At 41.6% G+C, this 72,089-nt stretch overlaps 1 long non-coding RNA gene across 1 annotated transcript; it reads right to left on the reverse strand.

Moving 5' to 3' along the window:
* Window positions 1-11,215: 11,215 nt before the first annotated feature.
* Window positions 11,216-30,560, reverse strand: LOC123724600 (uncharacterized). Its single transcript, XR_006757136.1, has 3 exons — window positions 30,475-30,560; window positions 28,754-28,864; window positions 11,216-13,427 (listed from the first exon to the last, which is right to left on the reverse strand). It is a non-coding gene; the product is annotated as an uncharacterized lncRNA (long non-coding RNA).
* Between the last annotated feature and the right edge of the window lie 41,529 nt (window positions 30,561-72,089).

The raw sequence follows: 72,089 nt of genomic DNA on the forward strand, positions 1-72,089 counted from the left end.
AAATAACTCAGTGTTTTCCCATTTTGCTCCTATCTATATTCCCTATATGGTACACTACTTTTGACCAGGACACATAGGGCTCTAGTCAAAAGAAGTGCACTATATTGTCAATAGGGTGCTATTTAACCATACTTTGTGAATTCCACTCAAAAGGTGTAACTTTTTTCATCCCCCCTCAACAAAATGGATTAGCTGATAAGCAGATATCACCAATAAAATGACTGAAAGGGTAATGTATGGACCGTTGTTATGACTGGGCCATTTGCAGACAGCCGTAACTGCAAAATACGTCCCTCACCATTACGCTCCTGACCTCATTGTGACTGAGAGACAACTTTAGTCATATGAGAGAGCAAGAGGGGGCCTGTGGAGTGGGGTAGAGAGAGAGAGGGAGGGAGGGAGACAGAGGGAATAGGGTTCTGTTGAATAATCATTAATAGCCCTGACTTCATACATTACTTTTAAAGAGAGAATGGGGGAGAAGGAGAAGGGAGAGAACCATTTCCCTCAAAAAAAGGACCAGCCCATGTGCTATTTGTAAGTCCCTCTCTCCCTCCTCCACAGCTTGGGGTAATTTAAGAGTGTCCTGGCCCAGACACTGTACTGAGGGAGAGACATTTATCAAGCCAGAGAAGACACTGGTGTTCACAACGAGAGATGGATGATGTACCCGGGAGGGAGAGAAGGAAAATACATAGTGGACAGCAGGACTCTGCTTGCCTGTCTGTGGATGTGAAGAGCGTGTGTGTGTACGTGTGTTTGTGTGAGTAGTGTGAATATTTGTGTGTGTGTACGTGTGTGGTTTCGAGTGTGTGTGTCTGGCATGATATGTGCGATCTGTGGTCCAGCCGCCTTGCACGAGAGGGTGAAACCACATTCCCAGCCCCTGAAACCACATCATTAAGCCCCTTTGCCAGATCAGAACAGACAGACAGTCAGTCAGTGATCCAGGGAAGCTGCCTTCTATTCACACTCACCCTAGAGTAAATTCCTATCACCTTCTGCCTTAACTTGTTATGGATAGGGGGCAGTATTTTCACGGCCGGAAAAAAAACGTACCAGATTTAATCTGGTTATTACTCCTGTTATTACTCCAGAAACTAGAATATGCATGTAATTAGTAGCTTTGGATAGAAAACACTCCAAAGTTTCTAAAACTGTTTGAATGGTGTCTGTGAGTATAACAGAACTCAAATGGCAGGCCAAAACCTGAGAAGATTCTGTACAGGATGTACCCTGTCTGACCATTTCTTGGCCTTCTTTGTCATCTCTATCCAAAACAAAGGATCTCTGCTGTAACATGACACTTTCTCAGGCTCCCATAGGCTCTCAGAAGGCGCAAGAATGTTGAATGATGACTTTGCAGCCCATGGCTGAAAAACAGTAGCGCATTTGGTAAGTGGTTGATCTGAGAACAATGAGACGGGTGCGCGCCTGCACATGAAGAGTCCACTTTAGATTTTGAGTCTTTGAACGGAAAGGACGTCTCCCGGTCGGAATATTATCGCTTTTTTACGAGAAAAATCGCATAAAAATTGATTTTAAACAGCGTTTGACATGCTTCGAAGTACGGTAATGGAATATTTTGACATTTTTTGTCACGATACGCGTCCGCGCGTCACCCTTCGTTACCCTTCGGATAGTGTCTTGAACGCACGAACAAAACGCCGCTATTTGGATATAACTATGGATTATTTGGAACCAAACCAAAGGTAATCCAATTTTTCTTATAGTAAATCTGAGTTTGGTGAGTACCAAACTTGGTGGGTGTCAAAATAGCTAGCCTTTGATGGCGAGCTATCTATTCAGAATATTGCAAAATGTGCTTTCACCGAAAAGCTATTTTAAAATCGGACACCGTGATTGCATAAAGGAATTCTGTATCTATAATTCTTAAAATAATTGTTATGTTTTTTGTGAACGTTTATCGTGAGTAATTTAGTAAATTCACCGGAAGTGTTCGGTGGGAATGCTAGTTCTGAACGTCACATGCTAATGTAAAAAGCTGGTTTTTGATATAAATATGAACTTGATTGAACAAAACATGCATGTATTGTATAACATAATGTCCTAGGAGTGTCATCTGATGAAGATCATTAAAGGTTAGTGCTGCATTTAGCTGTGGTTTTGGTTTTTGTGATATTATATGCTAGCTTGAAAAATGGGTGTCTGATTATTTCTGGCTGGGTACTCTCCTGACATAATCTAATATTTTTCTTTCGTTGTAAAGCCTTTTTGAAATCGGGCAGTGTGGTTAGATAAAGGAGAGTCTTGTCTTTAAAATGCTGTAAAATAGTCATATGTTTGAAAAATTGAAGTTTTCGGATTTTCGAGGAGTTTGTATTTCACGCCACGCCTTATCATTGGATATTGGAGCGGTGTTCCGCTAGCGGAACGTCTAGATGTAAGAGGTTTTAAGAGGCTACACCACACATGCTGTGACCATGTGAAAACTATTCCTTCCTCGATAAGTCCCTTTGGACACACACACACACGCACACACAAAGCTAAATCTTTCCTATACTTCTGTGGACTTTTTGGGGACCAACAATTCATTCCCATTCAAAATCCTTTTTTCCCTAACCCCTTACCCTAACCTTAACCCCAATTATAACCCTAACTCTATGCCTAACTCTATACTCTACCTAACCCTTAAGTCTTATATGGCCTCTTTAATGGCAAAATGTCCTCGCTTCTCTGAATTTTAGTTGGTGTACTATTCTTGTGTGAACTTCTGGAACCCACAAGTATAGTAAAATGTGTACACTACAGACACACACACACACACTTAAGTCAACTCAGTTCGCTATTGTTTCAGATGTGATAGATTGGATGTGTCATAAACCACATGAGAATTAACACAGGTCAGACTATGAAGCACACAGATACACACACCCCATACACTCTTCCAGTGATTTGCTGGGAAAAGTGAAAAGTGAGGTATATTATATATATGTGAAACATCTTTGCTGTGGCCTGTACTGTACCCTTCTGCATTACAATGTACCATAAACTCATCTGTGTATGTGTATGTGTATGTGTGTGTGTGTGTGTGTGTGTGTGTGTGTGTGTGTGTGTGTGTGTGTGTGTGTGTGTGTGTGTGTGTGTGTGTGTGTGTGTGTGTGTGTGTGTGTGTGTGTGTGTGTGTGTGTGTGTATGTGTGAAAAACAGTTATCCAAAGAGATGGACGAAAAAAAGAGTGTGAGAGAGAGTTAAAGGTGGCCCCTGTTGTGCCTGATTTCCTGCCCCTCTCTCCCCCTTCAATTAGTGGCCGGGTCTTGGCCTGCCTAACTGGCAGCGCAGTGTTAACTTAATGCAGCGTGAAAAAGTCATAATGCCGGCTACAGATGGGGCCAGTCATGCAGAGGGACCCCAATGCTCCCTCAGAAAGGGACTTTTTAACCAGAAACCCTAATAAACTGAGCCTCACCGGGTGTGTTGCTGACAGGAAAGTCCTGTTAGTTAGGCCGCACCAGCAAAGGCAAGGAGGAAAGGAGGGATGGAAGGGAAGTGATGAGCAAAATAAGATGGAGGGAAAGAGAAAGAAAGTGAGATGCAGGAAAAGGGAACAAGGAACATATGGATGGAGAGAGTAGCCAGTGTGGAGGAGAGAGAGTAAAGAATGAGAATAATGGAGGGAAAACAGCAACAGAGTGAGTCAAACAAAAGAAGTAAGAAAAGACCTGGGGAAGAAAGGAAAAGACAAGACATTGAGACAGATACAAGCTCATAGTCTACCAGAAAAAGTATAGAAAAAGCTATGGGGAGGGAGGAAGTTCACAATCACAAGGGGAAACAGAGAAATGGTCATTTGACATGAAAAACACTGTCCATAAAATAAATGTAAAAAGGAGTGGAACACTGTCCATGTAAAAAGGAGTGGAAAATATAGCAGTGTAGCTCAAGGGGAAAAAGGAGAGCATTTTTGGAGAAGAGAGTGAAAGAATTTTGGGTGACGCTAGCTGTTAACTTGTCCAGTGATTTTTTTGTTGACATTTAGAAAGTTTGCATTAAAAAAAAGATATGACAATTGCCTGCTACGGTGCAATTCCATTGAACTGTATGTCTTGTGACGATAAAAACAGCTGGACATAACTTAAAAAAGCACGTTTAGCAAAAACCTAGTGTTTAATAAAAATTAAGTGGTTGAACTGTTTTTAGGCAAACTGCGTATTAATAAGTTGGCGACAGCCTGTATGCCCTCTCACCTATCAGTTTCATGTCTCAGGTAGCCAGCAAAAGCCAGCATGGATAGAATGCAAGAATTGACTAACATTTGCCATATTCAAATAATTATCATGTGCCAACGTATCGCCACGGACCGTGCCATGGTGAAAGTTGCACTCCTGTAGATCTGAAATAATTGGATGGTGAAACTTGCATCCAGCCAACCGGAAAAGCAAGTCGAAGCAATTCAGGAATTCTTGAAAGTCAGGACAATCCTTGTCCTGCAAAGAAACATTTTTCTTATAGTTGCATTTTTGTGTTGATTTTTTTTGTTTGATCAATAGGTAATTAGAATTAAAACGTGGAGTGAAGCTTTATAGTTACGTAATGACATCGCTTGCAGCATGTAGACCTACCTTCAAAATTATTCGGCAATCATAATTTGTCGCAAAAAAGAAAAATCCACCCTGCCGAACAGATACAAATGTTTTCAATTTTTATAATATCTCAGAGCTACCATTATTTTACCCCCTTTTTCGATCTTGTCTCATCAATGCAACTCCCTAATGGGCTCGGGAGGCGAAGGTCGAGTCATGCGTCCTCCAAATCATGACCCGCCAAACCACACTTCTTGCTTCCACCCGCTTAATCTGGAAGCCAGCCGCACCAATGTGTTGGAGGAAACACCGTTCAACTGACAACCGAGGTCAGCCTACAGGCACCCGTCCTGCCACAAGGAGTCGCTAGAGCCAGCTAGAGCTGGAGACATTGGCTTGAGGGGGCTAGACACCCTTTTCTCATCTGGACTGACCACCGGAACCTGGAGTATATCCGGGCAGCCCGGAGACTGAATCCGCGTCAGGCAAGGTGGGCCATGTTTTTCACCCGATTTCAGTTCAGGATGTCATATAGACCAGGCTCTATGAACACTAAGGCTGACGCGCTGTCCCGCCTCTATGACACTGAGGATAGGCCCATTGATCCTACTCCCATCCTTCCAGCCTCTAAGCTGGTAGCACCAGTACTATGGGAGGTGGAAGCAAACATTGAGCGGGTTTTGCAAATGGAGCCTGCGCCTTCAAATTGTCCTACTGTTCGTAAATACGTTCCGCTTGGTGTTCGTGATCGATTGATTCGATGGGCTCATACGCTACCTTCGTCGGGTCATCCTGGGGTGGCGAGGACAGTGCAAGGCCTTAGGGGGAAGTACTGGTGGCCCACTTTGGCTAAGGACGTGAGGTTTTATGTCTCTTCCAATTCGGTATGCGCCCAGAACAAGGCTCCTAGGCACCTTCCTAGAGGGAAGTTATAACCCCTCCCCGTTCCACAACTGCCGTGGTCTCACCTGTCGGTGGACTTTCTTACCGATCTTCCCCCGTCTCCGGGGAATACCACGGTTCTGGTAGTTGTGGATCGGTTTTCTAAGTCCTGCCATCTCCTCCCGTTGCCCTGTCTCCCTACAACCCTACAGACTGCGGAGGCTCTATTCACCCATGTCTTCCGGCATTACGGGGTGCCGGAGGACATCGTCTCTGATCGGGGTCCCCAGTTCACGTCCAATGTATGGAGGGTGTTTATGGAGCGTCTGGGGGTCTCAGTTAGCTTGACCTCCGGTTATTACCCCGAGAGCAATGGACAGGTGGAGAGAGTGAACCAGGAGGTGGGTAGGTTTCTGCGGTCGTACTGCCAGGACTGGCCAGGTGAGTGGTCGAGGTATTTACCCTGGGCTGAGGTGGCGCAAAATTCACTCCGACACTCATCCACTAACATGTCGCCTTTCCAGTGTGTGTTAGGCTACCAGCCGGTCCTGGCACCATGGCATCAGAATCAGACCGAGGCTCCTGCGGTAAAGGATTGGGTACAGCGCTCCAAGGACACCTGGAGAGCTGTGGAGGAATCCCTTAACATCTCTAGGGTAGGGGGCAGTATTTGCACGGCTGGATAAAAAACGTACCCGATTTAATCTGGTTATTACTACTGCCCAGAAACTAGAATATGCATATAATTGTTTGATTTGGGTAGAAAACACCCTAAAGTTTCTAAAACTGTGTGAATGGTGTCTGTGAGTATAACAGAACTCATATGGCAGGCAAAAACCTGAGAAGATTCTGAACAGGAAGTGCCCTCTCTGACCATTTCTTGGCCATCTACACTCTCTTTATTGAAAACTGAGGATCTCTGCTGTAACGTGACACTTCCTACGGCTCCCATAGGCTCTCAGAGGGCGCCAGAACGTTGAATGATGACTTTGCAGGCCATGGCTGAAAAACAGTAGCACATTTGGTAAGTGGTCGATCAGAGAACAATGACACTGGCGCGCGAGTGCACGAGAAGAGTCCATTTAAGATTTTTAGTCTTTGAACGAAAACAGGGTTTCCCGGTCAGAATATTATCGCTTTTTTACGAGAAAAATCACATAAAAATTGATTTTAAACAGCGGTCGAACTACGGTAATGGAATATTTAGAATTTTTTTGTCACGATAAGCGCCGGGCGCGTCAACCTTCGTTACCCTTCGGATAGTGTCTTGAACGCACGAACAAAACAGAGGATATTTGAACATAACTATGGATTATTTTGAACCAAACCAACATTTGTTATTGAAGTAGAAGTCCTGGGAGTGCATTCTGACGAAGAACAGCAAAGGTAATCCAATTTTTCTCATAGTAAATCTGAGTTTGGTGAGTGCCAAACTTGCTGGGTGTGAAAATAGCTAGCCCGTGATGGCTGGGCTATCTACTCAGAATATTGCAAAATGTGCTTTTACCGAAAAGCTATTTTAAAATCGGACATAGCGATTGCATAAAGGAGTTCTGTATCTATAATTCTTAAAATAATTGTTATGTTTTTTGTGAACGTTTATCGTGAGTAATTTAGTAAATTCACCGGATGTTTGCGGGGGGTATGCTAGTTCTGAACGTCACATGCTAATGTAAAAAGCTGTTTTTTGATATAAATATGAACTTGATTGAACAAAACATGCATGTATTGTATAACATAATGTCCTAGGGTTGTCATCTGATGAAGATCATCAAAGGTTAGTGCTGCATTTAGCTGTGGTTTTGTTTTTAGTGACATTATATGCTAGCTTGAAAAATGGGTGTCTGATTATTTCTGGCTGGGTACTCTGCTGACATAATCTAATGTTTTGCTTTCACTGTAAAGCCTTTTTGAAATCGGACAGTGTGGTTAGATAAAGGAGAGTCTTGTCTTTAAAATGCTGTGAAATAGTCTTATTTTTGAGGAATTTGTAATTCGCGCCACGTCTATCATTGGATATTGGAGCAGGTGTTCCGCTAGCGGAACGTCTAGATGTAAGAGGTTAAATTACATATTGTAGCAAACATTTTCCTGCTTCCTGCGCCTGACTCCACACCCACGAAGCCCAAAGTGTTACAGCAAATAAACTTTGAAACTTTACGGTCGCCTAGGAGAGGGGGCGGTCCAGCGATTTTTGAAAAAAATCCGTGCCCATTTTAAACGGCCTCCTACTCAAACTCAGAAGCTAGGATATGCATATAATTAATACTTGTGGATAGAAAACACCCTAAAGTTTCTAAAACTGTTTGAATGGTGTCTGTGTATAACAGAACTCATATGGCAGTCAAAACCCCGAGACCGATCGTAACAGGATGTGGAATTCTGAATTGCGGACTCAACTTCACCACTTTGCCTGTAAATCACACCGTGAGCAATGGTTCATTGAGCACTTCCTATTGCTTCCACTAGATGTCCCCAGTCTTTACAAAGTGATTTGAGTCTCCTACTGTGAAAACTGAATGAATGAGACGCTGTTGAAATTGGTCACATGAGGAGGGCCATCACCATTATGACGCCGGTGCCCCTGGCTACCCTCCCCTTTCGAAACGTTTTGAAAGACAATGCAATCATCCCCCTTGAATCTTATTGGAGCTCTGGTTGAAAAAGGCCCTAAAGATTTATGTTATACAACGTTTGACATGTTTGAAAGAACCTAAATGAAAAAAAAATGATTTTTTTCGAAAGAGCTGTCCCGCGCACGATGGAAGTTTTGGAGCAGCCTTCAGACGCGCTAACAAGAACAAGCTATTGGAACATAAAGGAGTAATTTTTTCGAACGAAAATACATTTGTTGTGGACCTGGGATTCCTGGAAGTGCTTTCTGATGAAGACAACCAAAGGTAAGGGATTATTGACAATAGTATACAAGACTAGATTTGATATGCGATTGTTCCAAGATGGCGCTGACCTGTATTACTAGCCTATTTTCTGAGTATCGCATCCCCTTTTATCGCAAAGTGTGATTACCCAGTAAAGTTATTTTTAAATCTGGCATTACAGGTGCTTTCAAGAGATATTCATCTATAAATCTTAGAATGACAATATTACATTTTAAAAATGTTTTCGAATAGTAATTTAGTAAATTGTAGCACTGTTTCACCGGATGCATTTGAGGGAAAATAGTTAGTCAACGTTACGCGCCCGATGTAAAATGCTGTTTTTATATATAAATATGAACTTTATCGAACAAAAGAATGCATGTATTGTGTAACATGATGTCCTAGGAGTGTCATCTGATGAAGTTTGTAAAAGGTTAGTGCTGCATTTAGCTGTTTTTTGGTTATTTGTGATGCATGTGGTTGGTCGGAAAATGGCTATGTGGCTACTTTTACGATATACTCCTCTAACATAATCTAATGTTTTGCTTTTGCTGTAAAGCCTTTTTGAAATCGGACAACGTGGTTCGATTCAGGAGAGGTGTATCTATAAAACGATATAACATAGTCCTATATTTGAAAAAAAATATATATTAAATTTCGTTATGCTAATGGCGATAGGATTTTTTCGCTGGATGCCTGTCCCGCATACGGGACGAGCCCGTCAAGAGGTTTTAACCTTTTTTTTACCCTGAGTTAACCAAAGATCAAACTTGACTTCAAAATCATATCAGACTTGAGCTTATGACTTGGCCTTTCTTTACAGGTAGATATAAAGAAAACTGATACCAAGATGAATACATGTTAATCAAATCAAATCAAATTTATTTTTATATAGCCCTTCGTACATCAGCTGATATTCTCAAAGTGCTGTACAGAAACCCAGCCTAAAACCCCAAACAGCAAGCAAAGCATGTGAAAGAAGCACGGTGGCTAGGAAAAACTCCCTAGGAAAAACTCCCTAGAAAGGCCAAAAACCTAGGAAGAAACCTAGAGAGGAACCAGGCTATGAGGGGTGGCCAGTCCTCTTCTGGCTGTGCAGGGTGGATATTATAACAGAACATGGTCAAGATGTTAAAATGTTAAAATGTTCATAAATGACCAGCATGGTCAAATAATAATAATCATAGTAGTTGTCGAGGGTGCAACAAGCACGTCCGGTGAACAGGTCAGGGTTCCATAGCCGCAGGCAGAACAGTTGAAACTGGAGCAGCAACACGGCCAGGTGGACTGGGGACAGCAAGGAGTCATCATACCAGGTAGTCCTGAGGCATGGTCCTAGGGCTCAGGTCCTCCGAGAGAAAGACAGAAAGAGAGAAAGAGAGAATTAGAGAGAGCATATTTAAATACACACAGGACACCGGATAAGACAAGAGAAATACTCCAGATGTAACAGACTGACCCTAGCCCCCCGACACATACACTACTGCAGCATAAATACTGGAGGCTGAGACAGGAGGGATCAGAAGACACTGTGGCCCCATCCGATGATACCCCCGGACAGGGCCAAACAGGAAGGATATAACCCCACCCACTTTGCCAAAGCACAGCCCCCACACCACTAGAGGGATGTCTCCAACCACCAACTTACCGTCCTAAGACAAGGCCGAGTATAGCCCACAACGATCTCCGCCATGGCACAACCCAAGGGGGGGGCGCCAACCCAGACAGGAAGGCCACGTCAGTGACTCAACCCACTCAAGTGACGCACCCCTCCCATGGACGGCATGGAAGAACACCAGTAGGCCAGTGACTCAGCCGCCAGAAAAGGGTTAGAGGCAGAGAATCCCAGTGGATAGAGGGGAACCGGCAAGGCAGAGACAGCAAGGGCGGTTCGTTGCTCCAGCCTTTCCGTTCACCTTCACACTCCTGGGCCAGACTATACTTAATCATAGGACCTACTGAAGAGATAAGTCTTCAGTAAAGACTTAAAGGTTGAGACTGAGTCTGCGTCTCTCACATTGGTAGGCAGACCATTCCATAAAAATGGAGCTCTATAGGAGAAAGCCCTACCTCCAGCCGTTTGCTTAGAAATTCTAGGGACAATTAGGAGGCCTGCGTCTTGTGACCGTAGCGTACGTGTAGGTATGTACGGCAGGACCAAATCGGAAAGATGGGTAGGAGCAAGCCCATGTAATGCTTTGTAGGTTAGCAGTAAAACCTTGAAATCAGCCCTTGCCTTAACAGGAAGCCAGTGTAGGGAGGCTAGCACTGGAGTAATATGATCAAATTTTTTGGTTCTAGTCAGGATTCTAGCAGCCGTATTTAGCACTAACTGAAGTTTATTTTGTGCTTTATCCGGGTAGCCGGAAAGTACAGCATTGCAGTAGTCCAGCCTAGAAGTAACAAAAGCATGGATTAATTTTTCTGCGTCATTTTTGGACAGAAAATTTCAGATTTTTGCAATGTTACGTAGATGGAAAAAAGCTGTCCTTGAAACAGTCTTGATATGTTCTTCAAAAGAGAGATCAGGGTCCAGAGTAACGCCGAGGTCCTTCACAGTTTTATTTGAGACGACTGTACAACCATCCAGATTAATTATGTTCGAAAGAGCTGTCCCGCCCAATTATGCTGAACATATGTAATGTTGTCACTTTTTTTGTAAGACTCTCAAGGATATTTCAGAAGATGTTGAGTAACTAAGACAAATAGTGTTGTATGTTGAAACCATTCAATTCATAATAGTGTATTCTTAGAGCACCTGATCTGTTTTGTTGTAACCTTGCATTTAATGACTTTATAATCGCAGCGAGCTCAGAGCTCAAGATCATGGGTTTTTACCACAAGGTCACCCTGATTAGAAACCTATTGACCCTTAGAGCATATTTTTTATTCAAAGCACCACCAGGAGTACCCCTAACCCTGTGTCTGGGAGATCAGCAACCTCAGCTCACAGAAGTACACCTTCTGATCCACTCTAAATGTTATTACTTGGCTCGGCTTTGGGGAAAAATAAATCAGACAGTGAAATTCTAATAAATCAAAAGTGCTTGGGTTTTATGAACTGAAAAACTCCCTTTGAAGGCAGTTACAGATGGTCTCTCATTGATAACCTTTTCACTTCTGCACCCTTGGGGTCCGAACATGCTGAACATATGTAAATTGTTTTACAGCTGCATAAAACTTTGGCGAGGTCACTGCTAGCATTTCTCCTTTGCTTCCCTTCTGATTTTATTGGGTGGGGAGAGAGCCATGTCCCACTGTGGGCTCTTAAATGGAGAGGTCATAAACGCATGTAACTAAGTTCATGAGGATGACAGCGGAGTTAGGGGGTGGGTCAGGGAGTAATGGACTCACTGCAGTATCAAGTTTAGACCTCACCTGACCTTCTGGACAATGGTATCTCTCATTATGGAAAAGGGAGGTCATGGGTAACAGCAAGACATTTTGGCATGTCCAAGAGGATCTGTATGAGTCACACTTGGAATGAGTATTTGTGGTTAACCAAAACCTGGTCCAACAGGACATTATGTAATCACTGTCTGATGGTATTGTATTTGAGTGGTCAGTAAGTGTCAATAAACCAGTCCTTAGTGATTGCTCTTTCCCTGGATACCTATTACATTAGAAAATATCTCACACGTGTCCCGAATGGCACCATATTCCCTATATAGTGCACTCCTTTTGACCAGAGCCTGTGGCCAAAGTAGTGCACTATATAAGAAATAGGGTGCTATTTAGGGTGCAAACATTGTAAGCGGTACATTAAAGTAGTAGCTGGTACCTAGGATACTGCCTTATTTATTGTCTGTTTGTTTCCACTAGAGTTAGGTTACCTCACTTTTACTGGTAGTTGCAAGGGACTCTGCCTCATAACTCTCCATGGGTCGACAGTATAGTAATGGGAGAAAGGCTATTCAATTTAACCATTCAATAGGGAGTATGTGACTTGACGTACTGTACGTTTGTGTAAGTTAGAATGTCTTGTTGGGTAAGTGAGTACAGCAACATTTCTGTCTTTGCTGGATATGTAAAATATATTATGTAGAAGTTGAGGTCAATGAGTAGGCATACCTGTTACAGCACACACCAGGGGTGTCATATCCATTTTAACACTGGAATTATGGAAGGTATTGTTTATTCAAAGATATCAAAGTTGGCCATCAGTGTCCTCTCAAAACAATTAGCTGCATGCATGACGCCTCAGGTAAGTACCGCAACGATTATAATGAAATGAAAAACATTAGCAATGATATTGTAGACTAAACCACCATGGAGAAGAACATTTTTCAGAGCTCCAAACAATTAACCGACATATCACGCTCATGAGCACAAACTCATATAAACATACAAGGAATGTGTCGTAGCCACATGCTTCGAAATGCAATCTCTCGATAGTTCAATTTGCAGATACTTAGAGGTAGCGCGAGTCAAACTCACCTAAAATCTCTCAGAGTACTTAATATAGATTTGGAAAAAAACTCAAAAGTAATTGGCGGCAATGAAAGAGTATATAACATTCTTCTCTATACACAATTACGTGGAGACCTTTTAGATATATGGAGATGGAGGTTTCCTAGACTTAGTATTCCCTGTAGACTGAATGGAATTGAGTAAATACTGTCGAGGCAAGGCCCAATTAACTCTCTGCTTTACATTTCCATGTCAAACTTCCTAATTTCTGTCAACCGTATTATGAGTATGGAAAATGAGCTAACACAGAGAACCAATTGAAAATAAACCATAATACACAATGTTTTGATGATTTCTCACACTGATGCAGCAGTACATTTCTAAGTTCTATTAATTCAGATTTGCCCACCATCAGTTTTAATTTATTTTTGCAAGAGCAAACAGCAACGTCAGCTGTACTGTTTTTTGCATGAGTAACGAGTACGGTCAGCATCACACTTCTTGGCGTGAATAAAACAAAACAGAAATTGAACATGTAAGAAGGGTGAACTATGCAGATACCCTGGCCCCGTTGTTCGCCTCTCTCCAATTCTGTCAGAACTGATCCATCATCGACTCACCCACATTTACATCCTCCACCTGAGCCTCCACTCCTCCTCTCTTTCTCCACTCCTCCTCTCTTTCTCATTGTTTATTTATCTTCCCTCTGCTCCTGTGGTAAATGGATAGAAACACGGAGGATGAATTAAATATGCTGTTAGCACGTGGATAATGATGAAGCACTAAAACGTTATTGATGACTCAATCAAGGGCGCCCAACCTCAAGCCCAACTCCATGTTCTGTAATAAGTTTATCGCTTGTGTAAAATTGAATTTTAATCTGTGCCAAATCCGTCCAGCCAGTGACAGGTGATTAGTAAAATCTGGCTTTTATTTATTTGTGAAGTGGTCACTTTATTCCGATGATGCATACAGACTGGATTGTAATTCTGGTGGGGCCGGTTCTTGCTTGGCTGTTCAATAAGATGCTTTTTTAGAAAACCGGCCCAAAATTAGATTTTTCTTTCTACATTTTTTTGGTTCTTGCTATTTTGTAATTTCCTTTCATATAACTCAGGGTAGCGGGCCAGGGGAACAGGTGGTGAGCTGGCACCGAATCACACGAACACTGAGCTGTAAATGCTTTCGCGTCAACTCCTAGAGTTGAGTAAAAAACCTAGATGTGTGCCCTTGGGATTAAAAAGCCATTGAAAGCCATACTGTAAACAGGAAAGAATGTAGTACAGGGCATAAGCAGACTGATTGTTCCAGCATGTCATGCCCATGGTTTATGGAGACTACAAGAAAATATAAATTAAATGTTAAAAACATTCTTAAAGACGATATGTCGCTGCCTCAAATTTCTAAACGACAAAGTAGAACCACAGTGCCTTGAGAAAGTATTCACAACCTTTGACTTTTTCCACATTTTGTTATGTTAGAGCCTGAAATTAAAATGAATAACATTTTGATTTTGTTGTCACTGGCTTGCATACAATACCCCATCATGTCAATGTGGAAATACGTTTGCCATTTTTACAAACTGAAATGTCTTGCGTCAGTAAGTGTTCAACCCCTTTGTTTTGGTAAGCCTAAATATGTTCAGGAGGAAAAATGTGTTTAACAAGTGACATAAGATGCATGGACTCACTCTGTGTGGAATAATAGTGTTTAACATGATTTTTTAATGTCTACCTCATCTCTGTACCTACCCCACACATAAAATTATATGTAAGGTCCCTCAGTCGAGCAGTGAATTTCAAACACAGATTCACCCACAAAGACCAGGGAGCTTTTCCAATGCCTCACAAACAAGTAGATGGGTGAAAAAAAGCTGACTTTGAATATCCCTGAGCATGGATTACACTTTGGCAGTTTTGGAAAAAGTACCCAATTGTCAAACTTTATTAAAAGTAAAGATACCTTAATAGAAAATGACTCAGGTAAAAGTGAAAGTCACCCAGTAAAATCCTACTTGAGTAAAACAGTCTAAAAGTATTTGATTTTAAATATACACTACCGTTCAAAAGTTTAGGGTCACTTAGAAATGTCCTTGTTCTTGAAAAAATAAAAAAACATTTTGTCCATTCAAATTACAGTGTAGACATTGTTAATGTTGTACATTTATATTGTAGGTGGAAACAGCAGATTTTTTATGGAATATCTACATAGGCGTACAGAGGCCCATTATCAGCAACCATCACTCCTGTGTTCCAATGGCACATTGTGTTAGCTAATCCAAGTTTATCTTTTTAAAAAGGCTAATTGATCAGTAGAAAAACCCTTTTGCAATGATGTTAGAACAACTGAAAACTGTTGTCCTAATTAAATAAGCAATACAACTGGCCACCTTTAGAATAGTTGAGTATCTGGAGCATAAGCGTTTGTGGGTTCGATTACAGGTCAAAATGGCCAGAAACAAAGGACTTTCTTCTGAACCTCATCAGTCTATTCTTGTTCTGAGAAATGAAGGATATTCCATGTGAGAAATTGTCAAGAAACTGTTCACAGAACAGTGCAAACTGGCTCTAACCAGAATAGAAAGAGGAGTGGGAGTCCCCGGTGCACAACTGAGCAGGAGGACAAGTACATTAGTGTCTAGTTTGAGAAACAGACGCACAAGTCACAAGTCCTCAACTGGCAGCTTCATTAAATAGTACCCGCAAAACACCAGTCTCAACGTCAACAGTGAAGAGGCGACTGCGGGATGCTGGCCTTCTAGGCAGAGTTGCAAAGAAAAAGCCTGGCCAAACTGAGCAATCGGGGAGAAGGACCTTGGTCAGGGAAGTAACCAAGAACCCAATGGTCACTCTGACAGAGCTCTAGAGTTCCTTTGTGGAGATTGAAGAACCTTCTAGAAGGACAACCATCTCTGTAGCACTCCACCAATGGGCCTTTATCGTAGAGTGGGAAGACAGAAGCCACTTCACAGTAAAAGGCACATGACAGTCCGCTTGGAGTTTGCAAAAGGCACCTGAAGGACTCTCAGACCATGAGAAACAAGATTCTCTGGTCTGATGAAACCAAGATTTTACTATTTGGCCTGAATGCCAAGCGTCACGTCCTGGAGGAAACCTGGCACCATCCCTTTACTGTGAAGCATCCAACCTGACAAAGCTTGAGAGGATCTGCAGAGAAAAATGTGAGAAACTCCCCAAATACAGATGTGCCAAGCTTGTATCGTCAAACCCAAGAAGAATATGTGCTGTAATCGCTGCCAAAGGTTCTTCAACAAAGTACAGAGTAAAGGGACTGAATACTTATGTAAATGTGATATTTCCATTTTTTTATACATTTGCAAAAATGTCTAAAAAACAGTTTTTGCTTTGTCATTATGGGTTATTGTGTGTAGATTGATAATGGGGGAAAACAATTTAATACATTTCCTGTAACATAACAAAATGTGAAAAAAGTCAAGGAGTCTGAATACTTTCTGAAGTCACTAAGTATCGAAAGTAAATATCATTTCTAAAATATCCTTAAGTATCAAAAGTAAAAGTAAAAGTAAAAGGATAAATCATTTCAAATTCCTTATGTTAACCTGTTGGGGATAGGGGGCAGTATTTGCACGGCCGGATAAAAAACGTACCCGATTTAATCTGGTTACTACTCCTGCCCAGTAACTAGAATATGCATATAATTATTGGCTTTGGATAGAAAACACCCTAAAGTTTCTGAAACTGTTTGAATGGTGTCTGTGAGTATAACAGAACTCATATGGCAGGCAAAAACCTGAGAAGATTTCATGCAGGAAGTGGCCTGTCTGACAAGGTGTTGTTGTTCTTGCCTCTGTTTATTGAAGAGTCAGGATCTTAGCTGTAATGTGACACTTCCTACGGCTCCAATAGGCTCTCAGAGCCCGGGAAAAAGCTGAACGATGTCGAGGCAGCCCCAGGCTGAAACACATAATCGCCTTTGCCAAGTGGCCGATCAGAGGACAAAGGAATTAGGCGCGTGCCCGAGTCAACCCAGTGATATATTTTCTTTCGGCTGTTTACCTAATTGCAGATTCCCGGTCGGAATATTATCGCGTTTTTTACGAGAAAAATTGCATAAAAAATTATTTTAAACAGCGGTTGACATGCTTCGAAGTACGGTAATGAAGTATTTAGAAATCTTTTGTCACGAAATGCGCCGTGCGCGTGACCCTTATTTACCATTCGGATAGTGTCTAGAACGCACGAACAAAACGCCGCTGTTGGAACATAACTATGGATTATTTTGGACCAAACCAACATTTGTTATTGAAGTAGAAGTCCTGGGAGTGCATTCTGATGAAGAACAGGAAAGGTAATCTAACTTTTCTAATAGTAAATCTGATTTTGGTGAAGGCTAAACTTGCTGGGTGTCTAAATAGCTAGCCCTGTGATGCCGGGCTATCTACTGAGAATATTGCAAAATGTGCTTTCACCGAAAAGCTATTTTAAAATCGGACATATCGAGTGCATAGAGGAGTTCTGTATCTATAATTCTTAAAATAATTGTTATGCTTTTTGTGAACGTTTATCGTGAGTAATTTAGTAAATTGTTAGTAAATTCCCCGGAAGTTTGCTGGGGGTATGCTAGTTCTGAACGTCACATGCTAATGTAAAAAGCTGTTTTTGATATAAATATGAACTTGATTGAACAAAACATGCATGTATTGTATAACATAATGTCCTAGGGTTGTCATCTGATGAAGATCATCAAAGGTTAGTGCTGCATTTAGCTGTCTTCTGGATTTTTGTGACATTATATGCTAGCTTGAAAAATGGGTGTCTGATTATTTCTGGCTGGGTACTCTGCTGACATAATCTAATGTTTTGCTTTCGTTGTAAAGCCTTTTTGAAATCGGACAGTGTGGTTAGATTAACAAGAGTCTTGTCTTTAAATAGCTGTAAAACAGTCATATGTTTGAGAAATTGAAGTAATAGCATTTCTAAGGTATTTGAAAATCGCGCCACAGGATTCAACTGGCTGTTACGTAGGTGGGACGAATTCGTCCCGCCGGTCCTAGAGAAGTTAAGCAAACCAGGGGGCACTATTTTCTTGTTCCTTAAATTTACGGATAGCCAGGGACATTCTCCAACACTCAGACATAATTTACAATTGAAGCATGTGCTTAGTGAGTCGACCAGATCAGAAGCATTAAGGATGACCAGGGATGTTCTCTTGATAAGTTTGTGAATTAGACCATTTTCCTGTCTTGCTAAGCATTCAAAATGTAAGGAGCGTCAGGTAAAATGTATGGAGTAAAAAGTACAAAGTAAAAGTATAAAGTTGTCAAAAATATAAATAGTAAAGTAAATGGATGGTTGTGTGAAAATATTATACTGCAAAAGTGGTTAAATGAATAGATGTTGTGAGGCACAACCGTAACTCAAACAGTGAAGAATAATGACCGGCTGGAGGGGGTGGGCCACAAAACTCATGTAACCTAATATTGCAAGCTCTAATATTGCTAAAATGTGGAATATGAATAGTCAATAGTCGAAATACGCAGAAATATCAACTATGAATATTTATTCGTAATGTTAACACTTTTTGGTAGCTGTTCAATAGACAACTTTCCAAGTCATATTTGCTCTCATTCAGTACGGTGTGGTGCTGCCTGACAAAAATACATACAGTAACATGTTTTTTTATGATCTGCTCTAAGGAAAACACCCCCTAAACTCAAAAAGCGCAGAATTATGCCTGGCTGGAGGGGTTGGGCCACATAACCTCATGTAACCCAATATTGCAAGCTTTGATATTGCTCAAATTTGGAATACAAGTAGTCAGTTGTCTGCCTTACATACACAAATAACAAACAGCATTAGGATATCTTCATTCATCTTGGAAATATAGACCTGTAAACACACATACAACACTCGGAAATATCAACTATGAATATTTATTATGAATGTTAACTTTACTTTTTGGTAGCTGTTCAGTAGACAAGTCTCCAAGTCAAATGTGCGCTCATTTAGTACTGCCTGACAAAAATGCTAAGATTTACTCCTTTTTTTATGTTGTGGCTATTATAATCGGCTCCAATGAAAATAAGTGTGCTCATCGAAATGTCATTTTTTGGGGTCCAAAGTTCCTTAAAGGATTTTGTATATTTAGCCCCTAGTCTTGCAATTAAGTCAGTGGGCCTTCACATATTATTTTAATATTTTGCTTCAAATCCAATATGGTGTACAAAATCCAATATGGCTTCCATAAACATTTGATGGAGGTTAAATCACCTATAAATATGAATTATGTAAATGAAGTATATTTTTGAATTGTCTACAACACACATGCCCTCCCGAGTGACGCAGTGGTTTTAGGCACTGCATCGCAGTGCTAGAGGCATCACTACAGACCCTGGTTCTATTCCAGGCTGTATCACAACCGGCTGTGATTGGGAGTCCCATAGGGCGGTGCACAATTGGCCCAGTGTTGTCCTGGTTAGGGTTTGGCCAGGGTAGGCTGTCATTGTAAATAAGAATTTGTTCTTAACTGACTTGCCTAGTTAAATAAAGGTTAAATTAAAAATAAAGACTGTTAGTGTAAATCAATCCAATATGGCTAACATGATTACAGTCAAACACCTTCACCTGCATATACAGTACGTAGCCCATGTTCATTTTGTATTGTGTTATTCTGTCTTTATTAAAAAGGTTTCATAAGGCTCTTGGTATATCTAGGGAGTGGCACTGCCATTCCTCTGCTGTTTGAATAGCCCAAGCCAACTTGTTTTTCAATGTGTTCATGTTTTAATCTCATTCACACACTTACAGCAAGTATATCAACAATGGGCAATTCCACAAAATATAATAACAAGTCTTTCAAGACATTAGCATACGGTAGTGTAACCAAGTTACAGGAAAAAACGTAATACAACAGGCAGCTACTCTAGTAGTGTATATGTACAGGCCTCTTTCCCCCACTAAAACGTATTGTGCAATGTTGATTCAAAGTCTTTGAGGTGACCAGGGCATGTGTCCTAACAGGGTGAGGACACAACATAGCCAGTGATGTTTGTAGTTCTGTGGTTTACCAGCTTGCACAGCTAAATGGTCATTCTGGGCAAGCTGTAGCAACAAGGGCAGTATTCATACATACATAAGTACATACATAAGTACATACGTACGTACATACATACATACATACATACATACATACATACATACATACATACATACATACATACATACATACATACATACATACATACATACATACATACATACATACATACATACATACATACATACACACACACACACCAGTCAAAAGTTTGGACACACCTACTCACTCAAGGGTTTTTCTTTATTTTTACTATTTTCTACATTGTAGAATAATAGTGAAGACTTATACTATGAAATAACACATATGGAATCATGTAGTAACCAAAAAAGTGGAACAAATCAAAGGATATTTTATATTTTTCAAGTCACCACCCTTCTATACCAGGCGGTGTCAGAGGAAGGCCCTAAAAATTGTCAAAGACTCCAGCCACTCTAGTCATAGACTCTTCTCTCTGCTACCACACGGACAGCGGTACTGGAGCGTCAAGTCTAGGTCCAAGAGGCTTCTAAACAGCTTCTAACCCCAATCCATAAGACTCCTGAACATCTAATCAAATAGCTACCCAGGCTATTTTCATTGCCCCCTCCCTCTTTTACGCTGCTGCTACTCTGTTGTTATCATCTATGTATAGTCACTTTAATAACTCTACCTACATGTACATATTACCTCAATTACCACGACTATCCGGTGCCCCCCCCACCCCCCACACTGACTCTGTATCGGTACCCTCTGTATTAAGCCTTGCTATTGTTATTTTTACTGCATTGTTGGTTATTGTTTTTCTTAAGGGCTTGTAAGTAAGCATTTCACTGTAAGGTCTACACCGGTTGTATTCGGCGCATGTGACAAATAAAATTTGATTTGATTTGCCTTGATGACAGCTTTGCAAACTCTTGGCATTCTCTCAAACAGCTTCATGAGGAATGCTTTTCCAACAATCTTGAAGGAGTTCCCACATATGCTGAGCACTTGTTGGCCGCTTTTCCTTCACTCTGCCGTCCAACTCATCCCAAACCATCTCAATTGGGTTGAGGGGTTTGGGGTGATTGGAGGTCAGGTCTTCTAATGCAACACTCCATCACTCTACTTCTTTGACAAATAGCCCTTACACAGTATGTTTTGGGTCATTGTCCGGTTGAAAAACAAATGTTAGTCCCACTATTCGCAAACCAGATGGGATGGCGTATTGCTGTAGAATGCTGTGGTCGCAATGCTGGTTAAGTGTGCCTTGAATTCTAAATAAATCACAGACAGTGTCACCAGCAAAGCAACCCCACACCATCACACCTCCTCTTTCATGCTTCACGGTGGGAACCACGCATGCAGAGATCATCCGTTCACCTAGTCTGTGTCTCACAAACACACAAAGGTTGGAACCAAAAATCTGGACACATCAGACCATAGGACAGATTTCCACCATTCTAATGTCCATTGCTCGTGTTTCTTGGCCCAAGCATGTCTCTTCTTATTATTGGTGTCATTTAGTAGTGGTTTCTTTGCAGCAATTTGACCCTGAAGACCTAATTCAGTGTCCTCTGAAAAGTTGATGTGTCTGTAACTTGAACTCTGTAAATCATATATCTGGGCTGCAATCTCAAGTGCAGTTAACTTTAATGAATTTATCCTCTGCAGCAGCGGTAACATTTACATTTAAGTCATTTAGCAGACGCTCTTATCCAGAGCGACTTACAAAATGGTGCATTCACCTTATGATATCCAGTGGAACAACCACTTTACAATAGTGCATCTAAATATTTTAAGGGGGGGGGGTTAGAAGGATTACTTTATCCTATCCTAGGTATTCCTTAAAGAGGTGGGGTTTCAGGTGTCTCCGGAAGGTGGTGATTGACTCCGCTGTCCTGGCGTCGTGAGGGAGCTTGTTCCACCATTGGGGTGCCAGAGCAGCGAACAGTTTTGACTGAGCTGAGCGGGAACTGTCTTCCTCAGAGGTAGGGGGGCCAGCAGGCCAGTGGTGGATGAACGCAGTGCCCTTGTTTGGGTGTAGGGCCTGATCAGAGCCTGAAGGTATGGAGGTGCCGTTCCCTTCACAGCTCCGTAGGCAATCACCATGGTCTTGTAGCGGATGCGAGCTTCAACTGGAAGCCAGTGGAGAGAGTGGAGGAGCGGGGTGATGTGAGAGAACTTGGGAAGGTTGAACACCAGACGGGCTGCGGCGTTCTGGATGAGTTGTAGGGGTTTAATGGCACAGGCAGGGAGCCCAGCCAACAGCGAGTTGCAGTAATCCAGACGGGAGATGACAAGTGCCTGGATTAGGACCTGCGCCGCTTCCTGTGTGAGGCAGGGTCGTACTCTGCGAATGTTGTGGAGCATGAACCTACAGGATCGGGTCACCGCCTTGATGTTAGTGGAGAACGACAGGGTGTTGTCCAGGATCACGCCAAGGTTCTTAGCACTCTGGGAGGAGGACACAAGGGAGTTGTCAACCGTGATGGCGAGATCATGGAACGGGCAGTCCTTCCCCGGGAGGAAGAGCAGCTCCGTCTTGCCGAGGTTCAGCTTGAGCTGGTGATCCGTCATCCACACTGATATGTCTGACAGACATGCAGAGATGCGATTCGCCGCCTGGTTATCAGAAGGGGGAAAGGAGAAGATTAATTGTGTGTCGTCTGCATAGCAATGATAGGAGAGACCATGTGAGGATATGACAGAGCCAAGTGACTTGGTGTATAGCGAGAATAGGAGAGGGCCTAGAACAGAGCCCTGGGGGACACCAGTGGTGAGAGCGCATGGTGCGGAGACAGATTCTCGCCACGCCACCTGGTAGGAGCGACCTGTCAGGTAGGACGCAATCCAAGCGTGGGCCGCGCCGGAGATGCCCAACTCGGAGAGGGTGGAGAGGAGGATCTGATGGTTCACAGTATCAAAAGCAGCAGATAGGTCTAGAAGTATGAGAGCAGAGGAGAGAGAGTTAGCTTTAGCAGTGCGGAGAGCCTCCGTGACACAGAGAAGAGCAGTCTCAGTTGAATGCCCAGTCTTGAAACCTGACTGATTAGGATCAAGAAGGTCATTCTGAGAGAGATAGCAGGAGAGCTGGCCAAGGACGGCACGTTCAAGAGTTTTGGAGAGAAAAGAAAGAAGGGATACTGGTCTGTAGTTGTTGACATCGGAGGGATCGAGTGTAGGTTTTTTCAGAAGGGGTGCAACTCTCGCTCTCTTGAAGACGGAAGGGACGTAGCCAGCGGTCAAGGATGAGTTGATGAGCGAGGTGAGGAAGGGGAGAAGGTCTCCGGAAATGGTCTGGAGAAGAGAGGAGGGGATAGGGTCAAGTGGGCAGGTTGTTGGGCGGCCGGCCGTCACAAGACGCGAGATTTCATCTGGAGAGAGAGGGGAGAAAGAGGTCAAAGCACAGGGTAGGGCAGTGTGAGCAGGACCAGCGGTGTCGTTTGACTTAGCAAACGAGGATCGGATATCGTCAACCTTCTTTTCAAAATGGTTGACGAAGTCATCCGCAGAGAGGGAGGAGGGGGGGGAGGGGAAGGAGGATTCAGGAGGGAGGAGAAGGTAGCAAAGAGCTTCCTAGGGTTAGAGGCAGATGCTTGGTAACTCAAAGTTCTTGAAATTTTCTGGATTGACTGACCTTTATGTCTTAAAGTAATGATGGACTATCATTTCTCTTTGCTTATTTGAGATTTTCTTGCCATAATATGGACTTGGTCTTTTACCAAATAGGGCTATCTTCTGTATACCCCACTGCCTTGTCACAACACAACTGATTGGTTAAAACGCATTAAGGAAAGAAAACCATGAATTTACTTTTAACAAGGCACACCTGTTATTTGAAATGCATTCCAGGTGACTACCTCATGAAGCTTGATAAGGGAATGCCAAGAGTGTGCAAAGCTGTCATCAAGGCAAAGGGTGGGTACTCAAATATAAAATATATTTTGATTTGCTTTACACTTTTGGTTACTACATGATTCCATTTGCATTATTTTATAGTTTTAATGTGTTCACCAATATATATATTGTTGTAATTGTCACTCAAATGTCAAATTAATACACATTAGACATTGCAAAATGTATAGAATTGCAAGAAATGTTTCTTTAAAAACTGCAACATTTTCTTTGCACCCCATGACAAAATTTGTGTAATTGCAGGAAATAAGCTTTCAACCTGCAACATGCTCTCCACCAACAAGAGGGATGTGAACCTTTTGTGTCATGAACAGTGCTTGTGCCCATGGAAATAGGCGTGGGGCGTTGGATCTTCCCCACTGCTGGAAGGGGGTGCCCCAAGTTAAAAAGTTTGGGAATCCCTGAGTTAGTGTAGCTAGGTCATAGACTATGACTAAGACGCGTTGGTTGTGAGGAAGATAGCACAGCTTCACACACATTGACAGTTAAAGGGTTGCAGAGAAGGTGGAGCTGATCAAGTGTGGTGCACAAAGACCACTATCTCAGTCAATCCCCAGCCACCATAAACGATCACATACAGCAAGTTTGGCCATTCTAAGGTGCCTCTTGTTTGTCATAAATGGAATATGTCCTTATAGGCATGATGAGATTTATTACACAGTTTCCCAGAGCAATGCATGAGTTACCCCATTATGAGAACTCATTCTTCACATACGAGTCCAGTTCAGGTGTCACATGGGCTGGCCAGCCATGGTTTTTAGCAAAATTGGTATGAGGGCAATGCACGCCAGCAATTTCCAGATGGCATTTTGGCTGTTGAATGGCATCCTGACATGTGGCTGGCGTGCATTGCCTTCTGTCTCTAGTAACTGCCGCAAGGGAAGACTGATGGTGGAGTGGGCCTATCAAGGACAATTCTGGGAGATTCAGGATGGTATTGACATGGGAGAGGTAATTCCTGTGACATGTGTAAGTGGGCCCAGCCACCAAAGTTAATTTTTACATGCAAGGATTTCCTTTGTGTGTTTTAGGAATGCTGCATTATCTCACCAACTCCCTCGTCACATCTCTCGGGAGCAGAGATTTTGTTGTCTTTAGAATGTTGATTCTAGAGCTTGCTGTGTTTTCTTCTGGGAAAAATGAATTGCGACACAGTAAACTAGCGATGAACATACTTAATAACACTGAAGTCCCAGAGGACAGAACACAAAATAGAGCAGTTGCAGTCAGAACTTCGAGCATGTGAAAACTAGCATGATCTGACTAGACAGCTGAACTCTGTATGCTGGAAACACTCAGTTAGTTATTTTTCATTAAAACAAAACCGCAATTCATTAAATACGAAAATCAAACTTGTTTTTGCTTGGATTCCGCAACACTGTTAGCTTTTAACAGCTAGGACCGCTATTTCTTGTCCCGGAATCTTGCTTAACCTGAAGTGTTTGCTGGGAATGCTAGTCACATGCTAGTCACATGCTAATGTAAAAAGCTGGGTTTTGATATAAATATGAACTTGATTGAACAAAACATGCATGTATTGTATAACATAATGTCCTAGGATTGTCATCTCATCAAGCGTCCCACCTAGCCCATAGAGGTTAACAGACAGGTTGAAGCCTGCATGACAGAGACGCTAAGCTGCTAACCATCAAGCGAACGAAGTTGGTACCAGATGAGTTTTACAATGGAGCCCTTTGTCTCGAGAAATAAATGAACGGTTTCAGCACTGTAGGAGCTGTATCTACTATGTTTTGTTTCAGGACAAACCGGATCACTTAGAGTTCCAATGCGGCAATTGTTTGCTTGCTGAGAATTATAGGCTTGAGGTGGCTTCCTTGATCACACAGGTCACCAGCCTACGTAAGAAACTGGGGAAAGAGAATGGACATTTTTTACGCCGGTGGCTGGACAGCGTTCACACTTGTTGGATGCATTTCCTCCTTGTCGTTTGTCGTTATCTGACTGGCCGGTGTTGCCCGGAGCTCCCCCATCTGATAGTGGAGTCAAAGGAGCACAGCAAGAGAAGCAGGGCAATCAATGATGGAAGCCGAAGACAGCGGCCTCCCGCAAAGCAGTCTACATTCCCAACAAAAGGTCCGGAGCGGATACAAACAGCAAATTGTTTTGCCGCCCTGGAGCCTGATCTTCCATCACCTTCGTCGCTGGGGGTGCCTGTGTCTTCGGCAAAAGTGCCTACTACGATTTCGAAGTCAATGTCGGCAACCTTCCGTCCCTTCTCTGGATCCAGCGGGGCTTCTCCATTTGTCGGAAGCCTGAACCAGGCGCCGGGAGCAACAGGCCCGTCCATGAAGGGTTCTCCAAATCCTGTGAAGCGTGGGAGTGGGCTGATTTCCTCGTCCTTCTCGCCAGCTGTGATTTTGGGCAGGTCCATGGTAAGAATTGTGACCGCCAACGTTAGCAAGGCTAGGGGTTAGACTGAAGTTTAGGAGTTAGGTTAAGGTTAGGGAAGGGTTAGCTAACATGCTAAGTAGTTGCGAAGTAGCTAAAAAGTAGTAAATATGTAAAGTTGCTAATTATCTAAAATGCAAAAGTTGTCCGTGATGAGATTCGAATGATGTTTTCCTTATATGCCCACCCATCCACCCCCTTTAGTTTTTGCCTTGTGTTATGTTCCCCAACAACAAAACCCAAAATGTCTCTCAAACAGAAGGGGGAATGAAAAAAGAGACACTGACAACAACCAAAACGAAACAGGTGGGGTTTCAGGAGGGGTTCTAAAAGATACTGTTCATTGAAAATTGCATAGCAACAACAACTGGGACCTAAAAGTCACCCACCATGAGCACCCACAAAATTTTCCCACTAAGAGGCAAACAAAGACAAACCAACACCAAACTTAAAGACAAGAAGCAAACCAAAATGGTGATGCAAAATTAAAACAGGGAAGATCAGATTGTTTGTCGTGTGACCCCCCCCCCCCACACAATTGAGCTAAGGGGGTGTGTCACAATATCTAACAATTTAACCAGTTTTGCAGTAAAATGTTTTTACATAACCATCCATTTCATATATGGGAGACCTTAGAGATACGGAAAGACATGTTGGTGCTTTGTTATACCTCGGATAAGGGTATCTCAAAAACAAAAACCCTTTTTGAGGATTTCCCACAAGCCTATAAAGCCAGCTAGATAAAACCCTTCAATCCACTTGCCTCTCTGATCATCTGTGCCTGAAAACAAATTACCCATCATTCACGGTGTGTCCACACACTCTCTGGTGACGGTCCTTGTTTGGGCAGGTGTGTTTCTGTATGTTTGCCTTCTCCTTTGGCCTTCAGAATGCCAGAGCTTAACACACCAAGGGAGTGGTTCATAGGTTTGCTCAGTGTCTTTGTCTACCCCAAAGTCTTTCATTCTACTCCCTGATTACTTTTCTTTAGGCTCCCCTGGCTTCTATTTACCTAGGTTGCTAGGTTAAAAGGTGAAAAAGGGTCCAAGCCCAAAGAGAGATTTGGCTGAGTCACTTTCTGACTCAAAGACCAGGACACATTATCATTTTTGGCTTCTCTGGAAAGGTCTTCATCTTTGTCCTTATAGCATCTAAGTTCAGCATCTAAGTTCAGCTATTCATCTAAGTTCTCTCTATGTCAGTGGGCACTTGGACACTGAGGGGTTCAAGGCAGCATCCTTCAACAGAAACCAGATGCTGCCACTCTCCCTCTCCTGGGGTCTCATTTATAAATGTTGCTTATATTTCATACAAAATGCACTCCTATCGTAGAACCATACTGTAGCCTACCCATACTGTCAAATATTTACATAAGCTACCGGTCTATTTATGGTGTTGGCAGGATGTTTTAATCTTTAGCAGTAATTTATGCTGTATGTGGAAAATGACTCTCCGTTTCTGAGAGAGAAAACAATGGCAAATTGTTGTGGACCTGTCAGCAGAACATTTGAATTCAACAATGTTTGGCATCGACTTTTCCGCCAACCTAAATATGATGGACTGCCCGCGAATTCTGACACATTTTCTAAGGCAGGCTAGCAAAAAAATGTAATTACAGTACTTACAGTAGCTTACTAATGTACTACTTCAATGTAAAACATCAACTGTTCATCTGTTAAATTCGACTGTATCCCGTTGTTATAAACCACACTGCTATGATATTGCAAACCTTGAAATATATATAGCCTACCTATTTTCTAGGCTACTAGGTCCAATTAAATGAGAGATGCACATGATCATTTGTTGTTAGCTCCTACGGGAATATGAACCCATCACGGCCAGACAAGGTGAGGAATTTATTCTGCAATGTTTATGAAAATGGAAAAAGATTTTTGTCTAGTAATTTGTTCTAACAAACAACAAATGGCTGCATTCTTCTTAATATGTTTTCACGTTTTGTTCTTTTTTATGAATTAGCTTTTCATCATTTTCACAAAATACTTACTTGCCAGCTTGCAATGCAATATTTCAACGACTAGCAGATGTGCGTATGCATGGTCTAAAGAGGTTGCAGGGAGGTGATTTTAATAATGCCAACTTTTATAAGAGAAGTGCAAACCTCTTATTTTAGGGTATATTTTGTATGTGCCATTTTGGGGTATATTTTGTGCATGTTTTATAAATGAGGTCCCTGCAAAATTGTACACAATATCCCCCTGCTGTACCCCCCAGTCTACAGCATGCCGTAGACACACCTGGCATTAGAGCTACAACACCCCACACCAGGCGTCTGATTTATAAACATTGGGTAAATTTACATTTACATTTACGTCATTTAGCAGACGCTCTTATCCAGAGCGACTTACAAATTTATTTCACAATAAAGTTACGCATGCGCCATTTCTGAAAAGTCTGCACAGGTATAAAAATATTGAGATTCATAAACTTGGAGCTTGTCATACATACAAGTTTCCCATTATAAATCTACGCCTGGAAAATGATTTCATCTTTAGCACTATTTTATGCTGTATCTGGAAAAGGACTGTCAGTTTTTTAACGAGAAAATATTGTCAAATTGTCGTCGACCTGTCAGCAGAACATTTGAATTCAACAATGTTTTACATCGACTTTTCCCCAAACGAATAGAGGGCTTGCAGTTGCTTCAGAAATCACCTTGTAACTGCATCAAGCACCATGTTGGAAGACCAAACTCAGTCTGTTGAAAGTCCTCCAATCGACCACATGGCTGGCTGCGTTTTGCTAGCACTGTGGAAATTTCAGACCCTGAAAAAGGAGGCGGTGGGAGAACCTATTCAAGTAAGTAAATATATGTTGAAAGTGAACAAAAACAATGTATTATTAGCAAGCTTGCTACACAAACTTAGCGTGCAGGCTAACTCAAATGCTAACATAATGTTTTCTAGTTAGCCAACTTTACATACTGTATAGCTAGCTAGCTAAGTGAATTTAATATCACCAGCTTGCTAACTTTATATTAACTAAACTCAGCAAAAAAAGAAACGTCCCTTTTTCAGGACCCTGTCTTTCAAAGATAATTCATAAAAATCCAAATAACTTCGCAGATCTTCATTGTAAAGGGTTTAAACACTGTTTCCCATGCTTTTTCAATGAACCATAAACAAATAATGAGCATGCACCTGTGGAACGGTGGTTGAGACGCTTACAGACGGTAGGCAATTATGGTCACAGTTATGAAATCTAAGGACACTAAAGAGGCCTTTCTACTGACTCTGAATAACACCAAAAGAAAGATGCCCAGGGTCCCTGCTCATCTGTGTGAACGTGCCTTAGGCATGCTGCAAGGAGGCATGAGGACTGCAGATGTGGCCAGGGCAATAAATTGGAATGTCCGTGCTGTGAGACGCCTAAGATTACGCTACAGGGAGACAGGACGGACAGCTGATCATACTCGCAGTGGCAGACCACATGTAACGACATCACACCTGGGCGGACAGGTACAGGATGGCAACAACAACTGCCCGAGTTACACCAGGAACACACAATCCCTCCATCAGTGCTCAGACAGTCCGCAATAGGCTGAGAGAGGCTGGACTGAGGGCTTGTAGGCCTGTTGTAAGGCAGGTCTTCACCAGACATCACCGGCAACAACGTCGCCTATGGGCACAAACCCACCGTCGCTGGACCAGACAGGACTGGCAAAAAGTGGTCTTCACTGACGAGTTGCGGTTTTGTCTCACCAGGGGTGATGGTCGGATTAGCGTTTATTCTCAAAGGAATAAGCGTTACAACACAAGAACTGGAAAATCTGGTGCAGTCCATGAGGAGGAGATGCACTGCAGTACTTAATGCAGCTGGTGGCCACACCAGATACCGACTGTAACTTTTTTGTTTTGACCCCCTCTTTGTTCAGGGACACATTATTCCATTTCTGTTAGTCACATGTCTTTGGAACTTGTTCAGTTTATGCCTCAGTTGTTGAATCTTATGTTCATACAAACATCTACACATGTTAATTATGTTTGCTGTAAATAAATGCAGTTGACAGTGAGAGGACGTTTCTTTTTTTGCTGAGTTTAGTTAGCTAATTTGATGTATTTATCATTTTAACTCCAAATGCATTTGTAGCTAACAGCCATGGAAGACGGTGAAAGGATTAGCTAGCACTTCCAGTTGTCAGATAAGAGAGTAGGCTACTCTGGATAGGGCAGGTAACTTTGTGAGAGGACATTATGAAACTATTCTCCCTTTCCAGGCCCTAAAAACTGAGGACAGAGAGATATAGCAACATAATATTCAAGGCTGTCTAACTTGAGTATATTACAGGCTGTCCTTTATGATGTTTTCTGTCCTCAGTAGGCTGGACACAATGGGCTCCATTGCTTCCGCCATGGAACCAAGTTTCATAATATTACCTCATGTCTCAGCTGTTTGCCGTAGTTTTGAAGTAATTGTGAAAAAACACGCCTTATTTTAGGGCATTTTTCACCCTGTCAGCTCCTTTTAGTTCTATTGAGCACCAACTCACCTTCCGAACCTTCTATTCCCAGCCCATTGTTCTGCATCACAATGCCAGTTTCGCAATTGTTGGCAATGAACCCATACAGCGTTAACCTTATAATCGTACTTAAGGTAACTTAATATTATCAACGTTACGGCTACTTGGTGAGCAAGCTCAATGTTCGCATGGGTACATGTTGTGGTGACCAACAGTGCTAGCAATGGCTGGCACATAGCCATCAAACGTTTAAAAAAATGTATTTATCGTTAACCATAATTTTATCAGAAAAGGTGTAAAACCTAAACATATCATGTCCGTGTCCTCTTTTTCAAGATGTGGCCGATTTTAAACAGCCAGAATAAATGTCTTTATTATGAAATAATCTTCTTGTTTAATGATTTGTTGTTTCTATACGGCTACTGGGTAATTGAGTTGAGCGAATGCTGCGCAGGTTCACTAAGTTGCAAATGAAATGGATAGGTTTAGCTCATTGATTTGTAGATCTGATGCAGTTGCTACCTCAGATTATGAGCCTAGTAAGTGTTGTGAATGAGGAATGTAGTACCCACAGAAGGCCACACTGCCCTCCCAAGCAAAAAGGCAGTAACTGCTAATTTGGTTGAAAATTAGTAAGTTCATTTTTGCTACATTAATTACATGCTTAATCATGTGGACAAGTATCCTGCCTATTTTGTATTGTGTTTTGGAGAAAATGGGCATCAAATTAGCAGTAACTGCAAAAAGTTACTGTGAAACCAAGGTAAATGGCAGTATCTGAACTTACTGCCTTTTAGCTTGGTTTCAACCTGCCCTTGGCTGCAGTCCGCTGTCCTCAGTGATTCTCTCCTGTGATTCTCTCCACAGAACAAAGGGACAGGATGTACTTTATATCCCAGCCCCAGCCTGTGGTTGACAAATTACAATTCCTTACAATAAAACTTATACTTAAAATGTATTTTTAGAAAACATGAAAAAATGTACAGTATAAAAACATTAGCTGTAAGCATCAAATAATTACATGAAACACCTTGCATTTCTATAAAACACAAAGGCATATTTTACTTGTCGCTGCAATAATAAATAGATTTCACACAGAATTATAGAAAAGAGGTATTAACAGGTGTGATACCACATCTGAGAGAGCATGGTTCGTTACAGCACCGAGGACAGTTATCACAGGCACATTGACCATAATCATGTGGCTTGGTGTGATGAAGACCCCTATGATTCCTACCACATTCTTGTGAACACCACTGACACCCATCTCCAAAAGGACATGTTCATGTATCTTATGATATCCCCTATCACATAACTGTCGGACCATAGCATACAAACATCAGGCAATAGCACACTTGATAACCTGGATGAGGATGAGAAAAATAACCACAACTCCCACTATTGGAAGTATCATGCTCACCAAAAAACTTCCCCATGTACCAAATGTGGAAGACAACCACATGACTAAACCATCTGGATTATTTAGTGTCAGTCGTGATCTTTTGGATTAGATCAGTTATTTCCTCAGAATTATCAGGATTGTAAGTACAGCATTCAGCACAATAACAGCAAATGTACCCCCTTTTACAGACAGAAGATAGTCCATGGCCAAACGATGTTGCATCGCCACAGTGCGAATGGAAACCATTTTAGCAGTAATTAACTGTACTATTAGCTAGCATTTCTAACGAGTTAGCCATATTAATAACTTCCCGTGCTATTTTAGAAATATCTTAAGATGGAAAAGCAATCGCAAAGAATCTCTCCATTTCTGTAATCACATGTTTATGACGGTGTGAAAACGAATGTACAGAATTTACAGAATGTCTTACATGGGGTACAACATATCCCAAATAACACCACCCTTGCCACAACTTTGGTAACCAGGGATAGGCATAGGAGCCACAGATAAAGTAAGTCCCATTAGGAACTGTCATAATGCCATTACTGAGAGTCAATTCAGCAGACATTCTGCAACCATAGTACCGTCACAGGCAGATAGGTCTGTTGTCTAATCACACTTACTCTATCCTACTTTGACAAACTCGTCCTGGTGCAGTTGAGACAAGTTCCCGAGAGAGCGACCTATTACAACATAACAACCCAACAAGGGCATGTGTAATAACGAGGTAAGGTGGTCGCTGATTAGTGTCATTGGTAATTTAAAACGAAGAAGGCACCTATCACTCCAGGATGTCAGCTCCACCCCCAACTCATCCACATGTTTTTGAAAGGACACACATCCAGGAGTATCAGGCCTCCTCCAGCACCTACAGTGGCTTGCGAAAGTATTCACCCCCTTGGCATTTTCCCTATTTTGTTGCCTTACAACCTGGAATTAAAATTGATTTTTTGGGGTTTGTATGATTTGATTTACACAACATGCTTACCACTTTGAAGATGCAAAATTCTATGAAATCAGTTAAGAACAAATTCTTAATTACAAGGACAGCCTACTCCTTCCTCCCCATCGGGGAATTGAACCCCAGTCTCCCATCCGGTCCACATGACACAGGGATTCTTTAGCTAAATAGCCCAGAGCCCAGGATTTTTACTATTTTCTACATTGTAGAGTAATAGTAAAGACATCACAACTTGAAATAACACATATGGAATCAGTTAAGAACTAATTCTTATTTACAAGGACAGCCTACTCCTTCCTCCCCGTTGGACGGTGAACCCCGGTTTCCCGCGTGCCTGCAATATAGGAGACTATCAAATGCTTCTCAAAGACGCCCTCTGGTGGTCAAACTAGCAATAACTTGCATTAACAGCTGACAATTAATGGCTGACAAATAGATAAGGTGCCACAGAATGCTGCAGCAGCCCGCAAGGTTTGCTTGCAGTATGACACAACTTTTAAAGGAGGAACCACTGTACTGAATGTGTCAATGTCTGTCACCTCGATTACTAAAATGTATCTCAACCTGTGCACCTACTCTGTAAACGTTAATTCATAGGCTAGGTTGTAGGGAAAATGTGAGTATCATGTAGTAATAAGCCTTAACCTATGCATGTTACATTGAGCTGGGTAAATAGGATATGTATGACAGTCAATATACTGTAATAGAAATAAGGCCCTGCTCATAAAATGATCGTCCTCCCTCATCTTAAACAGCACCGACCGCCACTTATTTACACTTGGTTTTAAGCTCTGGATTTCTAAATCCTTTATTTTGTTGTTGAATGATTTTTTTAAAAATTGACTGGATCTTTATACTGACCACCTGGGTCCTGTTTCAGTTGTAATTAAATCAGACCTTCTTGCGGAGTTCCTGACTGTCTACCATTTTTGTAAGAGTGTTTAAAACATGCCAGTAATGGATCTTTGAGTACATCAAGAAATGATTGCTATATCTCTACTGGTATTCCATCAAACGCTGGGTGTTTTCAAGACTGAAAATATGTAATTACCTCAAGAAGTTCCTCCTCTGTAAGTTGACCTTCAGACAGATCTTTCCCTACATTTGTTAAATTTGACATTTTTATTAAGAAGAAAATTCCTTAAAGTTAAAATCATTCAGTGGAGATGGAAAAATATTTTGCTTCCTTTTTCAAAATATAATTTGGTGATTCATGGATGATGCCATCATTTGCAACGAGTTTCTGGCAATTATTTTTGGTAGCATTTCTATGTTGAAGATTGAAGAACAATTCTGTGCATTTTTCACCATTTTCCATCCAGTTCACTTTATGTTTGTAATAACGTAAATGACACTTGATCATTCTTGAATAAGTTCCTCAAATTCTTATACATTTTTTCTCTATCGTAGTTTTTCCTCTATTAGTCTCATCACTTTTGACCGAAACTGCATTTGTTTTAATGGTGAGTATTGTATTGAATGGCCTCTAAAGGTACATTTGAAAGTGTCCCATACAAAAAAGGGAATTTGCTATGCCTATGGTGTGCAGGAAAACTCATCATTTGTTTTGTTTTAATTAAGAACAAATTGTCATCCAGTCGGTTTTGATAAAATGTCTAATATCCCCATCCACGTGGAAATTCTGTAAGAGTTATGTGGAGGCCAATTAGATGCTGGGTCCGATCACATTTGGGCTCCTATCAGCACCTTTTTTTAACTTTTGGTGCCAGCAAGAATGACACAAGCAAGTAATCAAGACGGCTAGCTTGATTAAGCCTCCTCCATGTATATCTCACTAGGAAATGTTTTTTTTAGCCTTCACATATCTACTAGTTCTAATGTTCCTTTATGGTCCATTGAGGTACATAAAACTGTATTATCTCCCACCGTAATAATAGATGAATTAGTTACTTGTGAGCTCAATAGATTATTATATGTATTTTAGAAGTGTGGATCATCATTACTTGGACCAAATAGATGAATTAGCCAAATCTGTTTTTGTTCCAATAGCATATTTAAAGGGATTTTCCATTTCCCCACTTACTATAATGATACCCAAGTTTAAGTTATACTTACAAATCTTTGGCCGCGAACTGGCGTAGGCCAGAGGGAAATATGGGCAGTCCCATGAAGATACTGCCACCCTTCACTCACACATTCAAATCCCAATAGGTCTATGGCATGTCCATGTGTGCTTCGTCAGAGATAATTAGTCATATAACATGCAAAACGGTCAGAATTGTTTTATAATAATAGAAAATAATAACAGCACAGTATTCTAGATTCATGCTCATGTTAAAATAATCCTAGCAAATGCTATACTCATGTCAGCCCAGTCTGTTCAGTTCATTGGATCCGATTGTTGGAAAAAGAGAAAAGGCCTTTATGTCACAAGAATCGTAGGAAACAGACCAAGGCGCAGCGTGTTGAGTGCTAATCCTTTTATTTTAAATGGAAGCACTTCACAAAGAAAAAAAACAAACGACAGCCAAACAGTTCTGTCAGATATACAAACATACTAAACAGAAAACAACCACCCACAAAACCCAAAGGAAAACAGGCTGCCTAAGTATGGCTTCCTATCAGAGACAACGAAAGACACCTGCCTCTGATTGGAAACCATACTCGGCCACACATGGAAAATGAAACATAGAAACAGAAAACTAGAACAAATTCCCCTAGAAACAAACCAACCCCAAAACAACCCCCCTGCCACGCCCTGACCATACTACTATGGCAAAATGACCCTTTTCACTGGTCAGGACGTGACACCTTCTATATAATATCGCAAGACCAGTTCTTATGTGCACGCTGCCTATCGGCAGAGAGACATATTTCATGTAGTCATTATTATATCATGTTATATTCCAGCAAAAGGGAAGAAAGAAAAAGCAACATATATTTTAACAGCCGCTAATGAATGCCAGTAAATATTCATCTTACGCACCTCACAACCCATGAAGGGGTACATATGTTTATTAACTAATAATCGACAAAACCATGGCAAGATAGCAAAGAAGCACATACATTAGTGAAAATCTAGAACGAGTAAACCTGTAAACCAACCTTCTCGCCTCACAAACGCATGATTTGCTTTTATTCCAGGGTCGTTGCTTTATCACTTCGTCTGTTTTACACATAGGCCTACAGCATTGGGAACGAAAGATAAGGGTAGCGTATAAACTGTAGCTAGTGGAAAAATCGAATATACTTATTGCTTAGAGAAGTGCTTCCATAAGCCAGTTATTGTGTTGGATCTACCGTTGGCTTTAATCAGTTTAACCCAGTGTTAATCTTATATCTAGATGTTCCGCTAGCGGAACACCTGCTCCAATATCCAATGATAGGCATGGAGCGAATTACAAATTGCTCAAAAATCCCAAAACTTCCATTTTTCAAACATATGACTATTTTACACCATTTTAAAGACAAGACTCTCCTTTATCTAACCACACTGTCCGATTTCAAAAAGGCTTTACAGCGAATGCAAAACATTAGATTATGTCAGCAGACTACCCAGCCAGAAATAATCAGACACCCATTTTTCAAGCTAGCATATAATGTCATAAAAACAAAACCACAGCTAAATGCAGCACTAACCTTTGATGATCTTCATCAGATGACACTCCTAGGACATTATGTTATACAATACATGCATGTTTTGTTCAATCAAGTTCATATTTATATCAAAAACCGAACACTTCCGGTGAATTTACTAAATTACTCACGATAAATGTTCACAAAAAACATAACAATTATTTAAAGAATTATAGATACAGAACTCCTTTATGCAATCGCGGTGTCCGATTTTAAAATAGCTTTTCGGTGAAAGCACATTTTGCAATATTCTGAGTAGATAGCCCGGCCATCATGGCTAGCTATTTTGACACCCACCAAGTTTGGTACTCACCAAACTCAGATTTACTATAAGAAAAATTGGATTACCTTTGCTGTTCTTCGTCAGAATGCACTCCCAGGACTTCTACTTCAATAACAAATGTTGGTTTGGTTCCAAATAATCCATAGTTATATGCAAATAGCGGCGTTTTGTACCGTACATTACCGTACATCGAAGCATGTCAAACGCTGTTGAAAATCAATTTTTATGCGATTTTTCTCGTAAAAAAGCGATAATATTCCGACCGGGAAACCCTGTTTTCGTTCAAAGACGAAAAAATAAAAACATGGAGTCGTCTCGTGCACGCGCCCCCAGTCTCATTGTTCTCAGATCGACCACTATCCAAATGCGCTACTGTTTTTCAGCCATGGCCTGCAAAGTCATCATTCAATGTTCTGGCGCCTTCTGAGAGCCTATGGGAGCGTTAGAAAATGTCACGTTACAGCAGAGATCCCCTGTTTTGGATAGAGATGATGAAGAAGGCCAAGAAATAGTCAGAGAGGGCGCTTCCTGTTTGGAATCTTCTCAGGTTTTGGCCTGCCAAATGAGTTCTGTTATATAACAAGTTAACAAGCCAGCCGCGTGCGAGTAGAGACAACAACCCTGTTGACAATACCAAATCCATTTGCCTGTGCGTCTCAGAACAATAATATCTCCTTTGCATTTTTAAGATTGAGATCCATTTTATCAAATAGAAAGATAGTGACACCAATTGTTAAAGGATTGTATAGGTCTACTCCAGTAGAGTTTCAAAGGTATTAGTCCAATAATCAAAGGTATTGATTATGGGACAAATAAACTGGGTTTGGAAAAGGGCAAGGGAACTCTCCATCCCATAGCCCTGTGTGGGTTTCCACATAACTTGTCAAGATGTGTGGGCAGCTGCCCCATCCACTTGTCCTTGTGTGTCCTCCTCAATGCTCAGAGTGGAGGATTACGGGTAATAGGAGGGTTAGAGATCAAATCAAATGTTATTAGTCACATGTGCCGAATACAACAGGTGAATACAACCTTACAGTGAAATGCTTAATTACGATCCCATAACCAACAATGCAATTAAGTAAAATAAAGAAAAAAAGAATAAGAAATAAAAGCAACAAGTAATTAAAGAGCAGTAGTAAAATAACAATAGTGAGACTATATACGGGGGTACCGGTAGAGTTATTAAAATGACTATGCAAAGATGATAACAACAGAGATTAGCAGCGGTGTAAAAGGAGGGGGGGAAATGCAAAAAGTGTGGGTAGCCATTTGATTTTATGGCTTGGGGTAGAAGCTGTTTAGAAGCCTCTTGAACCTAGACTTGGCGCTCCGGTAAAGCTTGCAGTGCGATAGCAGAGAGAACAGTCTACAGTGGTTGCTCCACTAAAAGTTTTGCGATTATGCTGAGGTATTTAGAGGTAATCTGTGGTTTAGTACGATACCCTGCGTCACCACTTCATTGCTCCAGACCAGCGCAAGGGGGAGTTAGAGCACTGATTATGCTTTTGGGTCCTACTGTGTCTTTAACTGACAATGAATGGGCGACATAAACCTACAGTAAATAGAAACTGATAATTGTGCACGACTTCAGTATTACTTACTAAAACTGTTGTTACACTAAGGTTTTTATTCTTTTATTTTGTTAGGATTATTTTGCTCTTACTGTGGTACTGTAGCCCACTCCCGACCGTTCACATTGTACAGCGCCTGAGTGGTGGAAAGGTCTAAGACACTGCATAGCAGTGAAAGCTGCGTTGCTACAAATGCTGTTTCAATACCTGTGCTGGCCTCGACTGGGAGACCCATGAGATGACTGTATGTTTTTGGTTTCTTTCCCTCTGAAAACAGAAATAAATAATTCTAAATAACAAACTGGTTTATTTACAAATTAGTAACAATATGTTACCCCATCTACAAGAATGGCCTTTTTCTCTATCATTTGAAAATGAAATCTCCAAAATATTGGTATTTTTTAAACAAAGCGATTTATTATTATTATATAAAATCCCCTTTGATATTCTCACAGATACATTATTAACCCTGTTATTAGCAGGACAATATATATTGGTCATGTCTCCCGAGTGGCGCACAATGGGATTGGCTTGCTGTATCCACAGAAAGCGCGCAAGGTTCAAGGCACGAGGGCAGAGGGCAAGGGATGGGCCACAGAGCCGCGCACAGAAGACGGACCTAGCCCATGGGGGAGGGAGGGTGGACATTAAACTAATAACGGCGCTGACTAGGGAAACGTTCCCGCTGTACGTTCAAACTACACGGCCAATTAATAACGGCTTTTTATGCTTTCGTTAATAAAATGATGATAAAAATACTCTTTCAAAATGCTGTTTTATTTAGCTATGGATCCATAACGAATTACAATGGGAATAAATATCACTGAATTACAGAAAAATTGGAACAAAGTTTTCTAATGAAGGTAAACTAATTGTTGCTTACTGGAAAATACTCTTTCAAACACACACGGTCACATTGTACAATGCCATTATTGCTATTAGCAGCTAGCTGGACAATAGACTTGCCTTGAAGGAGTAGGGGGAGAATTCTATCGTGAAATGTATTTCTAAGTTCGGTTGGCTGTATCAAAACCGTCCGTGATTGGTTGCAATTTCAGTTTAATCCACCAGAAGAGACAAAACAAATAATACCACAAAAAGTATTATTATGTATCACATGCCAGCCTCATTGGGAGTCGTGCACAATTGGCCCAGCGTTTCTAAAAACAGAAATAAATGTTGTGGCATTTACAAATATTATTTTGGCTTTTTATTCAGATTACAATCGCTCACTTTCGGGTTTTTTTATGAAATAACCTCCAAAATATAATTATATATTATCAAGTTGATGCAGTCTGTACAGCCCGGCACCTAGATAAAGCGGAGTGACTCACTCATTCATGGTTTTGGATGAAAATAAATAAGTACCAACATTCTTTCTGATAGTCTGTAGTAAAGAAATGCTTTGGTTATCCTGACCTGGACAACATGTACAGTATTACAACAGCCCATTCATAGGCTATTAGCAGAACAATATACCTTTACCAACACCTCTCTGTATTTTGATACTTTGTGGATGGGGCCTCCCCAGTGGCGCAGCCACCTAAATCACTGCATCGCAATGCAAAATGCGTTGCTACAGATACCCGTGCCAGCCACCACCCGGAGACCCATGAGGCGGCTTTTGGTTAAAATTTAGAAGCCGCCAATCCTGTATATGTAATTATTGGCGGAGAGTCACGTCATATTTTTCGATATACTGTAGGCCTACCGTAGGCGACATGAGTGTCACTAGTGTTGAGTAATGTTCACTCATGACTGCACGGCCAAGCACGATTCCAACACCATCATTAAGTTTGCCGATGACACAACTATGGTAGGCCTGATCACCGACAACGACAGACAGCCTATAGGGAGGAGGTCAGAGACTTGGCCGTGTGGTGACAGAACAACAACCTCTCCCTCAACGTGATCAAGACAAAGGAGATGATTGTGGACTACAGGAAAAAGACAGTGGTGTAGGTCTTATTTATTTAAAGAGCATATTGAAGTTAGAAGCAATAGGATTTGTAGCAATAGACGACAACTATTTTAGCACTGTTTTGCACTGCTCTGAGACAAGCACGGGGACTGTTCTTGATTAATCAATGAGATATTTATTTTGACGAATCTCCGTTTGGGTATTGGTTAGACTACAATTATGGTGTAGAAATGTTATGCTCTTAGTATAACCTTTATTTAACTAGGCAAGTCAGTTAAGAACAAATTCGTATTCACAAGGACAGCCTACTCCTTCCTCCCTATCGGAGAATTGAACCTCGGTCTCCCGCATGCCTGTACGACACAGGGATTCTTTAGCTAAATAGCCAAGTAATGTAGCCTACTCCCGACCGTCACGATGTACAGCGCCATATTTTCCATTTAAATCCTAACGGAAACCAGAATGGTTTTTAGTTTTTCTTGGAATAGAAACACTATAATATTAATCAAATTAATTAAGCTACATTTCTTAAAATCAGTCCCACATACTATGTTCTTACTAAAAAGGTTTTAAATTCTCTAGCGCAGCCACTTTGGAAGGCTATCAAATGCTTCTAAATGATGCCCTCTGGTGGTCAAACTAGCACTAACTAGCATTAATGGTCCAGTGGTTCACACTTAAATAAGTTGCCATAGAATTCTGCGGCATCATGCAACCTGCGCCACAGTGCACTGGAACTTTTAAAGGACGAACCAATGTATGACTAGGGTGGCTGGAGTCTTTGAAATCTTTAGGGCCTTCCTCTGACCGCCTGGTATAGAGGTCCTGGATGGCAGGAAACTTTGCCACAGTGATGTACTGGGCCGTACGCACTACCCTCCGCACTACCCTCTGAGGCCAAGTAGTTGCCATACCAGGCAGTGATGCAACCAGTCAGGATGCTCTCGATGGTGCAGCTGTAAAATATTTTGAGGATCTGAGGACCCATGCCAAATCTTTTCAGTCTCCTGAGGGGGAATAGGTTTTGTCGTGCCCTCTTCACGGCTGTCTTGGTGTGCTTGGACCATGTTAGTTTGTTGGTGATGTGGACACCAATGAACTTAAAGCTCTCAACCTGCTCTAATGCAGCCCCGTCGATGAGAATGGGGGCATGCTCGGTTCTCTTTTTCCTGTAGTCCACAATCATCTCCTTTGTCTTGATCACGTTGAGGGAGAGGTTGTTGTTCTGGCACCACACGGCCAAGTCTCTGACCTCCTCCCTATAGGCTGTCTCGTAATTGTCGGTGATCAGGCCTACCACAGTTGTGTCATCAGCAAACTTAATGTTGGAATCGTGCTTGGCCGTGCAGTCATGAGTGAACAGGGAGTACAGGAGGGGACTGAGCACGCACCCCTGAGGGGCCCCTGTGTTGTTACCTACCCTTACCACCTGGTGGCTGCCCGTCAGGAAGTCCAGGATCCAGTTGCAGAGGGAGGTGGCTAGCTTGCACTTGCTAGCTAATTTGTCCTATTTAGCTAGCTTGCTGTTGCTAGCTAATTTGTCCTGGGATATAAACATTGAGATGTTATTTTACCTGAAATGCACAAGGTCCTCTACTGCGCCAATTAATCCACACATAAAATGGTCAACCAAATCATTTCTAGTCATCTCTCCTCCTTCCAGGCTTTTTCTTCTCTTGACTTTATATTGCGATTGGCAACTTTCATAAATTAGGTGCATTAGTGCCACTGACCCGTTCATCTTTCAGTCACACATGTGTTTATAACCAATGAGGAGATGGCACATGGGTACCTGCTTCTATAAACCAATGAGGAGATGGGAGAGGCAGGTCTTGCAGCGCGATCTGCGTCACAAATAAAACTGACTTCTATTTTAACCCTTGATAACGCAGATTCTCGTTGCCGCGTGCGAGAAGTGTGGGTGCAGTAATTGAATAATATAGATTTCTAAATTTATGTTGCAACGCTCGGAAACGCGACACGGGCGGTATAGTCAGCCTGTGAGGGGGAATAGGTTTTGTCGTGATTTCTTCACAACTGTGTTGGTGTGCTCGGACCATGTTAGTTTGTAGGTGATGTGGACACCAAGGAACATGAAGTTCTCAACCTACTTCACTACAGCCCCATCGATGAGAATGGGGGCATGCTCGGCCCTATTTTTCCTGTAGTCCACAATCATCTCCTTTGTCTTGATCATGTTGAAGGAGAGGATGTTGTTCTGACACCACATGGCCAAGTCTCTGACCTCCTCCCTAAAGGCTGTCTCGTCATTGTCGGTGATCAGGCCTACCACTGTTGTGTCATCGGCAAACGTAATGATGGTGTTGGAGTCATGCCTTGTTGTGCAGTGAACAGGGAGTACATGAGGGGACTGAGCATGCACCGCTGAGGGGCCCCAGTGTTGAGGATCAGCGTGGCGGATGTATTGTTACCTACCCTTACCACCAGCGGGCGGCCTGTCAGGAAGTCCAGGATCCAAGTTGCAGAGAGAGGTGTTTAGTACCAGGGTCCTTAGCTTATCGATGAGCTTTGAGGGCACTATGGTGTTGAACACTTAGCTGTAGTCAATGAATGGCATTCTCACATAGGTGTTCCTTTTGTCCAGGTGGGAAAGGGCAGTGTGGAGTGCAATAGAGATTGCATCCTCTGTGGATCTGTTACGGCGGTTAGCAATTTGGAGTGTGTCTAGAGTTTCTGGGATAATGGTGTTAATGTGAGCCATGACCAGCCCTTCAAAGCACATAATGGCTACAGACATGAGTGCTACAGGTCGGTAGTCATTTAGCCAGGTTACCTTAGTGTTATTGGCACACGGACTATGATGGTCTGCTTAAAACATGTTGTTATTACAGACTTGGACAGGGAGCGGTCAAAAATGTCAGTGAAGACACTTACCAGCTGGTCAGCGCATGCTCGCAGTACACGTCCTGGTAATCCATCTGGCCCTGTGGTCTTGTGAATGTTGACCTGTTTAAAGGTCTTACATCGGCTGCGGAGAGCATAATCACACAATCTTCTGGAACAGCTGGTGCTCTCATGCAAGTTTCAGTGTTATTTGCCTCGAAGCGAGCATAAAAGTAATTTAGCTCGTCTGTTAGGCCCGTGTCACTGGGCAGCTCTCGGCTGTGCTTCCCTTTGTCATCCGTAATGGTTTGCAAGCCCTTCCATATTCGACGAGCATCAGAGCCGGTGTAGTACGATTCTATCTTAATCCTGTATTGAAGCTTTGTCTGTCTGTTGGTTCGTCGGAGGTTATAGCGGGATTTCTTAACCTCTTGGGGCTATGTGGGACGCTAGCGTGCCACCCGTGGTGCACCCTATCAACAGCAGGTGCATTTCAAGAGCGGCAAATTTGAAACCAAATAAATGTCAAAATTCAAATTTTCCAAACATACAACTATCTTACACCCTTTGAAAGATAAACATCTCCTTAATCTAACCACGTTGTCCGATTTCAAAAAGGTTTTACGGCGAAAGCATAAAGTTAGATTATGTTAGGAGAGTACAATGACAATAGCTGTGTGTAATGTTTTGTCAATTCAAAGACAGGCGTCACCAAAACCATAAAACCAGCTAAAATGATGCACTAACCTTTGACAATCTCCATCAGATGACACTCCTAGGACATTATGTTAGACAATGCATGCATTTTTAGTTCTATCAAGTTCATATTTATATCCAAAAACAGCGTTTTACTATGGCGTTGATGTTCAGGAAATAGTTTCCCTTCAATAACCGGCAGTCAAGTCAGCACCACAAATTAAATAATTAAAATTAGAAAACATTGGTAAAATATTATATTGTCATTTAACCTGTTAGGGCTGTATTGACACGGCTGGATAAAAAACATACCCGATGCGCGCGACACTTCTTTACTATTTCGGATAGTGTCTGGAACGCACGAACAAAACGCCGCTATTCGGATATAACGATGGATTATTTTGGACCAAACCAACATTTGTTATTGAAGTAGCAGTCCTGGGAGTGCATTCTGACGAAGACAACAAAAGGTAATCAAACTTTTATAATAGTAAACCTGATTATGGTGAGTGCTAAACTTGCCGGGTCTTAGGCATCTCACAGTACAAATATTGCAATTTTTTGCACTGGCCACATCTGCAGTCCTCATGCCTCCTTGCAGCATGCCTAAGGCACGTTCACGCAGATGAGCAGGGACCCTAGGCATATATATTTTGGTGTTTTTCAGAGTCAGTAGAAAGGCCTCTTTAGTGTCCTAAGTTTTCATAACTGTGACATTAACCTCTCTGGGCCAGTGGGACGCTTGCGTCCTACCCTAATCAACAGCCAGTGGAATCGCGTCACGCTAAATGCAAAACCTCATAAACTTCAATTTCTCAAACATATGACTATTTTACACCGTTTTATAGATACACCTCTCCTAAATCGAACCACGTTGTCCGATTTCAAAAAGGCTTTACAGCAAAAGCAAAACATTAGATTATGTCAGCAGAGTACCCAGCCAGAAATAATCACACAGCCATTTTCAAAGCAACTAGCATGCATCACAAATACCCAAAACACAGCTAAATGCAGCACTAACCTTTGACAACCTTCATCAGATGACACTCCTAGGACATCATGTTACACAACACATGCATTTTTTGTTCGATAAAGTTCATATTTATATATAAAAACAGCATTTTACATCGGCGCATGACGTTCAGAAAATCTTTTGCCTCAAATGCTTCCAGTTTTTTAGCGCTACAATTTACAAAATTACTATTCGAAAACATTGTTAAAATGTAATATTGTCATTCAAAGACTTATAGATTAACATGTCTTGAATGCCATCTCTTTGCCAGATTTAAAAATAACTTTACTGGGAAATCACACTTTGCAATAAACGACGTGGTATGCCCAGAAAAATAGTCTAGGCTATACATGTTTTGAGCCATCTTGGAATGATCAACCATCAAAAATACTATTGTAAATAATCACTTACCTTTGATTATCTTTATCAGAAGGCACTTCTAGGAATCCCAGGTCCATAACAAATGTAGTTTTGTTCAAAAAAGTTAATAATTTATGTCCCAATAGCGTTAGCGCGCTCCGAAGGCTAGTGAAAATGTACCGTGTGCGTCTGACTTGTCGTCAGGAATGAGCAAAAAAAATATATTTAAGTTCGTTCAAACATGTCAAACGTTGTATAACATAAATCTTTAGGGGCTTTTTCAACCAGGGCTTCAATAATATTCCATTGGGATGGTTGCATTGTCTTTCAAAAGGTTTCGAAAAGGGAGAGTACCCATGGGCGCCGACGTCACAATGGTAATGGCCCATTTCCTGTGACCAAGGTAAACATCCTCTCTTTGAGTCAATTTTGATGGTAGGAGGCTCAAAACACTTTGTAAAGACTGGGGACATCTAGTGGATGCTTTAGGAAGTGCTACATGAATCGCAAGCCCCTGTGTGTTTCAATGGCAAATGTTTGAAGTGATATCCACACATCAATTTCAGTTTCCTGTCAGGATTTGTCTCAGGGTTTTGACTGCCATATGAGTTCTGTTATACTCACAGACACCATTCAAACAGTTTTAGAAACTTTAGGGTGTTTTCTATCCAAAGCCAATAATTATATGCATATTCTAGTTTCTGGGCAGTAGTAATAACCAGATTAAATCGGGTACGTTTTTTTATCCGGCCGTGCAAATACTGCCCCCTAGCCCTAACAGGTTAATTGCTTACCATCTGTAAGCTGTTAGTGTCTTAACGACCGTTCCACAGATGCATGTTCATTAATTGGTTATGGTTCATTGAACAAGCATGGGAAACAGTGTTTAAACCCTTTACATTGAAGATCTGTGAAGTTATTTGGATTATTATGAATTATCTTTGAAAGACAGGGTCCTGACAAAGGGACGTTTCTTTTTTTGCTGAGTTTATGACACATTATTTACAATGCATATTTAGAGTTTTGTGGATATGCACCATATCCTGCCAAATTATTAATCCAGATATGTATTTTATTCCGAATGTCACACATGGACATTTCCTATTTCCTGATGTGGACTCATTCAGTATCCTGAGATATGTGACATCCTATTTTCTCTCATCTTGACAAATACTGACTATCACATATGTGTTTTCTTAGCACATTCAAGATAAACTATACTGATTCCAGATATGCTTCGCTTGGCTGAGGTCCATATCCGGATCTTGATTATTTTTGACGTGCTGAAAATAATTTGTGATGCTTTTCAGATTTTTCACGACATGCTCAATAATTTGACAAATATGAAATCCATATTTTTCTTTCATGGACAAATCATTTTTGGATTCACTCCAGACTCATTAGATATCCTGAGATAACTAGATGTCCACATATGCCTTTCTCTATTTGATGACAAATACTGAAAGAAGCTTACATAGTATTTTTTTCAGCACATTCAATGCATATGCTCCATATCAGGTCCATATCAAGATCTTGATATGCATTTTAATATGCTAAATAAGGACAATTTCTGATGCTTATTTGAGTTGAGGTCATGCTCAATAATTTGACAAATATTAAATCTGTCACGGGTGTCGTAGGGATTGGACCAAAACGCAGCGGGAACATGTATACTCATCTTCTTTTTTTATTGAAGAAGGAAAACAAAAATAAACACGTATACAAAAACAACGACGAAACAGTCCTGTAAGGCTACTAGGCTATACAAAGAACAACTACCCACAAATCCCATAGAAAAAACACCCCTCTTAAATAGGACCTTCAATTAGAAGCAATGAGGAGCAGCTGCTTCCAATTGAAGGTCAACCCAATAAACACCACATAGAAATAGACATACTAGAACTAACATAGAAATAAACGAACAAGAACATAGCCCAACAAACCCCGAAACACTCTAAACAAACACCCCCTGCCACGCCCTGACCAAACTACAATAACAAACAACCTCTTTTACTGGTCAGGACGTGACAGTACCCCCCCAACGGTGCAGACCCCGGAAGCACCTCACACAAAAAAAAAAAATCCTAACTAAAGGAGGGAAGGGAGGGTAGCCACCGTCACCGACGGTTCTTGTGCTACACACCCCTCTCCCCAGCCTCCTACTACGGAGGTGGCTCAGGCTCCGGCCTTACTCCCCAACCTAACCTCAGACTGGAGAGCGACTCCGGGAGCTCCGGACTGGAGGGCGACTCCGGGAGCTCCGGACTGGAGGGCGACTCCGGGAGCTCCGGACTGGAGGGCGACTCTATCGGTTCCGGACTGTGGGCCGTCTCTGTCGGTTCCGGACTGTGGGCCGTCTCTGTCGGTTCCGGACTGTGGGCCGTCTCTGTCGGTTCCGGACTGTGGGCCGTCTCTGTCGGCTCCGGACTGTGGGCCGTCTCTGCCGGCTCCGGACTGTGGGTCGTCTCTGCCGGCTCCGGACTGTGGGCCGTCTCTGCCGGCTCCGGACTGTCGGCCGTCTCTGCTGGCTCCGGACTGTGGGCCGTCTCTGCTGGCTCCGGACTGTGGGCCATCTCTAGATGGGGCACTATCACCAGAAGCTCTGGACGGGGCACTGTTGCTGGACACTCTGGACGGGGCACTGTTGCCGGACACTCTGGACGGGGCACTGTTGTCGGAAGCTCTGGACAGGGACTGCGCACTGAAGGCCTGATGCGTGTGGCTGGCTTAGGAGGCGCCAGACTGGGGACACGCACCACAGAGCTAGTGCTAGGAGCAGGAGCAGGACGAGCTGGACTGGGCTGACGCACTGGAGGCCCGGTGCGTGGGACTGGTACTGGAGGTACCAGACTAGAGACACGCACCCCAAGGCTAGTGCGAGGAGCGGGAACAGGACGTAAAAGACTGGGCTGACGCACTGGAGGCCTGGTGCATGGTGCTGGCTTTGGAGGTGCCAGACTAGAGACACGCACCTCAGGGCTCTTGCGAGAAGCAGGAACTGGATACACCGGGCCAAGAGTAGGCGCTGGAGGTCTGGAGCACACCTCCTGCACAACCCGTCCTGGCTGGATGGTAATAGTAGTCCTACACGAGCGGAGTGCTGGCACAGGGCGAACTGGGCTGTGCAGAGGCCTGATGGCTGCCATGCGTAGAGCAGGCGTAGGGTAGCCTGGGCCTAGGAGGCGCACTGGTGGCCAGATGTGCTGCGCAGGCATCCTCCTTCCAGGCTGGATGCCCACTCTAGCACGGCACTTGCGAGGGGCTGGGATCGCTCGCACCGGACTGTGCGTGCGCATGGGCGAGATAGTGCGCTCTCCACTCCACACGCTCCCCATAATAAGCACGGGGAGTTGGCTTAGGGCTCACCCTTGGCCCAGCCAAACTACCCGGGTGCCTCTCATGCTTCCTTGCCAGCCGTGTTCCCGCATAGCGTCCCCCGTCCTCTTCAGCCTTCCTCCATGGTCCTTCTCCCGCTAGTATCTGCTCCCAAGCCCAAAACTCCTTATAGATCTGCCGCTGCTCCTTCCTCCGCTGCTTGGTGGTGGGTAGTTCTGTCACGGGTGTTGTAGGGATTGGACCAAAATGCAGCGGGAACGTGTATACTCATCTTCTTTTTTATTGAAGAAGGAAAACAAAAATAAACACGTATACAAAAACAACGACGAAACAGTCCTGTAAGGTACTAGGCTGTACAAAGAACAACTACCCACAAATCCCATAGAAAAAACAGCCCTCTTAAATAGGACCTTCAATTAGAAGCAATGAGGAGCAGCTGCTTCCAATTGAAGGTCAACCCAATAAACACCACATAGAAATAGACATTCTAGAACTAACATAGAAATAAACTAACAAGAACATAGCCCAACAAACCCCGAAACACTCTAAACAAACACCCCCTGCCACGCCCTGACCAAACTACAATAACAAACAACCTCTTTTACTGGTCAGGACGTGACAAAATCCATATCATTCTTCCAGACACTAGCTATAATTTTTGTATTCACTCTGGATAAAGGCACATGCAAAAAGTACAAACTAGTAGCCTAACAACAATAATCACTATTTTCTGCTGTGGAGTTCCAACTGTATTTTTTTAATTTGGGTGCCACAAATGTGTGTAAACTGTTTGTGGTCAAACTGATAACTGGAGAAACAAAGAAGTGAGAAGCTGTCCAGAAAACACCTCAAAGAAGTTAATGCTAAAGTGAGAAGCTAATTTGAGATGTTTTATTTATCTTAGTAATTAGAATAAAAAATGTTAGCTAATTTGGCCAGCAGCCTGTAGGGTTAGCTAGCTACTGTTGGCTTGATGGGGGGTGAAAGCTAACTGGTAGTCTAGCTAGCTAACACATATGAAATTGCCCCCTATCAAGCATCAATGTGTCAGCTAACGTTTTAAAACGTTAAGACATATTTTACATTACTGGTTAATATAAGCTAACTAACTTAGCTAGCTAGCTAACTAGCAACTTGGAGAGTTAGCTAGCTTGTTCCAGTTTGTTTTCTCATCATTAATGAAGCAGGTAGAGTATTTACCTTCTGGTACGGTTATGTGAAATTACAGTATTTTCTAGCAATATCGACACATTTTTGATTCATGATTTATGCATTGACAGTTTGGATCACAAACACTACCACCACGTTGGTCTGGACTGCAAGGAATCGCCGCTAACGAGCCAATCTGCACCCATCGCATCCCTTGCCCGTAACAAACAGGGAAGGTAGGGTTATGGAGAGTGTGCAACTTTTATTTTCTGTTAAATAAAATAAATGTTTAGCAAAGTTTGGCCTATATTTGCAGCTTTATAGAAAACATATGTTGTGATTTTTTAAACAGAAATTGCAGAGATCTGCTTTGGATTAACTATGACGATGTTTCCCTTTCCCGGTCTTGAGTAGCCTTCTACTGAATACGCTGCAAATGTACAGTATGCTCAGATATGTCACCTTCATGTGAAGAAGCACAATGATTTTCGGCACCTGACAGGTAAAATCATTTGGAGGCTGGACCTTTCATGAGTCGGATTTAGCCCATTTTTCAACCAGACATATGAGGATGAATATTACATATCATGTAAGGATATCTGTTCAATTATAAAAAAATTATACGAATCAATAAATGATCAGGTAACGACTACAGATATGATACATTTCAGAAAACATGTGGATTCAGTCATGCAGAAGTATAAAGGTTTAGATTAGAAAGGGTATGTGTCAACATGCTGACCTGAGTTAGCATATTCTACAAATATGTAAGCGGGTGCACGCGCAATATGTGTGTGTCTTTTATGTATCTCAACCCAGATATCTTCCTGGACCCATACGGTACAAGGGTATTTCTGAGTTCTGGATTGGATGCATATAGAAACTGTCCCACTATGGAGAATATACTAGCTCCGTATATGAAATTAAGTAAATGCATATCTGTAACATGTCTACTCCTTATATCAGTGGAGGCTGGTATGAGGAACTATAGGAGGACACGCTCGTTGCAATGGCTGGACTGGAATGAATGGTATGGCATCAAACATATGGAAACCACGTTTGACTCCATTCCATTGATTCCATTCCAGCCATTACAAAGAGCATGTCCTCCTATAGCTCCTCCCACCAGCCTCCAATGCCTTATATCTAATAAAATGTCAGATATCCGGAAATATATAAATAAAGATATCCCTTGATGTTGACCCTTTTAACCCAGTAATGACTCTTTCGAGTTTTCAGTTCATTGTTCACCGGAAGGGGGTTCTGCGTGCTCTGGGTATTACTGACTCAAATGAACAAAATTAGTCTAAAGATTTGTTCCTTTGACTGAACGATTCGAAAAGATCAGAGTCAGTAAAAAGAGCCAAACTTCCCAACACTACTGTCCAGGTGTACAGGCGTTAACCTCTTGACGGTCGCCTAGGATAGGGGGCGCTACAGCGATTTTTGAAACAAATTCGTGCTCATTTTAAACGGCCTCCTACTCAAACTCAGAAGCTAGGATATGCAAATAATTAATACTTGTGGATAGAAAACACCCTAAAGTTTCTAAAACTGTTTGAATGGTGTCTGTGAGTATAACAGAAATCATATGGCTGTCAAAACCCCGAGACAGATTGTAACAGGATGTGGAATTCTGAATTGCGGACTCAACTTCATCACTTTGCCTATAAATCACACCGTGAGATATGGTTCATTGAGCACTTCCTATTGCTTCCACTAGATGTCCCCAGTCTTTACAAAGTGGTTTGAGCCTTCTACTGTGAAAACTGACAGAATGAGAGTCTGTGGAAAGTGGTCACATGGGGAGGGCCATCACCATTATGACGCCGGCGCCCCTGGCTACCCTCCCCTTTCGAAACGTTTAGAAAGACAATGCAACCATCCCCCTTGAATATTATTTGAGCTCTGGTTGAAAAAGGCCCTAAAGATTTATGTTATACAATGTTTGACATGTTTGAACGAACTTAAATATATTTTTTTTCCATTTTGGTAAGAGAGGAGTCCCGCGGACGACGGTACTTTTGGTGCAGCCTTCAGAACGCGCTAACAACAACAAGCTATTGGGACAAAAAGGATTAACTTTTTCGAACGAAAATACATTTGTTGTGGACCTGGGATTCCTGGAAGTGCCTTCTGATGAAGATAATCAAAGGTAAGGGATTATTGACAATAGTATACAAGAGTAGATTTGTTATGCAATTGTTCCAAGATGGCGCTGACCTGTAACGGTAGCCTATTTTTCTGAGTATCGCATCCCATTTTATCGCAAAGTGTGATTACCCAGTAAAGTTATTTTTAAATCTGGCATTGCAGGTGCTTTCAAGAGATGTTAATCTATAAATCTTAGAATGACAATAGTACATTTTAAAAATGTTTTCGAATAGTAATTTAGTCAATTGTAGCGCTGTTTCACCTGATGCATTTGAGGGAAAATATTTAGTCAATGTTACGCGCCAATGTAAAATGCTGTTTTTATATATAAATATGAACTTTATCGAACAAAAGAATGCATGTATTGTGTAACATGATGTCCTAGGAGTGTCATCTGATTAAGATTGTTAGTGCTGCATTTAGCTGTTTTTTGGTTATTTGTGATGCATGTGGTTGGTCGGAAAATGGCTATGTGGCTACTTTTACGATATACTCCTCTAACATAATCTAATGTTTTGCTTTTGCTGTAAAGCCTTTTTGAAATTGGACAACGTGGTTCGATTCAGGAGAGGTGTATCTATAAAACGATCTAAAATAGTCCTATTTTTGAAAAAAATATAAAAATTAAATTTTGTTAAGAATATGGCGATAGGATTTTTCACTGGATGTTGATCCCGCATACGGGACGAGCCCGTCCAGAAGTTAAAATGTATTTATCATCCAGTATTTTAGAGGGGCTATATATTGGGAATGTTGCTATGTGAAATAACCTGAACTAATAGTGCTTTTTAACCTGTTATGGCTAGGGGGCAGTATTTTCACGGCTGGATAAAAAACATACCCGATTTAATCTGGTTACTACTCCTGCCCAGTAACTAGAATATGCATATAATTATTGGCTTTGGATAGAAAACACTCCAAAGTTTCTAAAACTGTTTGAATGGTGTCTGTGAGTATAACAGAACTCAAATGGCAGGTCAAAACCTGAGAGATTCCTTTACAGGAAGTGGCCTGTCTGACCATTTCTTGAACTTCTTTGCCATCTCTATCTTTTACAAAGGATCTCTGCTCTAACGTGACACTTCCTACGTCTTCCATGGGCGCTCAGAGCCCGGGAAAAACCTGAATGTCGTCATCCCAGCCCCAGGCTGAAACACATTATCGCCTTTCTCAAGTGGCCGATCAAGGGACTGTGGGCTTAGGCGCGTGCCCTGGCCGCCCCCGTCTTTGTGATTTTTCCTCTGTTTGCCGAAAAGGAGATTCCCGGTCGGAATATTATCGCTTTTTACGAGATAAATTGCATAAAAATTGATTTTAAACAGCGGTTGACATGCTTCGAAGTACGGTAATGGAATATTTAGAATTTTTTTGTCACGAATTGAGCCATGCGCGCGACCCTGATTTACCATTTCGGATAGTTTCTGGAACGCACGAACAAAACGCCGCTATTCTGATATAACGATGGATTATTTGGGACCAAACCAACATTTGTTATTGAAGTAGCAGTCCTGGGAGTGCATTCTGACGAAGACAACAAAGGTAAGAACATTTTTGTTATAGTAAATCTGATTTTGGTGAAGGCTAAACTTGCCGGGTGTCTAAATAGCTAGCCCGTGATGGCTGGGCTATGTACTTAGAATATTGCAAAATGTGCTTTCACCAAAAAGCTATTTTAAAATCGGACATATCAAGTGCATAGAGGAGTTCTGTATCTATAATTCTTAAAATAATTGTTATGCTTTTTGTGAACGTTTATCGTGAGTAATTTAGTAAATTGTTAGTAAATTCTCAAACATATGACTATTTTACACCATTTTAAAGACAAGACTCTCGTTAATCTAACCACACTGTCCGATTTCAAAAAGGCTTTACAACGAAAACAAAACATTAGATTATGTCAGCAGAGTACCCAGCCAGAAATAATCAGACACCCATTTTTCAAGCTAGCATTTAACCTCTATGGGACCGGCGGGACGAATTCGTCCCACCTACGTAACATCCACTGCCAGCCTGTGGCGCGATTTTCAAAATCTTCAAAATCCTATTACTTCAATTTCTCAAACATATGACTATTTTACAGCCATTTAAAGATAAGACTCTCGTTAATCTAACCACACTGTCCGATTTCAAAAAGGCTTTACAACGAAAGCAAAACATTAGATTATGTCAGCAGAGTACCAAGCCAGAAATAATCAGACACCCATTTTTCAAGCCAGCATATAATGTCACCAAAACCCAGAAGACAGCTAAATGCAGCACTCACCTTTGATGATCTTCATCAGATGACAACCCTAGGACATTATGTTATACAATACATGCATGTTTTGTTCAATCAAGTTCATATTTATATCAAAAACCAGCTTTTTACATTAGCATGTGACGTTCAGAACTAGCATACCCCCGCAAACTTACGGGGAATTCGCTAACATTTTACTAAATTACTCACGATAAACGTTCACAAAAAGCATAACAATTATTTTAAGAATTATAGATACAGACCTCCTCTATGCACTCGATATGTCCGATTTTAAAATAGCTTTTTGGTGAAAGCACATTTTGCAATATTCTAAGTACATAGCCCAGGCATCACGGGCTCGCTATTTAGACACCCGGCAAGTTTAGCACTCACCATAATCATATTTACTATTATAAAAATGTCATTACCTTTTGTTGTCTTCGTCAGAATGCACACCCAGGACGTCTACTTCAATAACAAATGTTGGTTTGGTCCAAAATAATCCATCGTTATATCCGAATAGCGGCGTTTTGTTCGATGCGTTCCAGACACTATCCGAAATAGTAAAGAAGTGTCGCGCGCTTGGCGCAATTCCTGACAATAAAATTCAAAGTATTCCATTGCCGTACGTCGAAGCATGTCAACCGCTGTTTAAAATCAATTTTTACGTCATTTTTCTCGTAGAAAGCGATAATATTCCGACAGGGAATCTCCTTTTCGGCAAACAGAGGAAAAAAATCCCAAAGGCGGGGGCGGTCGGGGTCACGCGCATAAGCTAGTGTCTCTTGATGGGCCACTTGAGAAAGGCGATAATGTGTTTCAGCCTGGGGCTGGAATGACGACATTCTCTTTTTTCCCGGGCTATGAGAGCCTATGGAAGACGTGGGAAGTGTCACGTTAGAGCAGAGATCCTTAGTAAATGATAGAGATGGCAAAGAAGTTCCAGAAATGGTCAGACAGGCCACTTCCTGTAAAGGAATCTCTCAGGTTTTGACCTGCCATTTGAGTTCTGTTATACTCACAGACACCATTCAAACAGTTTTAGAAAATTTAGGGTGTTTTCTATCCATATGTAATAAGTATATGCATATTCTAGTTACTGAGTAGGAGTGGTAACCAGATTAAATCGGGTATGTTTTTTATCCAGCCGTGTCAATGCTGCCCCCTAGCCCTAACAGGTTAATGTCACATAAACCCAAACCACAGCTAAATGCAGCACTAACCTTTGATGATCTTCATCAGATGACACCCATAGGACATTATGTTATACAATACATGCATGTTTTGTTCAATCAAGTTCATATTTATATCAAAAACCAGCTTTTTACATTAGCATGTGACGTTCAGAACTAGCATTCCCACCGAACACTTCCGGTGAATTTACTAAATTACTCACGATAAACGTTCACAAAAAACATAACAATTATTTTAAGAATTATAGATACAGAACTCCTTTATGCAATCGCTATGTCCGATTTTAAAATAGCTTTTCGGCAAAAGCACATTTTGCAATATTCTGAGTAAATAGCCCAGCCACCATGGCTAGCTATTTTGAACCCCACCAAGTTTGGCCCTCACCAAACTCCGATTTACTATTAGAAAAATTTTATAACCTTTGCTGTTCTTCGTCAGAATGCACTCCCAGGACTTCTACTTCAATAACAAATGTTGGTTTGGTTCAAAATAATCCATAGTTATGTTTAAATATCCTCTGTTTTGTTAGTGCGTTCAAGACACTATCCGAAGGGTGACGAAGGGTGACGTGCCCGACACGTTTCGTGACAAAAAAAAATCAAAATATTCCATTACCGTACTTCGAAGCATGTCAACCGCTGTTTAAAATCAATTTTTATGCGATTTTTCTCGTAAAAAAAGCTATAATATTCCGACCGGGAAACCCTGTTTCAGTTCAAAGACGAAAAAATAAAAACATGATGTCGCCTTGTGCACGCGCCTCAGTCTCATTGTCCTCTGATCGACCACTATCCAAATGCGCTAATGTTTTTCAGCCAGGGGCTCCAAAGGCATCATTCACCGGTTTGCTGCCTTCTGAGAGCCTATGGGAGCCGTAGGAAGTGTCACGTTACAGCAGAGATCCTCAGTTTTCAATAAAGAGAGTGTAGAAGCCCAAGAAATGGTCAGACAGGCCACTTCCTGTAAGGAATCTTCTCAGGTTTTTGCCTGCCATATGAGTTCTGTTATACTCACAGACACCATTCAAACAGTTTTAGAAACTTTAGGGTGTTTTCTATCCAAAGCCAATAATTATATGCATATTCTAGTTTCTGGGCAGTAGTAATAACCAGATTAAATCGGGTACGTTTTTTATCCGGCCGTGCAAATACTGCCCCCTATCCCCAACAGGTTAAATAAATAAGACCTACACGACTTTTACCAGCACATTACTCAACACTAGTGACACTCATGTCACCTACGGTAGGCCTACAGTATATCGAAAAATATGACATGACTCTCCGCCAATAATTACATAGAGAATTGGAGGATATTTCTGTAATTCAGTGATATTTATTTCCATAGTAATTCGTTATGGATCCATAACTAAATAAACATTGGCATTTTGAAAGAGGGTTTTAATCATTATTTTATTAATTAAATCATGAAGATGCCATTATTAGTTACATTGTTTTAGTTTGATTGTGTAGACTGGCACTAAGAACAGAACAGCGTGAACGTTTCCCTAGTTAGCGCCATTATTAGTGCAATGCCCCTTAAAGTGTTGCCAGTGTGGCGGGATAGAGGTCCACCTCTTCCCCCTCCTCCCTTCCCCATGGGCTAGGTCGGTCTTCTGTGTGTGGCTCTGCGGCGAATCCCATGCCCCCTACCCTCGTGCCTTGAACCTCCAGTGCTTTCAGTGGATACAGCTGGAGAACTGCAAGGAAATCCCATTGTGTGCCACTTGGGAGCCATGACCAATATGACCAATATATATTGTCCTGCTAATAACAGGGTTAATAATATATCTGTGAGAATATCCAATGGGCTTTCATATAATTCAAAATTAATAATAATAATAATAGCTTTGTTTAAAAATATATATTTTGGAGATGATTTCATTTTCAAATAACGTAAAATGAGTGAGAAAAAGGCTATTCTTGAACGATGGGGTGAGACATTTACTAATTTGTAAATAAAGTCAGTTTGTTATTTAGAATTATTTATTTCTGTTTTTAGAGGGAGAAAAAACAAAAACCTACAGTCATCTCATGGGTCTCCCAGTCAAGGCCGGCACAGGTATTGAAACAGCATATTGAACCACTGCATAGCAACACAGTGATGCAGTGTCTTAGAACGTTACACCACTCAGGCACTGAATAACTTGAGCGGTCGGGAGTGGCCTACAGTACTAACAAAATAAAATAACAAAAACCTTAGTGTAACAGTTTTAGTAAGTAATACTGAAGTCGTGCACAATTATCACTTTCTATTTAGGTTTATGTCGCCCATTCATTGTCAGTTAAAGACACAGTAGGACCCAAAAGCACTAAACCACAAATTACTTCTAAGTCACGCGGCGTAGGCTAGCAACTTTTAAAGGACAAATCACTGTAAAGTCCAAAGAAGAAAAAGAAGCCTGAAGGAAGGAGGAGAGCTGACGAGAAACACATTTGGTTTACCGTTTTATCTGTGGATTAATTGTCGGAGTACAGGACCTGGTGCATTTCAGTTAAAATAACATCCCAATGTTTACATACCAGGACAAATTAGCTAGCAACAGCAAGCTAGCTAGCTAAATCGCCATACATGTTTTTCAACCTGTCCCCAAATTAATATAATTGGTTCAGATTTAGTTCTGATATTTTAACCTGCGTGTCATGATCATGTCTAGTGTGGGGGTACAAAATCAACATGCGCACAAGCGGTTTGGTCAGCATGTTAGTGTGTTCAATACAAGCTAACGTTAGCTAATGTCTAGCTAGCCAGCTAACATCTGCTGTATTCAGACTGCATCTTGTACCCACAAGATGCCCAAATGCTTTATTTCAACTAACGTTAGCTAGCTAGCTAAAGCTAGATGTGCAGATTGTTGACATGATACCAAGTGTGCATGGTGATGGTGTGTTGATGATAATGTTAGCTAGCTAGGTCGGCAGCATTTCTCCACAGGATCACCACAAAAATTGCATCTAGCTATAAGATTCTGTACAGTTACAGCATGTATTCCTCAGGGAGCTACTGGATTTCTCAGGGAGCTAACTTTGAGGGAACCTGAGACTGTAGAAGTTGTAGTTGTGGAAAAATCAACATTGAAAGAGACATAAGAAATGCTCGCTAACTATATGGTTGGTAAATGACCAAAATATTATTATTATTCAACATTCTGACTTGTAATGGGACTGTTCAGAAATGTTGAGCCTACATGTTACTGTGGAATGCAGTGTTTGGTTTTCACCAGGCATAATGGGACACATGTCATCCAAAAAGTTATACTTTTGACTCATCTGTCCATAGTACATTCTTCCAAGAGTCTTGATGATCATCCAGGTTCTTCCAGGTTCTTCCAGGTGCTTTTTGGCAGACTTGAGTCAACTTTTTGGACGAGATTGGTTTTCTCCAGACATAATGGGACCTAACACTACATTCTACAGTAAGAACCACATACCAATGGTCAAGCATGGTAGTGGTAGTATGATGGTTTGGGGATACTTTGCTGCTTCATCACCTGGACCACTTGCCTTAATAGAAGGAACCATGAATTCTGCTCTGTATCAGATAATTCTACAGGAGAATGTCAGGCCATCCATCTGTGACCTAAAGCGCAGCTGGGTCATGCACAAAGACAATGATCCAAAACACACAATCAAGTCTACATGAAAATGGTTAAAAAACAACACATTTGAAGTTTTGGAATGGCTTAGTCAAAGATCAGACCTAATCCCAATTGAGATGTTGTGGCAGGACTTGAAATGAGCAGTTCATGCTTGAAAACCCACAAATGTCACTGAGTTAAAGCAGTTCTGCATGAAGAGTGGGACAAAATTCCTCCACAGCGATGCGAGACTGATCAACAACTACAGGAATAATTTGTTCGCAATCGTTGCACTCAAAGATGGCACAACCATTTATTGAGTGTAAGGGGGCAATTACTTTTTTCACACAGGGGAATTGAGTGTTGCATATCTTTGTTAATATATATATATTTTAAGTATCAATTTCTTTTGTTATTTGTAAACTCAGGTTCCCTGTTTCTAATGTTACATTTTGGTTGAAGATCTTATACCAATTCAGTAAAAAAAATATACACAAATGGAGATAATCGGAAAGGGGAAAATACTTTTTCACGGCACTAAGTTGTAAACTTTCATTCATAGGCTAGGTTGTAGCAAACTCGTGATGGGTATAGGGAAGATTTGAGTATCATGTAGTAGCCTAAACCAATCAATGTTACATTAAGCTAGGTGAATGGAATATGAATAACAGTTATCCAATATGCTGTAATATAAATAAGGCCATGCTGGGACCCCTTCTTTCAAACACCCCTGTAGTTCTTCTGCACAAAAATCTATATACTGTACATCCAAAAACTTCTCTGCTGCTGCTACTGTACTACTAATTCAATCTTCTGGAATTCACTTTCCATCTATACGGTGCAATTAATGACCATAGCAATAAACACCAAGAAGCCAACTTTACTATTGCACAAAATGTTTGGCTCACTCTGTACTGGCCCACTACTCACAGGGATCCTCTCAGGCTCCCTCACTGTTTGCCCACCATGCTCTACTTTCCTCACTGCCTCAGAACGTGACACTTTCTGCACTGCTCTCACCATGGAATCTTAAATCTGTCTCACTCTCACGGGACATTTCTGATCCCCAGCAACATGGCCACACCCTCAATTGAAACACTTCTCAAACCTCGGAATCTCCCTTCTACATACTGCTGCAACATGACCATAAAACATGGCACCTAAAACACCGTAGTGGGCTCAGAACAAAAGCTCTCACAGGATAACTTATATACCCTAGCATTACTTTATCCGGGAAAACCCTCTGCATCAAAACTCAAAAGGACGTATGTATTGCGCTCGACACAGGGTCTTCGTTGCACCAAACGGTGTGCATCACAGACACTGGGGATCCCCAACTTCATTTGAGCCACCTTAACACTCAACCCCACCCCATTTATCACTCTCCTTTCAGCGGTGCTCTGCTGCAGAGAGCGAAGAATGACACCGCTTTTGTCTCGAAACATGCAGCGGTCTCTCCCTCTGAGCAGCAGACACACACAAAAACAAAAATCTCCACAAATCATAATTGCTCTGGGCCGAAGTGATCTCTGGCATTTTCCTGTTCATTGGGGTGAGGCTTGAACGCCTTCACCTTACAACACAGTTTCTTTCTTCTCACTTTTTTCAGGATCAATTTCAAGTTCACTCTCCGTCGACTGCTCAGAATCTTCTGGCGCGTAACATGTTTTTTTTATCTCCTGTACTTTACCCAAAGGAGAACGTACTTAGATTGTATTTCAGTTAGTTCGGGTTTGCACCTCACACCCTTCTTTCTGCAATGCTCCTTTTTGTCATCCGCCCTCTTCCTGATCTCCCTGTGGGAATTCAGGAAACTCAGTATCGAGCCGCCGACTGATGCCATGCTCCCTCAAGAATCTGTGCTCCTTCATACACTTTTGCCTTACAATCTTGTTCAAGGGCTTTGAACTAATGACTTACTTGACCTTGCCCACTTGTATTGATTGACATATATTTTGCGATTATTGAAAGAGTGACCATGAAATGAAAAAGGCCAGTAACTTCAGAAATACGTCATATGATAAAGCTCCATTATGAAATTATAAATGTTCTAATGAAAAAATCCATTAGAAATACTGTGAGGATAGATGCTGGGAGATGAGAAGCAAGTACAGGAAGAGAATATTTAATAAATAACGGATATGAAACAAAACAAGGACACCATCTGGACAAGGGGAACAAAACAACATTAATGCTGACACGGGGATGAAACTGAGGAATAGACAGATATAGGGGAGGCTATCAATAAGTGATGAAGTCCAGGTGAGTCCAATGAAGCGCTGATGTGCTTAACGATGGTGACAGTTGTGTGTAATGATGGACCACCAGGGGGAGCTGGTGCAGGCGCGATACAATGTATTATTATGAAATTAAATTTGATAACATTATTTGAAAAGTGATATAATGAAGTTTTTTTTTTACAATAATGCAACACTTATTCTTGAATAATTCTGACTATATGGTATTTAATTACTTACAATTTATATATACATGTATTTACATATTTAATATTCATCAATGCTCATTTGACTACAGCTAAATGAGGGGGAAAATGCATTACTACCAATGCCAAGTGTCACAACAGTGTCTGATCAACAATTTATTGGATAAAAAAAGTTGTATTTATTATTATTATTTACAACGCAGGAGTGGCTTCGGGACAAATCTCTGAATGTCCTTGAGCGGCTTAGCCAGAGCCCGGACTTGAACCCAATCTAACATCTCTGGAGAGAGCTGAAAATAGCTGTGCAGCAATGCTCCCCATTCAACCTGACAGACCTTGAGGGGATCTGCAGAGAGGAATGGGAGAAACTCCCCAAATACAGGTGTGCCAAGCTTGCAGCTTCATACCCAAGAAGACTCAAAGCTGTAATCACTACCAAAGGTGCTTCAACAAAGTACTGAGTAAAGGGTTCGAATACTTGATTTCAGTTGTTAGTTATTTTTTGCAAAAATATCTAAAAAGCTGTTCTTGCTTGGTAATTATGGCGTATTGTGTGTATATTGAGGAAAAATAACAATTTAATACAATTTAGAATAAGGCTGTAACCTGAGAAAATGTGGAAAAAATCAAGGGGTCTGAAAACTTTCCGAATGTACACACAAGTAGGTCACATGGGGGAGAGGCGTTGTGCCGTGAGGTGTTGCTTTATTTGTCATCGGAAGAAGCCGAATGTTTTGAGATCGGATGGACGTACTGCCAAATGCTCTAAAACAACTTTGGAGGTGGCTTGTCGTAGAGACATTAACATTAAATTATCTGGCAACAGCTCTGGTGGACATTCCTGCAGTCAGCATGACAATTGCATGCTCCCTCAAAATGTATACATATGTGGCATTGAGTTGTGTGAAAAAAACTGCACATTTTAGATTGGCCTTTTATTGACCCCCTGCACCTGTGTAATGATCGTGCTGTTTAATCAGCTTATTGATATCAGGTGGATGGATTAGTGGATGTCAAGTGGATGGATTATCTTGACAAAGGATACAATTCTCACTATCAGTGATGTACACACATTTGTGCCCAAAATTTGAGATAAATACACTTTTTGTGCGTATGGAACATTTCTGCAATCTTTTATTTCAGCTCATGAAACATGGGACCAACACTTTTCATGTTGCATTTATATTTTAGTTCAGTGTATATAGGCAATGTGCTGTGCAGGCAAACATAGCTTCATGTTTTGGTAGCCTTCCCCAGATCTGTGCCTCGACACAATCCTGTCTCGGAGCTCGATGGACAATTCCTTCCACCTCATGACTTGGTTTTTGCTCTGACATGCACTGTCAACTGTGGGACCTTATATAGACAGGTGTGTGCCTTTGCAAATCAAGTCCAATCAATTGAATTTACCACAGGTGGACTTCAAGTTGTAGAAACATCACGGATGATCAATAGAAACAGGATGCACCTGAGGTTTAAAGAAATTGCAAACATTTTGATAAACCTGTTTTCCCTTTGTTATTATGGGGTATTGTGTGTAGATTGAGGGAAACATTTAATTTATTACATTTTAGAATAAGGCTGTAACATAACAACATATGGAAAAAGTCAAGGGTCTGAATACTTTCGGAATGCACTGTAACTGTTTTGGTCGATTACCAACTATATAGTTATTGAATTAAAGCATAAGAATTCCATATAGCTAGCATCTCTCTTTTTCGGTGTTGATTTTTCTACAACCTCAGGTTCCCTCTAAATCAGTCTCCACCAGTATCTCTCGGAGAAATACATGTTTGTGGGATGTTACTGTACAGAATCTTATAGATAGATGCATTTTTGGGGTGATCCTGTGGAGAAAACACTGCCAACCTAACCAGCTATTATTATGATCAACACACCATGCACACTTGGTATCATGTCAACAAGCTGCACATCTAGCTTTAGGTAGCTAGCTAACATTAGTTGAAATAAAGCATTTTGGCATCTTTTGGGATTTAGGCAATGTAGATGATGTAGATATTCCTTTTAGTGAGTACAAAATAGATGCTCTGCTGTGGCAGTCCCAGCAGTTGTCTTCTATATGGCTATACACACTTATATTTGCAGGATTTAGCATAATTAATTCATCATTACCGTTTTGTTTCATTCATGTGACCGACCAATACTGGTTCATAACATGTGACAGACCCATACATCTCAAGGCTTCTCAAATCAAATCAAATTGTATTGGTCACATACACATGGTTAGCAGATTTTAATGCGAGTGTAGCGAAATGCTTGTTCTTCTAGTTCCGACCATGCAGTAATATCTAACAAGTAATCGAACAAATTTCACAACTACCTTTTACACACAAGTGTAAAGGAATGAATAAGAATACGTACATGCAAATATATGGATGAGCGATGGCCGAACGGCATAGGCAAGATGAAGGAGATGGTATAGAGTACAGTATATACATATGAGATCAGTAATGTAGGTTATGTAAACATTATAGACTCCTCAAAAAAATAAAGGGAACACTAAAATAACACATCCTAGATCTGAATGAATGAAATAATCTTATTAAATACTTTTTTCTTTACATATTTGAATGTGCTGACAACAAAATCACACAAAAATAATCAATGGAAATCCAATTTATCAACCCATGGAGGTCTGGATTTGGAGTCACACTCAAAATTAAAGTGGAAAACCACACTACAGGCTGATCCAACTTTGATGTAATGTCCTTAACCTGTTATGGCTAGGGGGCAGTATTTTCACAGCCGGATAAAAAACGTACCCGATTTAATCTGATTATTACTCCTGCCCAGAAACTAGAATATGCATATAATTATTAGCTTTGGATAGAAAACACTCCAACGTTTCTAAAACTGTTTGAATGGTGTCTGAGTATAACAGAACTCATTTGGCAGGCCAAAACCTGAGAAGATTCCATGCAGGAAGTGCCCTGTCGGACAATTTCTTGCCCTTCTTGATTATCTCTATCCATTACAGGGGATCTCTGCTGTTACGTGACACTTCTTACGGCTCCCATAGGCTCTCAGAAGGCGGCAAAAAGCTGAATCGTGGCTTTGCAGGCTCTGGCTGAAAAAAAGTAGCCCGTTTGGATAGTGGCTGGTCACAGTACTGTGAGACTCAGGCGCGTGCCCGAGTCGACCCCATGCTTTGTTTTCTTTCGTCTTTTTACCTAAACGCAGATTCCCGGTCGGAATATTATCGCTTTTTTACGAGAAAAATTGCATAAAAATTGATTTTAAACAGCGGTTGACATGCTTCGAAGTACGGTAATGGAATATTTAGAAATCTTTTGTCACGAAATGCGCCATGCTCGTGACCCTTATTTACACTTCGGATAGTGTCTTGAACGCACAAACAAAACGCCGCTATTTGGATATAACTATGGATTATTTTGAACCAAACCAACATTTGTTATTGAAGTAGCAGTCCTGGGAGTGCATTCTGACGAAGAACACCAAAGGTAATCAAACTTTTCTAATAGTAAATCGGAGTTTGGTCAGGGCTAAACTTGGTGGGTGTCTAAATAGCTAGCCGTGATGGCTGGGCTATCTACTCAGAATATTGCAAAATGTGCTTTCACCGAAAAGCTATTTTAAAATCGGACACCTCGATTGCACAAAGGAGTTCTGTATCTATAATTCTTAAAATAATTGTTATGTTTTTTGTGAACGTTTATCGTGAGTAATTTAGTAAATTCACCGGAGGTTTGCGGGGGGTATGCTAGTTCTGAACGTCACATGCTAATGTAAAAAGCTGGTTTTTGATATAAATATGAACTTGATTGAACAAAACATGCATGTATTGTATAACATAATGTCCTAGGTGTGTCATCTGATGAAGAACATCAAAGGTTAGTGCTGCATTTAGCTGTGGTTTTGTTTTTTGTGACATTATATGCTAGCTTGAAAAATGGGTGTCTGATTATTTCTGGCTGGGTACTCTGCTGACATAATCTAATGTTTTGCTTTCGCTGTAAAGCCTTTTTGAAATTGGACAGTGTGGTTAGATAAAGGAGAGTCTTGTCTTTAAAATGCTGTGAAATAGTCATATGTTTGAAAAATAGAAGTTTTTGTATTTTTGAGGAATTTGTCATTCGCGCCACGCCTATCATTGGATATTGGAGCAGGTGTTCCGCTAGCGGAACGTCTAGATGTAATTAAAACAAGGTAATATGAGGCTCAGTAGTGTGTGTGGCCTCCACGTGCCTGTATGACCTCGCTACAACGCCTGGGCATGCTCCTGATGAGGTGGCGGATGGTCTCCTGAGGGATCTCCTCCCAGACCTGGACCTGAATCCAATTGAGTACATCTGGGACATCATGTCTCACCCCATCCACCAACGCCACGTTGCACCACAGACTGTCCAGGAGTTGGCGGATGGAGCGAGACATGATGTCCCAGATGTGCTCAATTGGATTCAGGTCTGGGGAATGGGCGGCCCAGTCCATAGCATCAATGCCTTCCTCTTTCAGGAACTGCTGACACACTCCAGCCACATGAGGTCTAGCATTGTCTTGCATTAGGAGGAACCCAGGGCCAACCGCACCAGTGTATGGTCTCACAAGGGGTCTGAGGATCTCATCTCGGTACCTAATGGCAGTCAGGCTACCTCTGGCAAGCACATGGAGGCCCCCCAAAGAAATGCCACCCAACACCATGACTGACCCACCGCCAAACCGGTCATGCTGGAGGATGTTGCAGGCAGCAGAACGTTCTCCACGGCGTCTCCAGACTCTGTCACGTCTGTCACATGTGCTCAGTGTGAACCTGCTTTCATCTGTGAAGAGCACAGGGCGCCAGTGGCGAATTTGCCAATCTTGGTGTTCTCTGGCAAATGCCAAACGTCCTGCACGGTGTTAGGCTGTAAGCACAACCCCCACCTGTGGACGTCGGGCCCTCATACCACCCTCATGGAGTCTGTTTCTGACCGTTTGAGCAGACACATGCACATTTGTGGCCTGCTGGAGGTCATTTTGCAGGGCTCTGGCAGTGCTCCTCCTGCTCCTCATTGCACAAAGGCGGAGGTAGCGGTCCTGCTGCTGGGTTGTTGCCCTCCTACGGCCTCCTCCACATCTCCTGATGTACTGGCCTGTCTCCTGGTTTTGAGCAGGGTTTAAACTGTTTGGGATAGGGGGCAGTATTTTCACGGCCGGATAAAAAACGTACCCAATTTAATCTGGTTACTACTCCTGCCCAGAAACTAGAATATGCATATAATTAGTATATTTGGATAGAAAACACCCTAAAGTTTCTAAAACTGTTTGAATGGTGTCTGTGAGTATAACAGAACTCATATGGCAGGCCAAAACCTGAGAAGATTCCAAACAGGAAGCGCCCTCTCTGACCATTTCGTGGCCTTCTTTGTCATCTCTTTCCAAAACAGAGGATCTCTGCTGTAACGTGACACTTTCTAAGGTTCCCATGGGCTCTCAGAAGGCGCCAGAATGTTGAATGATGACTCTGCAGTTACTGGCTGAAAAACAGTAGCGCATTTGGTAAGTGGTCGATCTGAGAACAATGAGACGGGTGCGCGTGTGCACGTGAAGAGTCCATTTTACTCTCTCAGTCTTTGAACGAAAACAACGACTCCCGGTCGGAATATTATCGCTATTTTACGAGAAAAATCAAATAAAAATGTATTTTAAACAGCGTTTGTCATGCTTCGAGGTACGGTAATGGAATATTTTTACATTTTTTGTCACGATATGCGCCGGCGCGTCACCCTTCGGATAGTGTCTTGAACGCACGAACAAAACGCCGCTATTTGGATATAACTATGGATTATTAGGAACCAAACCAACATTTGTTGTTGAAGTAGAAGTCCTGGGAGTGCATTCTGACGAAGAACAGCAAAGGTAATCCAATTTTTCTTATAGTAAATCTGAGTTTGGTGAACTTGGTGGGTGTCAAAATAGCTAGCCTGTGATGGCCGGGCTATCTACTCAGAATATTGCAAAATGTGCTTTCACCGAAAAGCTATTTTAAAATCGGGCCCCGCGATTGCATAAAGGAGTTCTGTATCTATAATTCTTAAAATAATTGTTATGTTTTTTGTGAACGTTTATCGTGAGTAATTTAGTAAATTCACCGGAAGTGTTCGGTGGGAATGCTAGTTCTGAACGTCACATGCTAATGTAAAAAGCTGGTTTTTGATATAAATATGAACTTGATTGAACAAAACATGCATGTATTGTATAACATAATGTCCTAGGAGTGTCATCTGATGAAGATCATCAAAGGTTAGTGCTGCATTTAGCTGTGGTTTTGTTTTTTTGTGACATTATATGCTAGCTTGAAAAATGGGTGTCTGATTATTTCTGGCTGGGTACTCTGCTGACATAATCTAATGTTTTGCTTTCGTTTTAAAGCCTTTTTGAAATCGGACAGTGTGGTTAGATTAACGAGAGTCTTGTCTTTAAATAGCTGTAAAATAGTCATATGTTTGAGAAATTGAAGTAATAGGATTTTTAAGGTTTTGGAAAATCGCGCCACAGGCTTCAAGTGGCTGTTACGTAGGTGGGACGAATTCGTCCCGCCTAGCCCATAGAGGTTAAAATGGTGTAAAATAGTCATATGTTTGAGAAATTGAAGTAATAGCATTTCTAAGGTATTTGAATATCGCGCCACGGGATTCCACTGGCTGTTGACTAGGGTGGGACGCAAACGTCCCACCTAGCCCAGAGAGGTTAATGACTAGTTTGGAGGGTACTATGGAGTTAAATGCTGAGCTGTAGTCGATGAACAGCATTCTTACATAGGTTTTCCTCTTGTCCAGATGGGTTAGGGCAGTGTGATTGCGATTGCGTCGTCTGTGAACCTATTGGGGCGATAAGCAAATTGGAGTGGGTCTAGAGTGTCAGGTAGGGTGGAGGTGATATGATCCTTGACTAGTCTCTCAAAGCACTTCACGATGACGGAAGTGAGTGCTACGGGCGATAGTCATTTAGCTCAGTTATCTTAGCTTTCTTGGGAACAGGAACAATGGCCCTCTTGAAGCATGTGGGCACAGCAGACCTGGATAGGGATTGACTGAATATGTCCGTAAACACACCAGCCAGCTTGTCTGCGCATGCTCTGAGGACGTGGCTAGGGATGCCGTCTGGACCGGCAGTCTTGCGAGGGTTAACACGTTTAAATGTTTTACTCACGTTGGCTGCGGTGAAGGAGAGCTCACAGGTTTTAGTAGCGGGCCGTATTGGTGGCACTGTATTGTTTTCAAAGCTAGCAATGAAGTTGTTTAGTTTGTCTGGGAGCAAGACATCGGGGTCCGCGACGGGGCTGGTTTTCTTTGTGTAGTCCATGATTGACTGTAGACCCTGCCACATACCTCTCATGTCTGAGCTGTTGAATTGCGACTCTACTTTGTCTCTATACTGACGCTTAGCTTGTTTGATTGCCTTGCGGAGGGAATAGCTACACTGTTTGTATTCGGTCATCTTCTCTCTAAGCTAAGACCTTAAACCTAAGATATCTTTCCTTCTTAAAACAAGGTCTGGACGTACTGCCAAATTGCATATACTGATAAGTGAGGATCCGTTCAGTCACTTGCATGAACACAGAAATTGGTTTATAGAACAGCACATGAATAGAACATAGAAAATGTACATTTCTATCACAGTTTGTAAGCAGAACATGAATTACAATTTAGATTAGATCCAATGGGCCTCTTCAATCAAAAACTTGTTCCCAAGAGATTCAACCTAACAATAGCAAACCAACATGGAGGAAACCCCTTAGCTATCTAGCTAGCCAACTGAAGCCTTCAGCCACTTGGCTCGAGGGAGAGGGGGGCACACAAGTGGTGGTGTCTGTGGTTTCGGCCTCTGGTCAGTAATGCCCTTTATGTGTGTTACACATTTTTATCTAATGAGCCTTGCCATTTTAAAGATTGTCCAAAGTCAGGGGCTGGAATTTACATGTGCCATGGGTGTTGCCGTGTAGCTACCCCCACACACATTCTGCTATAGTGGTAGTGCTGATGGACGTTGCATGGGAGGCAGCTGTGCAGGACTATAAACAGTTATTATATGTAGACCTTGTAAAGTACAATGAGTGTTGATGTGCCCAATGCAACTCTTTGTATTACCTGGCACTGATAAAAGCACATTATGAAAGGCTATCTGTGTGGGGAAAATGGTAACAGTATCACACACACCCAAGCATATACAACACACACCTACAAGTATGCGAACATGCAGACAGTTACGATATACCCTTTTCACGCTATCATACCAACCCAAAGTATAGTGTGCTCAGATATTTTATTTTCACACTGTCCTTTTACGGCACGGTTCGAGTGTCTTTGTTCAATGCAAAACCAGGCGAATGCAGTGTAGCTCTTCTTGACCAGGCTCAGAAGTTTGAAAAGGGTAGCACAGTAGTGTCACAGTTGTCGTAGTGATGAGACCAAAACGCAGCAGGTATGTGTACGCTCATCTTGTCGTTTTAATACATTTAAAATGAACACCAAAATAACGACCGATCAACAAAACAGTCTGGCAAGGCACAAGGCTAAACACAGAACAATCTCCCACAAATGACAAACACATCCTAATATATGGGACTCTCAATCAAAGGCAAATAGACAACACCTGCCTTCAACTGAGAGTCCCAACCCCAATTAACCAAACATAGAAACAGACTCACTAGACTAAACATAAAATACATGAATATCAGACAGTGCCCAACAAACCCCGGAATACTTAAATCAAATGCCCCTTCAACAAACACACCACCCCGAACCACATAAAACAAATATCCTCTGCCACGTCCTGACCAAACTACAATAACAATTAACCCTTATCCTGGCCAGGACGTGACAAGTAGCTACAATTTATAATCAGTTAAACTTCTTAGGATTTTGTAGGGCTCCAGAATGTGTGGAGTGTAACACTTTTCAAAACTCTTCACACAGTGAGCACAACAGCAGTCTATGTGGGCTAAACTGTGGATCATTTTTCATTGCTTTGGCACAAAATGCATTCAATGACTACATCTTTCAAATTTCATGAATTCTTTTCTTACTCAGACAAAACCACCACCAAAACTACATACCTTCAGGTCAATTTGCAGATGTTTACATAAGTTTGATAACAGTTTTGAAAAGCGTAAGTTCAAAACCTAGCACAAAATTGAATAAGACAGCAATTTGCTACATTTCTACTGTAATACTATATTGAAATATATTCCAAATCTAAAAAATTAAATACTATAAAAACAATTAGACCAACCACAGTTGATTCCCATTGTAGCTGAACACCTACTTAGGTGTTCGTCTTTGAATTTCATTATCATCTATGCAAAAGGGGACATTTTAGGAATAATTCTGTACTGTAATGTAAAACATGGACCCAGCCAGAGATAGAGAAGTGGCTGACAGAGGAAGAAAAGTGGCTGGGAGAGGAGTACTTATGCGTGGTGGAAGAAGATTGAGAGTAAGATCAAGAGCTGTAGTCTCAGATGAGATTAGGGATACTAGAATTGATCATGTAATATAGTTTTTTCCAATTGCTAACACACTAAAATGACATGCACAGCACAATTATTTAAACTGACAGAGAGCAAAACCTCTTCTCAAGTCTCCAAAGTCTAAACACATTTTCTGCTTTACACACATTTTGCAATTCAAAATGGCACTTTTTAAATGCACTGCACACGGTTCTCTGCATAAGACACAACAATCTGACATAAAGTCACATGTTTGCCATTTCAAAACACTGCCATTCAAAATGACACTACATGAGCTAATTGGCCAATACATGTGCCACCTGGCCAAACACCTCAATGGTTAATTGTTACCACTTCAATCAGGAAGTAAGCACTATGAAAAGACCACAGGTGAGTACCTTTTGTTTTACAACAACAACGGAAGCTGTTGCAGAGAGAGGAAGAGGGAGGGTGAGAATGAGAGGGGGAGGAAGAGTAAGAGGTAGGGGTAGAGCTAGAGCTGGTAGAGGAGTTCATGGCCAAAGAAGACAACAACTTTCAAATGAAATCAGAGCAACCTTAGTTGATCATGTCATCAACCATGGGCTGACAATGCGAGAGGCTGGACAGAGAGTGCAGCCCAACTTGAGCCGTTTTACTGTTGCCTGTGTCATCTGGACATTTAGACTGGAGTACAGGTGTGTAACAAATTTATTTCACACTATGTAGTACACCCCATGTCATAGTGTGTCAGTTGGGTGACACCTGTTTACTTCATGAATAGCTGAAGTCATACACTAACTGCAAAAATTTCCTGTAGAATTTACTCTACTGTGGGGGAAATATCTTTAGGCTGCAATGTCCAAACCCTATATTTTTGTTTTTCTAAAGGACTGAGAGACGCAACCATGGTGGAGGAAGGGGCCAAATGTTCACCGGGGTACAGGAAGCTGCCATTGTAAACTTGGTTTTGGAAAATAATGAAATCCGGTTACGAGAAATTCAATGCCACATCATCCAAGACAACACCATATTCAACAACATTCAACGAGTCAGTCTGTCCACATTGGCTCGCATTCTCAAGCGAAACCAAATCAGAATGAAACAACTTTATAAGGTGCTGTTTGAGAGAAACTCTCAAAGAAACAAAAAGAGGTCAGACGAGCATATGTGGATGTAAGTACAATATTGACTGCAGTACACTCCACACAACATTGTTTCCCAGTGTACTGGATAACACCATATTGACTGCTTTTGTTCTTTGTTTTCAGGGAGTACTGGAAACGGATGCTCATGCAATCCCACATGAGTTCATCTTTATAGATGAGGGTGGGTTCAACCTAGCAAAGAC

The sequence above is a fragment of the Salmo salar genome, chromosome ssa10, assembly GCF_905237065.1.
Source record: "Salmo salar chromosome ssa10, Ssal_v3.1, whole genome shotgun sequence".
Taxonomy (NCBI): domain Eukaryota; kingdom Metazoa; phylum Chordata; class Actinopteri; order Salmoniformes; family Salmonidae; genus Salmo; species Salmo salar.